General features: G+C 33.4%; 1 protein-coding gene across 1 annotated transcript; it reads right to left on the bottom strand.

Moving 5' to 3' along the window:
• Window positions 1–16,048: 16,048 nt before the first annotated feature.
• On the bottom strand, window positions 16,049–19,996 carry LOC130801505 (amino acid transporter AVT1I-like). Its single transcript, XM_057665372.1, has 3 exons — window positions 19,694–19,996; window positions 17,578–18,185; window positions 16,049–16,636 (listed from the first exon to the last, which is right to left on the bottom strand). The coding sequence occupies exons 1-3, from the start codon at window positions 19,839–19,841 to the stop codon at window positions 16,112–16,114; spliced, it is 1,281 nt and encodes a 426-aa protein (XP_057521355.1). The 5' UTR covers window positions 19,842–19,996; the 3' UTR covers window positions 16,049–16,111.
• Between the last annotated feature and the right edge of the window lie 35,004 nt (window positions 19,997–55,000).

The following is a 55,000-nucleotide window of genomic DNA, read 5'->3' as shown; positions in this document are numbered from 1 at the left end:
AGCTTAAGTTCATGATTGTGGCTAAAAATAAATATACTTATTTGAAGTTAAGAGTAAAATGAATATACTCTAGCACACTCCCTTACACGAGAGCCCTTTAGGGTAAAAGTGTAGATGCAAACACTATCCTCTTCATACCTGGCGCTAAATATTCCACCTTAAATGAGGGGTGGTTGAGATTAGAACGCATGACCTCTTATCAAGCTGTTTTCTAATACCATTGATACCATGTCAAGAAATCAAGTTAAACAAAAATTTAAGCTGATAATTAATACTTCAGAATATGTTATGTACTCTATCAGCTAGTAAGAACCATCAATGTATGAGCTTCAGCATTTTGCAAATTTTGTGGTCTTCTTTTGCCAATTGATCTGTGATTAATTAGGGTAATTTAATTTGATAATTAATGACTTTGAAAGTAAGCCAACCACAACAACGTTGATATGATTGAAGACTCAACTTTCTTAAATGATAAGAGGAGATTGAAGACTTAATTCTCTTGAATGATGATAATTCAAAACACATATTGATTAAACAAATAAATTAAGTAATTACATTTAATTGTTTAAATAAGTTTAAAATCATATTTGATATGCATTTAATTAATATATGTTTAAGTTCGGAGTCAATGTAATATGCTTAAAGAACTTAAGTTTATTTTAAAGTTGATTTTATAAGTTCTGAAATATATTTCAAAGTCTTGAAGATAATTACGTTTATAATCAGGTTAGTTTCGTAATTATATTTGAAATATTTTAATAGGTCAATGTTTCTTAAAATTATATTTGAAATATTTTAATAGGTCAAGGTTCATTAAAATTAACATTGGATATTATTTGAAATTAAGTTTTGAATATTTTACTACACGTTTTTGATTAACGTTTAAATATTTTATATTTGAACTTGAATTTAAATATGTGGTTAAAATTAATTTGATGAATAAATATAGTACAAGGTACACATGTTTTATTATTAATTGTACACGGCTATATTTAATAATTATGCAAGATCTAGATTTTCTATTATTTGGATGAGATTTGAATTTATAGTAAAAATAGAAAATGAGATTTGAATTAATGCTAAAAAATAGGAATTAATTTAAATGGTTATTTAAATGTTGATAAATCTGGTTTGTGCTTATTATTCATTATCTTGTATAAGTACTAACGTGGCAGCATAGCATTGGACAATTACAAACACAATGACGAAATTATTATTAAGCTGTCAGTACACGTCAGTCTGAAGATAACCTCAAAATCTTGAAGTCAGGCGCTGAATGACCAGGTCAACAGAAAATAACGGATATGAGCCTTCTTGTTTTTGAAGATGTGTTGAGGCGTAACACTATATATATGAGGCTTCCTTCCAGAACTAAGGATACATCTTGACGCACCACTTCTTACAACTTTCTCTCTTGTTTTAAAATTCTCTAAGAGTTGTAATTTGTAATTTGTAATTTGTAATTTGTAATTCTTAATTCTTAGTTCATCTAACTCTTACATTTGTAATAGGCTTAAGAGTTCAAAAAGAGTTAGATTAAGTTTAATACGCCTAATCAAGAATACTTTTCAAAGTTTCAAAGTGTTCAACTTGTGAATCTCTATTGTGAGATTTGGGATTTTGCTTTTATTAAAGGGACTTGTAATACGGTTCTTCAAGGGGAAGAACGTGGTGAGAGGAGATAGTGAGATCTTCTTGGTTGTATTAAAGTCGGATTAATAAAAGGCGTTGAAATCCTACGGGTTGAAAGAGAACCCATAGGCGGGGAGTAGGTTGGTTAGAACCGAACCTCGTTAACATATCGTGTGTTATTCTTTAAAGTTTATTTTCCGCACATACAATTAGTGTTTACGAATTGGCTCAAAGCTGTTTCAAAAGACAGTTTTGACAGACTCCTCAAACTCTTGAGACAAACTGCCAGAAAAGTTTTAAAAGCCCAAACTCTCTATTCACCCCCCCCCCCTCTAGAGAGTATTCAACCTCCTATTAACTTTCAATGATCTTAACGGTTGATTATTTATTATGAAATCTTAATTATTGAATTTTTTCTACTAATTTAGAAATAATTAAATGTAAACAAAATGTTTAAAATAGATTATTATGATTTGTAAAATAGTAATTTCTCAACACAAATTAATGAATACAAGTAGTTCTTAACCTTTAATATTCACAAACTTAATAATACTATTATTTATCACAAATTCTTAAATGAAATGGTATTATGGTGAGACTATCGCTATTAGACTGATCCATGTACATATATTCAGTTTATTAGAGAATCACTTATAATTTTAAAATGATCAATTAAAAAAATAGGATAGTTAAAATGATCAATTAAAAAAATAGGCTAGTTAAAGTGATCCATGTACATACACATAATCCATATTTGGGGGAAAAAATGTGATTTTGATGAACGCTGATAGAGTTAAGGTTTATGTTTTGGGGGAAAAGGTTGAAACTGATGGAATTTGAAATGATGAGTTGCATAAATAAGTGTACAATAGCATTTTAGCTTCGAAATTAACGTTTGCTAACATTTTCTACGCAAAATGGTCACGGTGGAAGAAGTTGGTAAACCTCAGGGTTACCGCGTGAATTTTTAAAAGTTTTGGTGACCACGTGGAATACACAAAACCTCAGGATTATGAATTTCCCAAACAGAAATATGTGAAAAGTATAGGTACAAATGCGGCATAATCTCTCTATTAGAAGACTTGAAACACTGCGATAAATCATCACATCCCTTCACAACATCTCCTGATCAAAGTATCACATCCCTTTATTACATCTCCTCAATGAATATTTTCTTAACCATTCCTTGGGCAATACTTTTGCATAACTTATACTAACTTAGAATATTTGGCTTATAATACTCTAGCGGCCTATTTGGTAGTAAATATTAAATGGAAAGAGATGTTAATATAAAATTAGTAGTGCAATTTGAATATGATATCTTTTTGACAATGCAAGTTAACTAGTTATGCTTTTTCGACTCCAATCATCTCATTTTCTTCATAAAGTTTATTCCAATACGTTATCAAATGAAAATGTGGTATTCTATGGTAAAAGAAAATTATAAATAAATCAACTTTGTTTTTTTTTGTTAAAGTTTCATTATGATGAAATAAGTGAATAACATGGTATATTTCATAAAGATTTACACTACTAATTTTCCAACATTAATTAATTGGGAACACTATTTTAAAAATTATTTTTTCTGAAGTCTACCATTTTTGTCCCATTAAATTCATTCCACTGAATTTGTTTGTTAGATAATTGGTGAACAAACAAATAAATGTGAGTAAAATTGATATTTTTCGTTTCCTAAGGTTTTTTTCGTTTCCTCTTTGATTTGCATCAAATAGAAAGTGGATAAATTTTAGAGAAAATTACTTAAAACTACCTTTTCTATACACTACTTTGCAAAAAACTACCTTTTATAAATTTTTTTGCAAAAAACTACCTTTTATAATACTTTTTTTTGCGAAAGACTACCACTTAACGTTTTTTAAGGGTTTGACCGTTTATTGAAACGGTTGACCATCACGTGACTTGCACGTGATGTTCTAAGCTTGTTAAACCATCTTCATTGCTGCCATTTCATTCCAAAACACAAAGAACAGTGCGAATTTCACCTTCTCTGCTCTTCAATTCTTCTATCTAAGTTCTTCTATTCCCTTCTCATTTCCTTGCTCCATTTTCCTCTTGAAGATTTCATCATTTAAAGGTATGTCTTCTTCATTAATGGTTATATATTTCAGTTTTTTTTTTTCGATAAAATTGAAATCCTTCTTCAAATTTGCATTTTGGTCACTGCGTTTTTTAATGTTGAATTTCGTGTAAATTATTGTTTAATTTGTAAATTGATTGTTGTTGTCTATGAATAATTGATTAGGGTTCTTTAAATTAGATAAATCCATAACATGAAGAAATTGAAAATCTGGAAAAAACCAACTACTTCGAAAAAGATGGACTCTGAGTTGGCAAATGATTTGGGTAATGTTAGGGTAGCTGAGTTGGAGGTCGATACATCTGATGTGGCACATGAGTTAGTGTATGAGTTGGAAACACCAAATGTAGATGCTGTTGTTGGGGAAATGGGACCACCAAACACATATACGGGTTATAAAGAATGTGTAAGTGCTAACCCTAGATCTGAAACAACTACCTTAGCTTCTCTTTCTGCCCTAAACCTTACACCAAATGAGATAGCCCAAATAGAGCAACAAATTTCTGATATTGAGGTTGAGGATAACAGTGATGATGATTACAATGGTAGTGATGAGGATGAATATGCGAATGATTCTGATTTGTTTGCAGAAAATGTAGTATATGGTCTCGATGATGTTTTTATTGGTGAGGATGAAATTAGGTTGATAGTAGATAAGGAAATTGATGAAGAAAACAACAGAGACATATACGTTAATGATGATGAACTGGAGTCCGATGATGATTTGGGTGCTTTGAATGTGGATGAGGAAGGTATAATAAGCTGTGCCACATTTAATCCCGAGGTTGATTTTAAGGGTAAGATCAATTTGTCGTTAGGTCTTAAGTTTCCTTCGATATATGTGTTTAGAAAAGCATTAAGGTACCATGCTGTTGAATGTGGTTACAATTATTATTACTTGCATAATGGTAGTAGTAGGATAACCGTGTATTGCTACAATAGATGTGATTGTCTGAAATCGAAAGCTAGAATTGTAAATTGTGTTTGTGGGAAGGATAAGAGGTGTTATTTTAAGGTTCATGCTAAGAAGTTGAAAGATGAGGAGACATTTCAAATAAGGAGTTATATTCCCGAGCACACTTGTGGTCACCAACACATTAATAACAAAGTCACTGCGTTGTATTTAGCTGAGAAATACATAGAGGATTGGAGGGAAAATCCAAATTGGGATTTAAGGGCATTTATGAAACGGGTTAATAGAGAGATAGGTTGTGAAGTGAAGTATTCTAAGTGTTACATGGCTAAAAGAATTGCTAAGAAAATGATCGTTCGTGATGCTAGTGAAGAGTACAGTAGGGTGTGGGATTATGCTGAAGCGATAAGGAGGTTTAACCCAGGAAGCACTGCAATCGTGAAATGCATTGGAATAGAAACACCTCCACCCTTGTTTCAAAGGATGTATATATGTTTGCCAGCATGTAAAGAGGGTTTTGTTGCTGGATGTAGGCCTATTATAGGTGTGGATGGGGCACATTTGAAGGGAGAATTCCCTGGGGTTTTACTTACTGCTGTAGGTAAGGATGGGAACAATAACATCTTCCCTGTTGCATGGGCTGTGGTAGAAACCGAAAATGTAGAAACCTGGACTTGGTTTCTAAATCTCCTCGTAGAAGACCTGAAGTCGGTTAGTCCATCGAGTAGTTGTGCACGAGCTGGATGTGAAGATTTTACCTTCATGAGCGATAGGCAAAAGGTATGAACGTTATGTTAACATAAGCCTTGTTTCATATGTGACTAATGTAATAAACCTAATACTAATGTTGTACCTTCATGGGCATTGCAGGGTTTGATTGAAGCTTTGAATTCAGTAGTTCCTGAAGCTGAAATTAGGTTTTGTTGTAGGCATATTTGGGCTAATTTCAAGGTCAAGTTTCCCGGAGAGTTGTACAAACAACACTTTTGGAGAGCAGCAAGATCTTACAACAAGGTACGGAATCATGTGTAGAATACCATATTTGACTGTTATGTTGTACTAATTTGTGTAAAATCTTCGTGCACAGTTTCATTTTGATAAGGAAATGATTGCAATAAAGAATATTTCTGTTGAGGCACATGCATATTTATCTGCTATTCCCGCAAAACATTGGTCTAGGCATGCCTTTTGTAGTAGGAGTAAGTCTGGCATGTTGTTGAATAATATTTGTGAGTCATTCAACAACGTCTTATTAGAAGCTAGAGGGAAGCCAATTATTTCTCTTATGGAGTGGATTAGGAGATATGTGATGCAAAGGAGTGCAGCCAAACGAGAAGGGTTGGGTAAATTTAAAGGTGTGTTGATGCCAGCTGTCACCAAAATGATTGAAAAAAATTCAAAAGAAATATATGGTTTGAGGGTAATCCCAGTAGATGTGTCTGAGTTTGAGGTGGATGATGATGAAAAAAGTTACGTTGTAAACTTGACCAACAAGACATGCCTTTGTGGAAGTTGGAATCTTATTGGGATAATCCCTTGCAAACATGCCATGGCTTGTATTCTTATTAGAAAATTAGATGCTAGTGAATTTGTCCATGAGGCGTATCTTGTAGAAACGTATGCCAAGACGTATGGTCCTAAGTTTTATGGAATGCCTGGACGCGAAATGTGGCCGACAACTACATTAGCCCAACCTCTTCCTCCACCGTTTCGAAAGATGCCTGGAAGGCCTAAATTAAGGAAAAGGAAAAAGGAAACTGATGAAGTTAAAGGAGGTAAGAAGCCTGCAACTGCTGTTCGAGAATATAAGCAACGGAGATGTGGTAATTGTGGTGAGTTAGGTCACTACAAAGACAGATGCAAGAATCCAACCAAACCACAGTCAACAAAGATGAGGTCAAAAGGTGGACGGCCTAAAACGGGAGCATCTTGTACTCAATTGTCCACACCAAGTGACATGCATGTCTCCAGTAGTGATCAACTTATGACAAGTGCAACAAATGCAAGTACTACATATGTAATGGATGAACAAAGTCAAGTATAGAGTTCCAAAAGTATGTGTTGAATGTAATTTGTCTACTTAATGTAAGAAACGTATTAGTGTATCAAATGAACTCAAGAATGTACTATCGTGAATTAGATTTTTGAGTAATGATCCTTTGTATTTCTTAGTTTCTGAGTTGAATGGGTTTTGTTGTTTCCTTTTTTCCCTTTGTAATTAACTGCTGAATATTGGTAGTCTTTTCCCTTTGTTCAATATTGTATGAATTAATGTTCAATGGATGCATGTTCAATATGTATGAATATTGTATGAATTAACTGCTGAACTCAAGATGTATGAATATTGAACAAAATGGATGCATGTTCAAGTATCAGTGTTCATACATTCAAGACTGAACTGATTTCATACATCAGTGTTCAAGTAATGACAATGAATCAAGAATCAATGCAGCAAGTTGCATTGTCTTGAACAACATACCAGCAAACATACCACCAAAACAAGATGAACAAATTCCAAGCAACACATCCAACAAGTGTTTTAGTGTTTTAGTGCAGCAATTCAAGTGTTTAAGTGCAGCAAATCAATTCAATGTTCAATGTTTTAGTGCATCAATATTGTGCATGAATAATGTGCATCAATAATGTGCATCAATTGCTGTATGTGCATCAATATTGTGCATGAATTGCTGTATGTGCATCAACAATGTGCAGCAATTGCTATGTGCATCAAAACCTGCAAATCCAAACAAAAACAAAATACCAGCTAACATACCAGCTCATATAATGCATCAATTGCTGTGTGCATCAGTATTCAAGATACCAGCTAACATACCACCAAACCAAAGCAAATGATCATCAATCTTGAACACAATACCAGCAAACATACCACCAAAACAAGAGCCACAAATTCATGAACAACACAACCATCATGATACACAGCAGACAAACCATTAACAGCTAACATACCAGCTCATACACACCAAACAAATCAGACACAGTACCTGCAAAGAAAAGTAGTGGAAAAGATAAATCCTTGATTCATTGATTCAACATTCTCATGTTACAAATAAAATTCCTAGAACATTGTTACAATTGTTGTGATTAAGGTCCTAAAATTCAAATACTAATCTTGATAAGTACAACAAACACTAACAAAAAACAAACGAAAAACCCTAACGCAAAGCTTGCACACTGATTCATCGATTTCTTCTTAATCCTTGATATATCTGAAATTGCTAGTTCCTTTTCATGTTCCAAGCAACAAACCCTTGAAGTCAAGATCTTGATTTCCATTGCCAATTGTCGCTTCTCCTCCAAAAGCTTGTTTGTCACTTCTCTTTGCCAAACAGCCATTTCAGGTTGATCAACCCATTCAAACTTTTTGCATCCCCTCCAATTTGTATCAGGATCATAAAAAACGCAACTCTTAAACCTTCTTCCGGGATTTTCCTTGGTCCAAGAAACCCTTCTTGCAAAGGGAACTCCACAACGACAATTCTCAGATCTCGAATTTTCGCTAGAAGAAGAAGAAGACATTCCAAATTAATTCCAAAAAAAATTGGCTTGCTTCACTGAATTAATTATTCCAAATCAAGGAGAAAGAAAGAAGGGAGAAACGAAGATGAAGAAGAAGGAGTTTGGGTTTTCGAAGACTTAGGGTTTGAAGAAATCAGTGAAGAAGAAGGGTTTATAAGCCTCAAAATATCACGTGCAAGTCACGTGATGGTCAACCGTTTAAATAAACGGTCAATCCCTTAAAAAACGTTAAGTGGTAGTCTTTCGCAAAAAAACTATTATAAAAGGTAGTTTTTTGCAAAAAAAATTATAAAAGGTAGTTTTTTGCAAAGTAGTGTATAAAAAAGGTAGTTTTAAGTAATTTTCTCTAAATTTTAAGAAAGTGATAATAAAGGAAGAGAGAGAATAAATTGTGTGGATAAAATTAAAAAAGAGTTAAAATGTAAGGATGAGATTAAAAGAAAGTGATGGGTCATTATCCAAAAATAAAAATGATGCAAATTAAGTGGGAAGGATCAAAATGAAAAATGCTACATCATTTCTATTACCATCATTTACTACCAGCAACTAAACGAGCCGTAAATATACAACAAAACCAAGTCATTTTGGTAAATATTCTTGACACATGATTTTTTTTTCATGGTTAAGAAAATGCATGGCTTTCTTCCATGATTCCATCATCATCATCATTATCATCATCAACTCCTTAATCATCATCGTCTTCTATAATCATTATAATCCTCCCTCATCATCATCATCCACACCTTGATTATGCTATCTCCATTAATGGTGGTCTATATGACGACTGAAGATGCCAACAATGGTGATGAAGAAAATAAGTTTGAAGTCTCAAAATGGTGATGATGATCGAACTTATCTTGATGATGATGATAATCCCAGTACACAAAGCATTAAAGAATGATCGTTGGGATTTTAGACTCGAACTGAGTCTAAGATTGGATTTTAAAAATGAGACAAGAGTTTGGACAAACTTGTGGGCCGTGCAGATGCTCGCGTGTTAAGAGCGTTTCAAAGAAAAGCTACTGGTTTTTGGAACAGCCTAGTCGCGGGTCGTGAATGGAGTCGCGAGGCGCGAGTGTTCAATAAAAAGCTACTGTCTTGGTAAATTGCTAAGGTCGCGAAGCCGCGAGTAAAATCGCGTGCCGCAACTTGTGCGATTTGTAAGGGTTTTCAGTTTCCCACATTCTTGGCCGGTTTATTCATAGTTTTAGGATGGTTACTTTGTAATGTTAACCCTAATTTCTTTGTACTAAGTGGCATAATATATAAACCTCTCTTGTTCTTCGGGTTAGGAAATGCATGCAAAACACAAAGTGATGAAAACTAAGTAAGGAAAGCTTGAAGAGCCATTGTTGTTGCTTCTCATGTTCATCTTGAAATCACTCAATTTACAGTGAAAGTTTATTCTCGCTGCCGGTGGATGTAGCTATCACATTAATAGTGAACCACGTTAATTTCTATATGTGATTTTCATTATTTTGTTTGAATCTTTATTGCTTCCGTTATTGTTTTTGCACATTTTCTTTCGCTGTCCCACAACAATAACTTTGTAAATATTAACATTAGTTTCTTGTTTCAAGAATCATGCTCTAGTAGCAATACATATATAGAGACAATAAAGATGATGACGATGATCATGAATCATTCAATCATATACTAATGAAGAAATGACTTAAGACACGTGAAATCTTTTCATTCTTTTTTCTAATGTTGACATGAAAACTTTTGATGATTGTATTGATATTTAAGGAAATAACTAACTCATTAAAAATATAATATTTTTTGATTGACTATAGATATATTCTCTTTTATAAACCTATAATTTTTTTTTATTCAAAATCTTAAATAAAATTAAAGTTTGCTCTATTAAGAAGTGATCCAACCATAAAAAAGACAAAAAATAAATAATTTCATTTTCTATTATCATATACCCAATCTTAAGTCTTAAGCTCAATAATTATATTATATTTTATATTTAGTTTATATATTTTATTATTCTTTTAAAAATATTTTATAATCATACATGATAAAAATCTACAAATTAAATTAAAATATAATATATTAATAAAAAATCTGAAATCTTTCAATGATGGGATAATCGAAAAAGGAATAATTTTTTATAATAAACTAAGTATTATATTGCATGTTAAAATTGTAGTAATTAACATTTGATAAAAACTATTAACGGACATTTTTTAACTTACTTGTGTGATTTCATCAATATATAGCTTAGGATAATCCATTTGATAAAATTTTATTGATTGATGGTAAGTTTTTGTCTATTTTTTTACTATGTTTTAATATAATTGTATAATAACTTTTTTCTTCGCTTTGTCAATTATATTATTATAACAAATACAAAATTTTAGTGATTAAGTTTATGTTGTAAATGAATTAATTTTATATATTAGTATTAATGTATTTATATAAGTAAATATTTATTACATCCGTGTTTTAGATGAGCATTATCTAACTAGTACATATATAGAACAACTTTATAATTTAAGAATTTATTTTCTAATTTTTAATTTTTAAATTAAGTTACTAATTTTATATTCTAGTTTTAAAATATATTCATTTAAAAAATTCAAAAGTTAAATACAAAGTCAAATAGTCAAATAGGTGTGGGGTTGGTGGTAGGTTCTCTCCCAGTCGCCTAAACTCTAACCAAAAATAAATTCACTTACTTTCCAAATACAACTTAATATAGTAGGATAGTAAGGTTCGTATCCATAGAGAGATAGGGTTTGAGAAGGTTTTAGTATGATATGTGTTTTGGAAGATGAAATTGAAAACAATCAATAACACAAAGAAAAGGGGGGTTTTGATTTGTTTTTCTGAAATAACTTCAACAAGCAATGAACTAAGTGAAATCTATAACAATGGTGTTTTCTAAAAATCATTGGAAAGTATATCTTGAGTTAAGTTGATTGTATACTTCTTGTTTCTTATTGATCATTGAATACTTTACTTAAGAAATTCACTTTTGACTACCTATTATGAAGATGATTATACTTCTATTCTCCTTAAGTGTAGCTAAACATCAAAATCAGTTTGAATGTAAAACTCTTATTATTAGTTAATTCATTCCAATAAGAGAATAAATTCAATCCAACAATAGCTTTAAGAAAAGAGAATCAATAGGTTTGCTAAAACTATTCAAGCAAATAGTTTTGAATCAAAATGAAAAGTTCATTTAGATTCTAATCATTCGTAATCTGCATTCACAATTAGAACTAGTTGCTACCATTAATCTAAGTACAAAACTAACTGATTTTGAAAATAGATTTAGCATAAATGAATATTGCAATAACAAGACAATAGTTGATTTCCAATCAAACAACATTCATAAGATTATAATAAGAACTTTTCAATAATCAAAGGTATATTAAGTAGAGGAAATCTTACATACAATGAGTAATTAGAAATTTTAAATCAACCTTCCTCAAGAAATGAAAATTTAAGCTTGAAGCTCCAAAACCATGGCAATACAGAAATGAAGAAGAAGTATGTTAATGAAAAATTACAAGATGATCTCATTCCTAAGCTTTCTTGCCTATTTATAAAGATTTGATGAAGCTTCTTGCCATTATTGCTCATCATTCCTCTTTGCAAGTCGCCTCCCAAACCCCTTTAAACATCCAATTGAAAATGAAAGCCAAAATGGGAAAAGTGAAATAAGTGCCCAGCCTACAGACTGAACTCCGTAACCCGCGTAAAACTCCGCGTAAAACCCAATTGAAAAAATGTCAATTGCAATCGGATTATGTCAATAAAAGTCATTTGGAAAGCCCAATTCACACATGAGTAACATCATGTCTTGAATTCAATGTGGTAAAATTCCTTTTGATTTTTGTAAGCAACAAGTTCTAATGACCCATCGTTGCTTTGGACCGTAATGAACGAGGTAGTCATCCATTGAAAGTTCTCAAGATGAAGAGTTGAAGAGCTCTTGATGCTGTATCTATTTCACGGGGATATGTTTTATATGTAATGAGAACCTACCTATATAAGTTTGAAGTGTGGCCTCTTCAAGTAGTCAAGATTGGCATACCGACTATGATAAAATTATGAATAAGATACGGACACGGCCTTATAATGTGTCAGGTTAATGACTTGTGTTATTGATTTTGTGTGTACTTCATCTTCGAGTGGTTGGGAAGGATCATTTGATTCAAATCTAAATGGATATCAATTCTGGCTCGATCACTTAAGTGTGTTGTACTAGGCGTTAATTCAATTCGTAGGGACATTAGCGTTGATGCATGAAATGGAATTATAAAATTTGTTTTCTAATTGAAAAAAAGAGGTTTTAATATACTCTAAATGGGGGAGGATTGTTGAACATTTAGTGAATACATTAAATCCTAAGAAATATCACCAAGTATTACAAATAGTAGTGGGACAAAGTGTACTGAACATACAAGGTCCAAAGGGGTCAAAGGCAAGGAAAAAAGACAAATTGGAACAAAATGTGCCTTTTCGTGTTCTTTGATCAATGAGCATTTGATTATATTCTTGTTCAACTTTGATTATGTAGTTACAAGTGACTTAATAGTGTGAATAATGCTCATGTATACCATAGTTATAAGGGTATTGATTGATGGTCAATATACTTAATCATCTATGGGTGATTAAATGTCCATGACCCTTTCGTATACTTGAACTAGTATAAATAGGAGCTTAGGAAAGGATGTCACTTACACTTAATTTCTGAATTCTTTATCCTTGCTTTCTCTCTTACTTGTTGTCTTTCAAAAAGAGTTATAAACTTCTTGTTAGAATTTTAACATACCCTAAGCACTAAGGGTGTGTTGTGTTGTTTGTATCTCGTTGTGAATTTCCAAGTCAAAACCCAAGTACCTTTATGGGGGAAATATCACAAAAGGAAAGTGATTACACGCATACAACAAGTATCAAGTTTCTGGGTAACGATTGTCGTTACAAAGTTCATCTTCAAGTTTATTCTTAGTGTTATTTTGCAAGTTTATTTTAGCCATCAACAAAGGAAAAATACAAAATTTCAAATTGTAATTTTTATTTTGCATAATTCATCATCATCATCATCATACCCAATATCCCGCCCGAAAGCAGGGTCTGGGTGAGGTTAGGTGACAGACAATCCATACTCGTACTCCCTTCACAGGGAGGACTAGAGGAAAGCGGTCGGTTTTACCCCCAAACAGCAAGAGCCCTGCAAAAGGAGGATATGAGTGGCAACGTTGTCTCAAGAGTGCAACTATTAGCAGAAAAAGACAGCACAAGCAGAAACTAGATCTAACCAAAAACCATAATAAAATGAGAAAAAAAGATAATAAAAATAAAAATAAAAATAAATTAAACCACGATAATTATACAAAGAAACAAAACAAAACGTGTAAGAAGCAACTAGACCCTAGGACAGGGAGATAACTAAAGAAACTACTAGTAGTCTAAAACATGGATCTGATGTCTCCAATTACTCCTATCTCTAGTCAGGTCCGCGGAGAGGCGCAACTCATTTAAGTCGTTCTTGATTTGCTCTACCCACGTTTTCTTAGGTCTTCCTCGACTTCTCTTACCCTCCACTATGATGCTTTCTACTCTTCTAATGGGGGAGTCGAAATCCTTTCTTTGCACATGTCCAAACCTTCTTAGCCTATTTTCACGCATTTTGGCAGCTAGTGGGGCAACGCCTAGCTTCTCTCTAAACTCCTGGTTCTCGATTCTATCTATAATTGTGTTACCGCACATCCACCTCAGCATACGCATCTATGCTACTTCCATCTTTTGTTCATGACACTTCTTAACGGGCAACACTCTCCTATACAACAAAGCTGGTCTAATGGCAACTCTATAGAATTTACCTTTCAGTCTAATCGGGAACTTCCTAACGCATAAGACTCTGATAGCCGCTCGCCACTATTTCTCAATATAATATCTTTGATTTTATTATTTTTCTATTATCATATGTTTATATCTGTCATTACTAAAAAAATCATGTATTACACGGTTTCACACTATATATTCTTCCTCATTCAAATTTTGTGCATTCAACCACTAATTAGGTGGTTGATGCTGATTTGGCACCTCTTGATTAGAATAATATACTTTCAATCCAAAATTATTAGAATATACTAATATACTCTCTTTGTATAAAAATCCAAAGAGATCAAAGAACATTAACATCAAGTGGATTAAATCCCACTATCTATTTTTAGTAAAAGCATTGTATATTTCAATCAAGATCTTGAAGAGCTACTAATGGACTTTTAGGTAAGGCTAATTTTATGGCTGAGGTTATTTAGGCTCTCATATTATATTAGATTTGGTTTAAGAATACCATGTTGGCTTCTTATAGTTGTTTTTTTTTGTGAAGAAGAGTGACATGAGCTAGAAATTAATAGTCCGTCTTGTATGAGACCGTTTCATGATGAGACGACCCTTAAACAAGAAGATCATAAACTAAAAATTTTTATTATTAGCCTATTTAACCTAAATATAAGGCATGTCTTAAGATGAAACTATCTTATACAAGAATTTCTGAAAAATTAATGTTAATATGATAGAGTTGGGCTAGGAGGAAGAATTTCAAGTGGTTGGGCTTCAGTAGTTGGAGAGGAAAATTGTTGGGCTTGATGTAAAAAAGATGGGGAAAAGTAAAATAAATAAGATAAATTATTAAAAAAAAAAAGCACAAAATAAGACGAAAATCAACTTATTTCTAAAAATAAGCGTCTAATTTCCAAACTTGAGATTTGTTTCTGTTCGCAATGCTTAATTTTTTAAAAAGGCAAAGAAGTTGTTCGCAGTTAATAACTGGGAACAGGGCTGTTGACTTTTTTGACCCTGTTCGCAGTTACTAACTGCGATCATCATTGAGCATAATGGGCTTGTTAGTGACTGCGAACAAGGTTAAAAAAGTCAACAGCCCTGTTTGCAGTTAACAACTTCTTTGCCTTTTCAAAAAATTAAGCACATGTTCAGAACCAAACCTCAGGTTTGGAAATTAGACGCTTATTTTTTGAAATAAGTTGATTTGCGTATTATCCCGTGCTCTTTTTTAAAAAATTAGCTTATCTATTTCAATAATTCGATGTATGCATAAGGTTTTTGTTGGGTTTTGATTAAGGGATTTAGAGTAGGCCCGAGTTTGTTGTTCAAGCATCTGTTGGTCTTCGGTTTTGAATATCAAAAATTATTGTGAGAGACGGTTTCTTCGAGAGATGCATTAGATTTATGGGCTAAATAGCCATTTTAATACAAATTAAAAAAAAATAAAAATGTGAACTTTTTGTTTTGAGGTTGTCATAGTCTCTCACAATAGTTTCTTTTTGGATATTGGGCAATGCTCAATTAAGGAAGTAGTTTGAGCATTGTTTTGCATTGGTTGGCTAGGTATGAGATTTGACATTTGGGCCTATTGAGATGAAGTGGGCCGCTGCATATCATTGATATTAATTTCAACTAGTTTTTTGAGAAATCGTCTCTTTAAGAGACATATCTCAAACCCAATCTATTAAAGATTAATGTCTATTTACCGAATCTATAATGCCTACTTTTATTATCCTATTTTATTATAGAGAATTTGCAGTGAAGATTTGTGGTTGAGAAGTTTCCTTTAGAGAATATTTAAAAGATATGTGATCACTGTATGACATGGTGCCAAAAAGAAGGTGAGAAGTATGGACGAATAACGTATGAACAAATTATTTATGGACCTAATTACAATATATTTGAAGATTAAGAAATTACTAGTTATCTAAAAAAAATTTACAAAATAAAGACTAAGAATAAACAATATCATAAGAGATATTATAATATAATATTCACATACAAAAGCACTACTTTTCATTCTAGTTTATTCAACTTAATTCGCATTATTTCACTTTTTGAAAATATTTCAATTCCTTTTTATTGAATCTCATCCATAAACATGTTGTTAATAGTAATCACTTTGTAATTACAAGAGTTTCATTTATAATTTGTACTAAAGAAGTGTAGGTACCAAAAATAGCAATAATTATGCTTAACAAAATAGTACCAATCACTAATAATTTCTCACCTTTAAAAGAAAAGCCCGAAATCTTCAAATAACACAAACAAGGAATAGTAATTGACGCACTAAGACTTAAAAACGCTCCAATAAGAGTCATTAAATATCCAAAAAAAGGAACAATTAAAGCTATTAAAACTTGACTAATAACTAATAATGTCCGTATTATTATCTTAAAGTATATGTTTTTTCGAAATTTTGGAAACCAACTCTCAGTAGCATTTACAACGGGTTGTAACATTAATGCATATTTTGATAGAGGATTAACCAATGTCGTATAAATTGCTATTTTAGACCATAATTTGCCGGCCGGAAGGTTTAGAGTTATTTGTGGATTTATGTTTGGACCAAACATTAAGTAGCCTATAATTGCCATGAAAGCGTAACCAATTGTCGAGTATAGGAAACATAGAAGAAGTACCTGCAACAACAATAATATTATGTGTGAGACCATCATTTTATCTTAGTTGGAGTAAAAATTATTTTTTTTTAAGTAAGGTTTATATTTGATTTTATTTTTTTTTTCTTCTTTTCTTAGCCTATTTTATATTTAAAAATAAATAAATAAATAAATAAATATATTTTAGACGGTTTAAATGTTATTTTATTTTTTTATGTACTTAACAAATAATCCAACAAATACTTGAACAAATGACGATTGGGAGTTATCTTAAAATTCTTTTACTATAAGATATTTGATTCAAAAGTTTAACTAGATACGTTAACGTCTCCAAGCTCAGAGCAAAAATCAACTATTTTTTGAAGATTATGTGTAATTTCAAAAATTATGATATTTTCTGACAAATTTGTATCTTTAAATACTTAATATATACTATGTAATTTTGATATTAAGCACCGCTAAGTTTTTCAGGGCCCTATATAGTCAAATGTGTTGAACATGCTCAAAACCTTCCTGAGTATTAGATTTCGAATCGTAATAGTCAGACTTGCATGCAATACTCAAACTTTTGTTGAACTTACAAAATACATATTAAAGGACACGTTTAAATATTAAATGAAATATTAATTATTTAAGTTTAGTAATTCTTACCATTTTTCGATTAGTCGAAAATATAATTAGAATAATTCTATATTTAATTGGTTATAATAATTTATAAACAAACAGACTCAAGGAAAAACTTAAGCTAATAATTAAGCTCTGTTAAGATGCTATATATTCTATATTTCAAATTAGAGTTATTTGAACAAAAGATGTAGATGCAACACATGTTACCCTCATACTTTAATTCTATTATTGAAATTCAAATGAAAGATGAATGATATTCAAAATTCTTTATCAAATCCTATAATATTATACTAAAGAATCAACTAAACATTCAACAAGTAAAGAAAAAACTTTACCTTAGAGAAGTGATGTTTTTTCTCCATGGAGTGATATAGGGTAGGAAAAACAGGATGAGCACAATAGCAAAAGCCGTATAAGCTAACAGCAGTAGGAATCCCAGACCAAACAACAAGCTCTCCTTTGTAATGAAATCCAATCCCATCAAATGTAGCAACTCGTACAACTGATGCTATTATTATAAACGAAGCTATCACACCTGTTGCAGATATATACGACAGACTACGAAGATCATCTAAATATACAGTTGGAAGCATGATTAACGCCACAATCAACACAAAACTTTCTCTTCCTCCTATTTTTATTCCAGAAGCTTCCAAGGAAAGTTCTGGAAATAGATTGTGCAGATTATCACCTTCCATTATTAGAAAGCCTGTTACAACTAAATATAGCTCTGTGCACATAAATGTTGATATGATTGTTCTTCCGATTTTCCCAAATGCTCGCTCCCCAATATCTGGGTATGATTTAATCCTGGGATCATCTTCCATGCAACGCTTTATGAGTAAGCCTGTGTAGAATGCTGCTATTGCCACTATGAAGATTAAAATGAGGCTTAACCAGCCACCCGAAGCCAGAGCATATGGTACTGATAGTATTCCAACTCCTGCAGCCAAAATTAGTTAAGAGAATTCAACAACCTTGTTTTATATTAAATAATATGTTACTATATTTTTTCATAAACTACCTCCGTTTCATTATACATTTTATTGATTGTGATAATTACCCATATAATATGATACAATCTGGTGCGAGTATTTCCGAATGGAGGAAGTATTTTATATAATAAAAAGTACACATAATTTATATACATTATCAAGGCCGGCCATGTGTATTGACTTTTGAGAGGCACGTGACAAAATAACAATTGTGGGTCCAATCCTAATTATTATATGGAAGTAAAAGAGTAGGAGTATCAAGATTAATAAATATGAATTTGAGTTAGGCTTATTTTAGTTTTTTCAAATGGGCCTAAGGCGAAGGCCCCTCTTGCCCTCTCACAGAACCGACCCTATGCAATATAATTAATATTAATAATATCAACCGGCTTCACTTATATTTAACTTAGTTAGTAGTACAATTTATATTTCACACTCCATATCAAATTTTGATTCATTCCCAATAATCGTACAACGCGTTTGTTTTCAAACTATTTTTCTTGCAATTGACGTACCGTACCGTATCTATGAGATAACTAAATAAAGTGAGTGTTTTAATTAATAACTAAAGTATAAATTTAAATATTTAAACTAATTTGTAAAACATTAAATAATTAAAAGTAAATATTTTAAGTATTAAATAATGTAGATGTTTAATTAGTTTAATTGGACTATTGACCCGAATTAAGATTCAGGACTCAGCTCGGTGTTAGCACAAACACGTCGAAGAGGGGACGACGACTGCAGTTAGAAGATAAGCTCAGGTTTATTTTAAGCCATCCAAGTCACTATTATACACATATTGAGTTTATTTATATTATTAGTAATAAACTTTTAAACACATGGACAAAAGTGAACTATACATCTCCATCCAAGAGCGAAGAGTTCAATTTCATTATTACTACCTCTTAAATTTAAATAGCTGCAATTTTCAATTTAATTTATTTAAGAGCGTTTTAAAAAAATTATAGCTATTAAAAAATAGAAATTAGTATAACAATTAACAATTAATAATAACTATGTCGAAATGTATGTCAGCTAATTTAACCAGTAAAGTTCTATAAGGAAGGATAAAGATCGAGAATTCTATTTCACTTAGGTCATACTTGTATGGAACTAAATATTTCTTGTCAAACGTAAGAAATACTTGTGAAGTGAATGGAAAAAGAAAAAAAAGAGAAAATGATCCTTTATTTTTAAGATAAATATATATTTATCTTAGTTAGATAAAGGAGAAGGAATAGAAGAAATAATAACGATAAAAATCTTATTTTGTTTATGTCAATAATATTACTTTAGAATGGAGGTTTTGCCTTGCTACTGATAGTGATAGTGATATTACTTCAGAAACGAATTGCTATGTATATATTGACGTTTTTCCGCTAAATATATTACCAGTTGCAAGTATTTTAGAACGGAGGAAGTATAAAGTAACAAAAGAAGAGAAAGAAGGAACCTGAAAGAGCGTTAAGGCCATTGAAAACAGTTTTGGTAAAGGAGGTTTTGCCTTGTGTTGGAGTACCATAATCCTTAATTACCTCCAATTCATCATTATAATTTTCCAATAGAGGGTACCTAAGCAAACCACTCTCACACTGCTCCATTATTAGGTAATGGGTATGCTATTATTATTTTTTAGAATTATAGGATAAGATAGACCGAGAAAAAAGGAAAAGTATCTGAGAATCGAACTAAATCTTTTGCCTCAATAATAGTACTATTTATAAGAACAAGAAATAAGTTTAGATTTAATTTAAAGAAAAGCTCACTTCATAGTTCATATATATAGATATAAGCTATGATATATCCTAGACAGTGTCCTAATCAGTCCATTTCACAAAAGTAGTTAAGTAGTAGTAGTATTCTCAAATAATATTATTTCCCACGAGATTAATGTTTTCTTTTGTGGGTGTATACTTACTTTTTATTTCCTCGTGTTGAATTGCACTTTTATGTACGCGGTTAAATTTTCAGAAATGTTCTCATGTGAAACCAATTTAAGTTTGTTGGAGATCTTGTAATTTGATAATTATGGAAAATATTTTTGCAACTTCTCATTAAATGTAATATGCGTATTTTCTATTGAATTTGTCAATTAAGCTTATCTCAAATTTATAGTCGATATATGCAGATATACATAAATCATTATTAAACAAATATTATATTGTTTTTGTCTTTTTAAAATTGCTACCATTTGATTAAAATTTGTTATAATTCGATAGTTTTAGTCTTATTGTAACAAATCTAAAAACAAATCTAAAGAAAAAAATAGATTAGTATGTGATTAATATTTATAGAGACGACTCAAAAAGGTATATTTATGGAGACGATTTGTTAAACCCTCTATCTCTATGGAGGGAGATTTGTTATTATGACAGTTCCAAAATCTCTTTGTATAGAAGATGGGTTTGATCATATCATAGTCCATGCCATGTCTTACACTTTGGAGAAGTATGATGTGTGTGCAATTTGAATATAAAGAGTTGAGGTCTAGATCACTCCATAAAGTGATCAACGGAGAGGATATTGAGTGTCCTGGACAAAGCAAGAAGACGCTCAAGAAAGGCCTTGGCTCTTGCCTTGAACTAGGAAGAGTGAAGGAAGTAAGGTGCGTTAAACGAGGCACAACTGACCAAGAGATGAAGGCTACTAACTAAGAAATCATCCGAGCACATCAAGCGCTCGTTCGACCAACTTAGCATAGAGGCAATCGCGAGTTTGTGATCTTCAATCTATGCTTGGGGGCATGTCTTGTACATGCTCTAGGGTTAATCTAGTGCATTATGGGCTCTATAAGGAGGCATAAATCAGATTAGCGGACATAGAGAGAAGGCTAATACAAGGAAAAGGAGTTTGGGAAGCCTAAGAGCTTATTTGTATTAGATTAAGGGTGATCTCCGTTAAAGGTTGAATCTTTATCTTGAGAGTTGTTCTTAAGTATGTTAGGTTTTAGTTCATCAAAGTATTGTTGAGTCGTTAATGTTATTAAATATTGTTTGAAGAGGAGGTATCTAAGATGCCTCATTAAATCTTGTTGTATGTGATATTGTCTCCATTGATTTTGTTGCTCTGTTCTCTTTTGTGTTTTGTATCTTGTTCTTCATCAAAACACTTCCTAATTACTTCTTTATTATAAATAACCCTTATTAGCTTCAGATTAACTATATTTTTTTAAAAAAAAACTAAGCATAACAAATTAGCTCTAAGAGATTTCTCCTACTCTATTAACATCCTCTTAAGAGTTTGTTGAACTCTTTTGTATTAACCTCACAAGACGTAGCACATATTGAGTAAACTCGCTGAATGGTGTATATGATTTTCTTTATCATTCTTGCTGTTAGAATATATCCCACAAATATTCTTTGACTATGTAATTATGGTATATAATCATGTTTAGTAAGTATATATTCCTTAGCATAATCCTAGCCTAGAATAGAGCTAAGAGTTGCCGAATTTATCTCGGTAGTTTTTGTATATTATTTCTGAAAACTAAAACGAATGGCAAGAATCATCTTCTTACATGGTATCATAGTACTCTACGATCCTCACGGCCAAAACTTCTTCTTCTTCCTCATCATATTCATCTTCTTCCGCTGCAATACTTCAATGGTCGACACTCCAAAATACCACCCTGCATTTGCCATCACAAATGTCAAATCCCTTATTCCGATTACCTTGGACACCGCCGGAATGTATCACTCTTGGGCCGCCCTCTTCAAAGTTCTTTGTAGGGTTCACGACCTTACGAATCACATCATACCTCCAACTGACGCCACGGAACTCGGTGCATATGAGAATTTGAAATCGGCAGATTTGGTCTATTGGAAACGTCTTGATGCTGCAGTCCTCAATTGGATCTACGGTTCCATTTCTCCTGACCTTCTCACTGCTATCCTTCTCAAAGATGATACTGCTCAAAGTGCTTGGGCTCGTCTCGAGTCTATGTTTCAAGATAACAAAGCATCTAGAGCCTCCCATCTCGAACAAGAACTCGCTGACCTTGATTTCGAGAATTTCTCATCCATTGACGGCTATTGCAATCACATCAAATCCCTCGCTGATCGTCTTGCGGATGTTGATGCTCCGATTCCCGATACCCGTCTTATTCTTAAACTTACTGCCGGATTACCCGAAGCATACGCCGGTACGGTGGACTTCATCCAAAATCAGGAACCCTTGCCTTCCTTTGAATCATGCCGATCTCGTCTTAAATTAGCTGAACGTACCATCAAAAATCGATTAGCCAAGGAAGGTGGATCCAATGGTCGTTCACCCACTGCTCTTGTCTCTACCACCGGTAAGAACCACTCAGACTCCTCTGCTTCTCGTTATAACACGAACAACAAGAACAAGAAAAAGCCTTCCAAGCCTTTTAATAAAGCTGCTCGAAATTTTAGTGGGCCGGCCCAACACCAAAATAATTTCAATGGTCAACCTTGGCAAAGACCATACTCCTGGTCAGCACCTTGGACTCAGTGGCAAGCCCAATGGCCCGCTCCTCCCTGCCCATATCCAACACAGCCTTGGGCACCTAGGCCTACTGCCTCATCAACTGGGCCACGTTCAAATGGGCCTGGAATATTGGGTCCATCTCCACAATCCTACTGTGCTGCTGACATGGGTCCGAATCCAACACCCACGCACATTGAAGCTGCAATGCAAATGCTAGCTATCATCAACCGCCCGGATCCGAATTATTATATGGACACTGGTGCAACATCTCATATGACGGCCGACCAAGGTATTCTCTCCACTTATGTCAATTCGAGCATTAAAAATCATAATATTATTGTTGGTAATGGTAATTTAGTTCCAATTATTGGTCATGGTAGTGCTGCTTTGCCTTATCCGTACCCTCCCTTCACTTTAAACCATGTTTTGCATGCTCCCAAAATAATAAAGAACTTAATCTCCGTACGAAAATTCACAACTGACAATATGGTTTCTATTTCTTTTGACCCTTATGGTTTTTCTGTGAATGATTTACAGACGGGAGCCCAACTAATAAGATGTGACAGTTCCGGTGACCTTTATCCAATCATTTCTTCCAGTCAAGCCACCTCTCCAGTCTAACATTCAAATTTTACTGCTCTTTCTTCCGATCTTTGGCATAATCGATTAGGACACCCTGGCGATGTTGTACTTAGATCTTTAGCTAATCAAAAATTTATTGAATGTAATAAGGCTTGTACTTCTTTTTGTTCTTCGTGTCCTTTAGGGAAACACGTTAAACTTCCTTTTAATAAATCAATGTCGCACACTATTTTTCCTTTCGATATTATTCACAGTGACCTTTGGACTTCTCCTATTATTAGTTCATCTGGTCATTGTTATTATATCTTATTTCTTGATGATTATAGCAAATTCTTATGGACTTATCCAATTTCAAAAAAATCACAGGTCAAACATCTTTTTCAATCTTTCCACAAAATTGTCCAAACGCAATTTGAACGTAACATTAAGACTTTTCAATGTGACAATGGCACTGAATATGTTAATGGTAATCTTAAAAATTTTTTTGAAAACCAAGGCATGCTCTTTCGCCTCTCTTGTCCCCACACCTCTCCTCAAAATGGAAAAGCAGAACGCCACATTAAAACAATAAACAATATAATTCGAACCCTTCTTGCTCATGCTTCATTGCCCCATTCCTTTTGGCATCATGCTCTAGCAATTGCTACCTACCTCCTCAATATTCTTCCCACTAAAATATTAAATTATAAATCTCCGACTCAAATTTTTATACCAACGTAATCCCGATTATTCCGCATTACGTGTTTTTGGTTGTTTATGTTTTCCCCTTTTTCCTTCTACCACTATAAACAAATTGCAAGAACGTTCCAGTCCATGTGTCTACCTTGGCCCCGCGCCAAATCATCGTGATTCCAAGTGCTATAATTTAACAAATGGACAAATCATCATTTGTAGGCATGTCAAATTTGTGGAAACCAAATTTCCTTTCTCAAAATATCACAAACCAATTTATGATGACTACAATTTCTTAGATACAAGTCCATTAAATCACCCTCCTGATTTGTACACAAATCAGCAAGCCCAGCCCACATCCCCTATTCTCTCAAATGGGCCGCAAAATGCTTCACCTAACATCTCCACATCTCAATTGGGCTCCACTCTCTCACCTTTAGAACTGGGCTGTCCTACCCCTGACGCCCAGCACACTCCTACCTTACTTCAACCCATGATTGAAAGCCCCATCCTCACTTCCTCACGACGTGAGGATCAATCCCAGCTCTTGTCTACCACCTCCGGCAGGTTTGCTACCACCAGCAGCCAGGCCACCACAACACCTCCTAACCCCGCTCCTCATCCTATGACCACCCGAGCTAAGGACGGCATTATAAAACCTAACCCAAAGTATTTTTCCAACCTCAACACAATAACCACTACATCCATATCTCCTATACCAAAGGACCCGGTTAGTGCTATTAATGACCCTAATTGGAAAAATGCAATGATAGATGAAATTAATGCTCTTATTGATAATCATACATGGGATTTGGCTCCTCGGCCCCCTAATGTGAACGTCATACGGTCTATGTGGATTTTTCGTCATAAACGAAATTCAGATGGTTCTTTTGAGAGATACAAGGCTCGTCTCGTTGCTAATGGTAAGACTCAGCAGCCTGGTATGGATTGTGATGAGACTTTCAGTCCGGTTGTAAAACCGGCCACTATTCGTACTGTTCTAAGCATTGTTATTTCACATTCTTGGTCGATCCATCAGTTGGATGTCAAGAATGCTTTTTTGCATGGTTCTCTCAATGAAACAGTTTATATGCATCAGCTCATGGGTTTTCGCGACAAAAGTCGCCCTGACTATGTTTGTCTATTGCGAGGTTCTCTCTATGGTCTAAAACAGACTCCACGAGCCTGGTATTAGCGGTTTGCAGATTTTGTCATCTCCATTGGATTTGCTAACAGTACCTCTGATAATTCTCTGTTTATTTATAGGCACGAATCTGATACTGCTTATATTCTGTTGTATGTTGATGATATCATTCTTACAGCTTCCTCTGACCGTCTAAGGTCACATATTATGGATCGCTTGAGCTCTGAATTTGCAATGAAGGACTTAGGTCCTCTAAGTTTCTTTTTGGGCATTGTTGTAACTCGTAACAATAATGGGATGTTCTTAACTCAGAAACAGTATGCTTCTTCTATCATTGACAAGGCCGGCATGTCTAACTGTACCCCTTGTCTAACACCTGTTGACACAAAACCAAAGCTTAGTGCCTCCCCAGATGAGCCTTATGCAGATCCCACTAAATACAGAAGTCTTGCTGGTGCTCTTCAATATCTGACTTTTACTAGACCAGATATCTCATATGCTGTTCAACAGGTTTGCCTTCATATGCATGATCCGCGCAATGCGCATATGGGAGCCCTGAAGCGTATCTTGCGTTATTTACAAGGTACTTTATCTTTTGGCTTGCATTTGTATAAGTCTTCTATTGACAACCTCGTAGCTTATACTGATGCGGATTGGGGAGGTTGCCCCGACACTAGAAGATCTACTTCCGGTTATTGTGTGTTTTTGGGTGAAAATTTGATCTCCTGGTCTTCTAAACGGCAGCCCACTATATCTAAATCAAGTGCAGAGGCCGAATATCGTGGGGTTGCTAACGTAGTATATGATTCTTGTTGGCTTAGAAATTTATTGCTTGAGCTTCATTTTCCTATTCATAAAGCGACCATTGTTTATTGTGATAATGTGAGTGCCATCTACCTTTCTGGCAATCCCATACAACATCAACGTACAAAACATATTGAGATGGATATTCATTTCGTACGAGAAAAGGTCGCTAAAGGCGAAGTAAGAGTGTTACATGTTCCCTCTCGTTATCAAATTGCAGACATTTTTAGGAAGGGTCTTCCACGGATTTTGTTTGACGACTTCCGTAACAGTCTAAGCATCCGTAATGCTCCCGCTACGATTGCGGAGGAGTGTTAGAATATATCCCACAAATATTCTTTGACTATGTAATTATGGTATATAATCATGTTTAGTAAGTATATATTCCTTAGCATAATCCTAGCCTAGAATAGAGCTAAGAGTTGCCGAATTTATCTCGGTAGTTCTGAAAACTAAAACGAATGGCAAGAATCATCTTCTTACACTTGCACCATTGTTTCTCAATATTGGTTCTCGAATTACAGTGCTCACGAAGAAACATTCTTCTATCATCCTTGACTTTAGATCTTCGTTTGTTAAGTTAACCTTGATTAAATAATTGGGTTTTTATCGACTATTTCATTTTTCAAAGAGTATTGTAAATGAAAGTATTACAAAAATTAATAATAAAATTTCATCAAAATTTTGTAAAAAATTACTCTTCCAAATAATAAATATATCACATATGTACATATTCAAGCTAAATATTACCCGGATATTGGGTACCGGGTCATAATTGTGTTAATCTATAAAAATTTTTGGGCATAATTCTAATATATTAGACAGTAACGCAATAAGACCTTGTGGCACAATTTTATTTAATACAGCAAAAGCATGCATTTTGTTGAGAATTTAAATTAAAAAAAACTAGACTTGAAAAATAAATGATAAAAATGTATGAAATGAAGAGGCACTGAGGGAGGAGTGACGGTATAAGAACTACGGAGTATTAAATCAAAGAGTAGAACATCCCTAACTCAAGTGTTAACTACTGCATACTGTTAGTGGGTATGTTACATTGTACTGTTGGGTTTTAATTTTTTTTTTAGGGAAATTATCAATGGTGCCCTTGTAGTTTTGCAAAATTACATTGGTACCCAACTGCATTTTAGTGGTACCCCCAATTATATGGTAATTAAAACCGTGACATTAATGATGTTTTTTCCGTTAACTGTCATTAAATACCAACCATGGTTTGTCTGTGATTCATTTGCTTACCTCTTCGTTTTCCCTCCTAACCCGTACTTGCTTCACTCTGTGTTCATCATCATCTCCCTCCGTTGATCACGCCATTGTTGAAGCTGCATTTTTCTCATTCCTGCTTTCGTTGACGTTTGTAAGTTCCCTGTTCTTTCTTTCCTCATTTTTTTCTTTACATGCAAGATGTTTGGTTGTTTCAGTTATTACTCTAAATTTCAAGTAAAATGTCGCTTTTTTTTATTTTCTCGTCCTAAATGTTTCGATCTTTAGGCTTTGTTGTTGAATTTTGTGGTTTAAAGGTATTCTGAGTCGTTTTTTTAAACGGAAATGCCCTAAAATTTAGGGCTTTTTTGAATTCTGTATTTGTTTGGAATTCTATGATTGATGTCGTTTATGTTTAAGTTTTTTTATTTTTTTGGTGTTAACAGATTGTAAAAGGATGATAGTGTGGTGTTGAAATTTTTGTACAAGGGTACAGAGACAGAAGTTTTTGTTGATGATGTCGACCTAGTTAACATGCTAGACATGATTATTGATTATTGGGATAAGGCTGAGAGGGAGGAACATTTGACCCCTGAACATCCCAGTTTTAGTTATGTATACAAAAAGAAGCATGTTGAACTAGTTGATGATAAAGCATTGCTGGAGATGTTCAGTAGAAATATGGGCAAGGACAGTATTTGCATCCATGTAGGGGATTCTAAACCTAATGCCCTGTTAGATAATGCTAGGAGGCTTAGGGAAACCTTAAAGGAGAATGCACAGAAGAAAGAGGTGAGATCCAATGAAATCCCTGCACAACTTGTTGATGAAGATGATGATGATGTTGTTTTGATAATTCCAACTCCAAGTCAACCTTTTGAAGAGCCGCCTGTGGTGAGTGTTGAGGATGATGTGGACCCCATTCCAACTCCTGTTATACCTGAGAAAAAACCTGTTGATGATGTGCCCTGTGAGGAGGAACCTGTACTTGAAAAGGAACATGCTATTGAAGATGATATGGATCTTGATAGTGATTTTGATATAGAAGTGTACCCCATTCCAACCCCACTGCAGATTGTGAAGCCCAAGGGCTTGAAACCACCAAAGACTGAGTTTAGGCCCAAGTTGCCTGTTTTGAGAAGGAGTAGAAGACATGCTGAGATAAACCCACCATCCCCTGGCAACATCAATGATGTTATCATTGAAAATGCCGAGTTACTGAATGAGATAAACCAAGGTGATGAATTTACTCATGAAGCGAATGATGATGTTGATGTGGAGAGTTCTACAGCACAGACAACACAAAAGCAGACATTAAAAAAATCTCCAAACAAAACCCCAAAGACCAGTGCTAAGAAGACCTTAAGCAAATCCCCAAAGAAAAAAAAATCCCAAAGACCACTATGAGAAGAAAGGGAATTAAGAAGACAGTTATTAGAAAGTCTGTAAGATTGATGCAATAGAACAAGGAGGCTGCTGCTACATCTAGAACAAAATCATTGGTCAGTGAGAGTGATGATGAATCTTTGGTTGATAGTTCTGAGAGTGATATTGTGTCTTTGGTTCATAGTGATAAAGAGGCTGAGGTAGAGGATGTTGATGCAGATAATTTTGATCCATTTGAAGGACCAATTTGGGATGATGACTGTGATGACTTTGATAATTATTTGACTAAGTTTTATAAGAATGGGGAGTTGTACAAGGACAAAGGTTTTGGGAATATTGTCATTAAGGAGTGGCAATTGTTTACAGATAAGCAACATTTGAGGGATGTTATTAGGGATTATTGCATACAATCTGGTTTTTCAGTGATTGTTGATAAAGCAGATAGAGTTAGATACACAATTAGTTGTAGTGAAGCAAAATGTGAGTGGCGGTTGCATGCTTCTAGGCTGCCTGATGGTGTCACATGGGCTATCAAGAAAATTCAAAATGCTGAACACACATGCTTGGGGTTAGAGACCAAAAACCCTATGGTAACAGTGAAGTGGGCATGCCATGCCTTACTTGAGGACATAAGGGCTAATAATGATATACCAGGTAAGGCCTTGAATGAGCTCTTGTGGTCCAGATATGGTGTTGAGATGCCACAACCAATTGAAGTGTGATGTTAACACAACAAAACATAGATTTGACCCTGAATTGAAGTGTGATGTTAACACAACAAATTTTGTGGAAAGCTTTAATGCCACCCTAGGAACTGACAGGTGCAAGCCAGTGTTAAGTTTGTTAGAGGGAATTAGGAGAGTAATAATGGTTAGGTTAGCAACAAGGAGGCAAAAGTGTGAAGAATGGGAGAGGCTGTGTCCAAATATTGCTAAGAGAGTTCAAGTATTGTGCAATGAGAGTAGGTCTTGCAGGGCTTTCATGTCTAGTCCAGGTGAGTATGAGGTGGTGGAGGGCAAATCAACTGTGGCTGTCAGTTTAAACCAACGCACATGCCATTGCAATGTCTGGCAACTCACTGGGATACCATGTAGGCATGCAATGAGAGCGATACTTCATGAAGGTCTTGATCCACAATCCTTGGTTGATGATTGGTATTCAGTAGAGAAATATAAGTTGACCTATCATCACAGCATTAAACCTATCCCTGATCAGGGTAAGTGGCCAGCAACTGAACACCCTGCAATACTACCTCCTGTGCTGAAAAGAGGTGTTGGTAGGCCTTGTAGGAATCGAAAGAGAGGTGATGATGAAGAGAGGAAGGCAAAGAGGAGCAAGACAATTAAATTTGGGAAGTGTGGGGATTTTGGTCACAACAAGTCCAGCTGCAAGGGAGGGGCAACAAAAAAACAGAAGGCAGCAGCAGCAAAGACTAATGATTCTTCAAGTTTGAAGTGCAAGGGAAAGAGCAAAGCAAAATGATTAGTATTTGTGTAATGTAATTACTTAACTTCTGACTTCTTATGGATGAACAATACATTAATCCTATTTTGTATACCTAATTGATGAACAGTTGATTAATCCTCTTTTTGTATAACTAATGGATGATTATGGATGCAAATTATGTATGAATGTATTTCAGATTGTATTAATTATGTATGATGTTGGATGAACAGCAGCAACTTCGAATTGCAAATTGATCTAATTCCAATTTTTTCATAACGAACAATACAACATTACTTTTACAAGGCAAGAACCAACACAATACCTAAACTTACATATAAGGAAACCAATACAACGCTTACAATCTTACTTTACAATCGCAAGAAAGACCAATAATAGGTATAACATTACAACAGATTTCATGAAAACCAGAACCTTAAGTAAGCTATCAACCTTCTTGGACAGCCCTTCAACAGTTGCTTTCAGTTCATTAAATTGTTCGCCATTCGACATTAGAGGTGCAGCACCTTCTCCCTCTGCAGGTGTAGGTTCATCAATGTTTTCCTTCAAATCAGCATCAAAACCCCATTCAAATGCTTGGCACGACATACATTTGTAGTATATTCTTCCCAGATTGTTAATTGAACCCGAAACCCTAATATCATAGAATTTTGTTGGGTCACAGTTACACTTCTTCAACCTTACCCAGCTATCACCAACTTCAATGGAATTAACGTTAGGGCTTCCATGTCGTCTTTTGGTATTACCCGAATACACCTTACCGCAGACTGATGAGATCCTTGAGGAAGCAGCCATGGAAGCAGAGAAGGAAGAGGAGATGGAAAAGAGAAGAAGAAGATCGTGTGTTTGAATGGATGCTGGGTATTTAAACAATTACAAACTAACCATGGTTAAGTTAATTTCAAAAGTTAACGGACATTTAACGGAAACAACATCATTAATGTCACGGTTGTAATTACCATAAAATTGGGGAGTACCACTGAAATGCAGTTGGGTACCATTGTAATTTTTCAAAACTACAAGGGCACCATTGATAATTTCCCTTTTTTTTATCAGTTTTTGGGTTGGTAATACTAATTGGTATGTTATTACTGTTAGCTTAGTCATGCTTAAAAATTAATATTATTAATTTTAATTCTGATTTATTATACCTAACTAGCAAGTAGTTTAATTATGATCTAACACTATATATATACAAAGTTAAAAATTTTTGCAATGTAAAAAAATATTATTTATATATTTACTTAGTAACATGCTAAGAAGCATTGCTATTTTTAGAAATATAAATTTTTCTTTAATATAACAGATCGACAGGTACCCGACTCTATATATTTTTAGAAATACAAAGTTAAAAATATTATGATCCGACGGGTATATATCATTTTTTTAAAAATTAACCCGCCATTTAGGATGCGGATCAGGTCAAACAGGTCAGGTTTTTTTTAAACACCCCTAGTATTAGTTAAAGATAAATTGAGTAGTTAAATCAAAAACAAATATATTCTTAAATAGATTAAAGAAAAGCAGTGACTTTAATTTATTTCAATCATAAATATTCTGTAATTCGTATGAGATTTTTTCCATTGTTTATCTATTTGTTGTTTTATTTGTTATCTTAAAGAATCTTTTTATTTATATTACGAGTTTTAGATATAATTAACCTTATTAATCTTCATTTTAATATTTTATCAATATTTGTAGTCTTAATATATTTTCCACCAACTTTATTTTAATATTTTGTATTTTATGGTCCTCACGTACATATTTCTCACTAACTTTAATTAACAAATATTTTATAATAGTTATAGTCCTCATATTTTTCCACTAACTTTATTTTTCTTATGAGAACAACTTAAAAAAAAATAGAAGAAGTAAATCCTAAAAAAAAGTTAATCTAAATTTAATTCAATTGCAAAACGTAACTTGGCAACCTCATACACGATGACTGTCTCAAGTAAAAAAAAAAAAAGCACAAATTCTTGTGAGAGACGATTTCTTTGAAAAATCTTCTCTAATCTGATAAGCACATTATTATTTTTAATTTAATTAAATTTTAATGAGTTAAGTCTAACAGAAGTCTTTCACAAAGACGTTGAAACAAACAGAAGGTTAGTTACCATCTCACCGCTCACGTAAAAAGTTACAACTTAACGTGTGGAATAGAGACTTAACGCCTGACTTGTAAACTCCATTCAAATCTTTTCCTCAATATTTAACGACAATGTAAGTTATTCTCTTTTATTTTAATTAAATTTACTATTTAACTTTGCATATTTACATATTTACTATTTCACGCATTTATATTATGAATTGTGCTTGATCAAAATTGATATTATTAAATTTATATTAGCACGATTTATATATTATCCAATTCGACTATATTTTAACTTGTAAATCAAAAATAAAATACTAACTAAAAGTACAAAATATTCCATCACAACAAATTATTGCAAAAAAAACTTAATAAATCATATAATTAGATCATGAGGGAGTATTTAAGAGTTTAATTACATTTACTCACTGAATAAACTACTCAATAATACTAAATTATAGTATTCAACTACTCATAATAAATATATTTTACTTATCTATTAATGGTAAATAATTTATCTGCCAAATCAATTACTTTTTACGAATATGAGTCGCTATTTAACGCAAAAGTGCAATCAGTACTGTAGTTGAAACATGCGAGTTTGTGAGTCTGTGTGATAATAATGTGGTTCCACACGCACATGTTTTGCCTTTTAATCGATACAAGTCAACATCGGAAAGCTTGGATTTTGAATTATAGGGGTTAAATTGTCCACATATTAACATATTTTTTATTATATAAAAACTAATTAAATTATAAAATATTTTTAAATTGTTTAGACTAAAATAAACTTGAATTATAGTAAACATTATATTTAACAAATGTAGTTGAAGTTTTTCTATAGTTATGCCTTTTGAAAAAAAAACTAAGTGTTTTTAACTACATATATTTGCCTAATAAGTCTCTAGAAAAACACTATTATAATTAAGATAGCAAAATTATAAACACACACTAAATAAGATGATTGTATAATTATGAAAGATAAAAAGTAATGACATTATAATGTCAATTTATTAGTCTATAAAAAGTAACAGTTTAAATTAGGATTAATTCCTTAATGTTAGATTACAAATATGTTATTCTAACTATTAAATTGCAGTTCTACTCTTTAAACTATATATTATATTAATAAGGAGGGGGACAAAGCCTCTTCAGACCTCAATGTAGCTTCACCTATGCTACAAGAACAACAATTCTAAAATAATTATTTTGATATACTATAGTTTCGGATCACTTTGAGTTTGATATGACTTAATTATGATAAAAAAAAATAAATGGATTATACGTACAATATGTAGATAAGATTAAGAATGTGTTTGTAAATAAGTATTAATTAGGAAAATAAATAAGATAAAATCTTGTAAATAGAAAATTAAACTTCTTTTGCTTCTGTTTAATCTTCTTATTCGCTTTTTTGAGATTACAGTGCAAACTTAAAAGATTAAATAATTTTGATAAAACCAACAGACAAGGGCCTAAAGTTTCAAACTTTATCCCTAGAAAACGCCCAGGACTAATGGCATGGGTGTTCAATGCAAGTAAACAACAATCTTCAATAATAAACAATGAGAAACAATAAGAAAGAAAGCAAAACAAAAGACACAAGATTTACGAGATTCACCCCAATGTGGGCGACGTTCTTGGTGGTGGTTAGCGTGCTTGATTATGTGAATAACAATGGAGTTCTCAAGAACTCTTACAATGGAGTATTACACTTGGAGAAGATAAAGGAGATGGGTTTGTGTTTGGCTAGGGTTTAGAATCCCCTTAGAAACGAGTGTATGAGGCTCCTATTTATAGTAGTAACTGTGTACCATGGGTAAAGGCCCAAACTAAAACATTCCCGTAATACTTATCGCGCAAGAACACAAAGTGCTTTCTGGACTCCTGCTCGACCGGTAGAGCGAAATGGCCTTGGTCGAACGGCTTGCTTTTCAGTCGAGCGACAGATCAAAATAGCTACTGACTTGGTCGAGCCAACTGGCTGGGGTTGAGCATGCTTCAGGTGGGTCGAGCGGCTCATCAGAGACCCCAAAATGACTCCCACATCATCATACACACACATACACACATCCACACAATACCAAACTCATCATACACCATTGGTGTACTCAAAGTCACACCAAAACTCCAACAATCTCCACCTTGACTTGAGTTCACCAAGATCACACATTTCCTCCAAGACACTCCAGCACCACACTACAAACAATCAAACAAGTAACACACCACACAAATGCCCCCTAGGGGCTTCACATCAAGCAAGTTTCTAAACCAATCAAGTTCACACATAGAGTGAACTTGTCAGTTGGCAACGACTTCGTCATCATGTCAGCCGGATTATCATTGGTGCTTATTTTTGCTAAGCGTACTCTCTTGTGCTCAACTTCATCTCGGAGGAAGTTATATTTGATGTCGATGTGCTTGGTTCTTCGATGAAAAGTGTTTTGATTCCTTGCCAAATGAATGGCACTTTCACTATCACAATGAACACGCACCAAGCTCATCTCAGGGCACATCTCACCAACCAACCCTTTAAGCCACTTTGCCTCTTTGAATACTCGGCGATAGCTATATATTCCGCTTCGGTGGTGGACATGGCGACAACACTTTGGAGCGATGATTGCCAACTCACCGTGTTCCACCCAATGTAAAAACATTTCCCGAGGTAGACTTTCTAGTATCTAAGTCACCCGCATAGTCTGAATCACAATAACCAACTAACCCACTTGAACTTTTCCCAAACTTGAGACAAACATTTGAGGTTGCCTTCAAGTACCTCAACAACCACTTTAGCGCTTCCCAATGACCCTACCCGAATTGAAATATATCGGCTCACCATGCTAACTGCTTGAGCAATATCGGGTCTAGAGCAAACCATTGCGTACATAACGCTACCAACTGCGCAAGAGTAAGGAATTTCATCCATTCGTTCTTCTTCTTCCTTTGTTTGAGGACATAGCTTCTTAGATAGCATGAAATGAGAAGCTAGAGGCGTAGACACACTCTTTGCATCGCCCATGGAGAATCTTCTTAATACCTTCTCAATGTACCTCCTTTGACTAAGGTACAAGATGCCTTTTGCCTTATCCCTCAATATCTCCATTCCAAGTATCATCTTGACTTCGACAAGATCTTTCATGTCGAATTCACTTGAAAGTAACACCTTCAAGTTCTCCACCTCAAATACATCTCTACATGCTACAAGCATGTCATCAACATAAAGAATCAAATATATAGTAGACCCACTATCAAGCTTCTTATGATAGACGCAACTATCATAAGAGCTCCTTGTAAAATCATGTGAAAGTATAAACGAATCAAATTTCTTGTACCATTGCCTAGGCAATTGTTTTAGCCCATACAATGACTTCTTCAAACGGCACACATGAATTTCTTTACCTTTAACTTCAAAACCCTCCGGTTGCTTCATAAAGATCTCTTCCTCCAACTCTCCATGTAAGAAAGCGGACTTCACATCCAATTGATGTAACTCAAGACCTTCCATAGCCACAATAGCCAACAAGGTTCTAATGGAAGAATGCTTCACATCCGGTGAGAAAACCTCATGAAAATCAATTCCTTCAACTTGAGTGAATCCCTATGCCACAACTCTTGCCTTGTATACCGGAGCGCTTGTGCTAGTTGATCCCTCTTTCTTCTTGAATACCCATTTACACCCCACAATTTTCTTGTTTCTAGGTGCTTCAATGATTTCCAAGTCTTGTTCTTTGCAAGAGACTCAATATCTTGCTTCATAGCTACTAGCCACTTACTTGAGTCGTTTGAGGCCATAGCCTCCTTGTAAGAATTTGGATCATTCACACTCTCCACTTCACTAGCAATAGTGAGTGTATAAGCCACATAGTCACACTCCTCTATGTATCTTCTTTGAGGTATAATTCTCCTCTTTTCTCTTTGAGAGGGAAAAATGGTTTCTTTTTCATGTTGAGCATCATCATTTGTTTCATCAATATTTGGAGGCTCCACCTCCACTAGTATGTCATCGGATGTACCTGCAGTGTTAGTAAGAGTATTCTCCACAATAGAAGCAACCAATGCATTTTCATCAAAAACTACATCCCTAGAAGTAATGATCCTTTTAGACTTCTCACACCATACCCTATAACCCTTTACACCCAAACCATAGCCCATGAAAATACATTTCCTAACTCTAGGTTCAAGCTTTCCCTCACTCACATGAATATAGGCCGGACACCCAAATACTCTAATATTAGAATAATCAACCGGCGAATTATACCATACCTCCTATGGGGACTTGAAGTTCAATGCGGTGTGTGGAGAACGGTTCACCAAGTAGCATGCCGTATTGACGGCTTCGGCCCAAAACCTTTTGCTCAACTTTGCTTGTGCGATCATACTCCTAGCCCTTTCCAAAAATGTCTTTTTCATCCTTTCGGCTACACCATTTTGTTGAGGCTTTCCAACACATGTTCTATGCCTCACTATACCCTCCTTGGTGCAATATTGAAGAAACTTCTTATCAACAAACTCAAGACCATTATCCGTTCTCAATGTCTTGATACTCTTCCCGGTTTTCTTCTCAATCATGGTCTTCCAATCAACGAAGACATCAAATACATCATCTTTGTGTTTGAGAAATGGCACCAAACCTTCCTTGAGTAGTCATCAATAAAAGTAAGCAAGTAGTTGCACCCACCAAGTGAGGTCTTCCTAGAAGGCCCCCAAAGATCGGAATGAATATAATCAAGGATTCCGTTGGTGTTGTGGATAGCTGGTTTGAAACTCACTCTCTTATGCTTCCCATATACACAATGTTCGCAAAAGCCAAGATTTCTGAGTTTCTTTCCTCCAAACGAGCTTGCTTGCTCAACTCATGCATACCACTCTCACTCATATGGCCTAACCTCAAGTGCCACAATTTGGTCTCTTCATCGGACATGATACTTGTAGAGACATTCACGGAGCCGGAGATCGTAGAACTCTCTAGAGTATACAAACTCCCGTTCATTTTCCCCTTCATCATAACTAGTGACCCTCTTATGACCTTCAACACTCCACCTTGACAAACCATCAACACTCAACCATCATCGCTATCATTCGCATAGCTAGCTTCGACACTACTTGAGCCCTCCTTAGACCTCCCCTCATCACTAGAATGCTTCTTTTTCCACTTTTAACAATCTTTCTTGATGTGACCCTTGAGCTTACAATAGTTGCAAGTTTTATTCTTGTTTGAACTCCTAGACTTTGACCTACTTTTACCCTTGCTATCACTACCATAAGTAGAGTCCTTATTATTGGTTCTACCCCTCACATACAAACCATCATTTGAGGTACTAGATGACTTACTTGACAATTGTGTATCTATCAAGTCCCTTTGGGTCAAGGCATTCTTAACATCATTACTACTCAAATTTTCTCTATCATAGAGCAAGGTAAATGGCTAAATCCTCATCATCAAGTTTAACATCAATATTTTGCAAGTCCATGACAATGGAATAAAATTCATCAAGATGGGGTTTAAGTGGTTTACCTTCCTCCAATTGGAGATCGTAGAGTCTACTTTTCAAGTATAGTCGGTTGGTCACGCTCTTTGCCATATAAAGAGACTCCAACTTTTCCCATATCCCTTTGGAGGTAGTCTCCTTCACAACCTTTCTCAAGACTTCATTTGAGAGACATATTTGGATAGCCGATAGTGCCTTAGCATCTATTTCTTCCCATTTTGCATCACTTACTCCAATAGGTTTCTTGTCTTCACCTTCAAGAGCTTTGTGCACCGCATTTTGTATCAAGATTGCTTTCATCTTGACTTGCCATAAGCCAAAGTTTACACTCCTATCAAACTTCTCAATGTCCAGCTTCATTGAAGACATGTTTCCACAAATTTTGTACTCTTGAACACTCCCAAGCACCATCAAAAGCCTTAAGCTCTGCTACCAATTGATAAAACCAACACACAAGGGCCTAAAGTCTCAAACTTTATCCCTAGAAAATACCCAAGACTAATGGCAAGGGTGTTCAATGCAAGTAAACAACAATCTTCAATAATAAACAATGAGAAACAATAAGAAAGAAAGCAAAACAAAAGATACAAGATTTACGAGCTTCACCCCAATGTGGGCTACGTCCTCGGTGGTGGTTAGCTTGCTTGATTATGTGAATAACAATGGAGTTCTCAAGAACTCTTACAATGGAGTATTACACTTGGAGAAGATAAAGGATATGGTTATGTGTTTGACTAGGGTTTAGAATCCCCTTATAAATGCGTGTATGAGGCTCCTATTTATAGTAGTAGCCGTGTACCAATGATTGGGTTAAGGCCCACACTAAAACATTATCGTAAAACTTATAGCACAAGAAAACATAGTGCTTCAAGCGAAATGGCCTTGGTCGAGCGGCTTGTTTTTCAATCGAGCGACAAATCAGAATAGCTACTAACTTGGACGAGCCAACTGGCTGGGGTTGAGCATGCTTCAGGTGGGTCGAGCGGCTCATCATTGACCCAAAAATGACTCCCACATCATCATACACACACATACACACATCCACACAATACCAAACTCATCATACACCATTGGTGTACTCAAAGTCACACCAAAACTCCAACAATCTCCACCTTGACTTGAATATTGCAAAGTATTATCAACTCAGAGGTTAGTATTAAATTGGAGACTTCCAATTAGTCCATTTAGATATAGATCAATGGTGTGCTAACACCGAGAAAAAATAAATGAAGAATACAAAAAGTTACAACTTTTCTTTCGACTTCTATTTTTTTAACTCTGTCCATTCTTTCTATCTACCAGACCTCTAAACAACAAAAAGTCAAAATTATATTTTGAAAAATTATTTTTTTACTAAACCCTAATATAGTGCTTTCTGGACTCCCGCTCGACCGGTCGAGCGAAATGGCCTTGGTCGAGCGGCTTGTTTTTTAGTCGAGCGACAAATTAGAATAGCTACTGAGTTGGTCGAGCCAACTGGCTCGGGTCGAGCGGCTCATCAGAGACCCCCAAATGACTCCCACATCATCATACACACATGCACACAACACCAAACTCATCATACATCATTGGTGTACTCAAAGTCACACTAAAACTCCAACAAATTTTGATTGTGCAAACTTAAGATAAATTTATCCAAATTTAACACTAACATTAAAAGACTTAATTTGAAAAAAATAAAAAATGAAAACATGGATGAATACTTTTTAGAAAGATAAAATATTTATGTACATCATTCAGAATATTTGTTCGTATCATGTGAGGTTGTATTCTTTATATATATTTGAATTATAAATTCTTAACTAGAATTGTAGTTTCTTATATGGAATCAAGCCTATAAAGTACTACAAACTCGATCTCTTTTCTATATAAAACTGTAGTATCTCATAGATGCGTCAAAATATAAAATACAATAACAATTATTAAACATATATAATCTGCGTAAACATATATATCAAAATATGTGAATCAGAAGGTCATAACGAATTAACAACCTTTAGCATCATTTGTACCATAATATGGGGATTGAATATTGCAAAGTATTATCAACTCAGAAGTTAGTATTAAATTGGAGACTTCCAATTAGTCCATTTAGATATAGATCAATGGTGTGCTAACACCGAGAAAAAATAAATGAAGAATACAAAAAGTTACAACTTTTCTTTCGACTTTTATTTTTTTAACTCTGTCCATTCTTTCTATCTACCAGACCTCTAAATAACAAAAAGTCAAAATTATATTTTGAAAAATTATTTTTTAACTAAACCCTAATATTGACTATTTCGGATAATTAAATACTTTCAACTTAATATTATTAATGTGGTTAAAATTGTTTTTTTATTTATTTTCTTTAACCTTTTTAGGATTATACATATAAATCTATTTAATCTAATTTTATTAATCTATCAAGATATATTATTCTCTAATAAGCAACATTACAACAATATGTTTACTCAATTTGCTAAAATTCATCTATGTCGTTACCTTATTTTACATTCTTCTCTTCTATCAACATTTTGGGTAGAACTCTCAATTTAGCCACCAAAGTTTCAATATTCGCCCCACCCGAATTCTAAATTTTCTCTCATCTATTCAACATCTGTATAATAAAGCTCCCTCTAGTGACCTCTGAATATGGGGATATCTTTGTTATCTAAATCATTCAGTAACTCCTTCACATAAATTGAATCCTTATTTTTGTGTTTTTCTTAAATATTCTTCCTCACAAAGTAGCCAGAGCCGTTATCACCCTAGTTATGGTTAACATTTGTCTAAAAACTGGCTACATAAAAGTTTAATATCTCAATTAAGCAATGTTGTCATATAGAACATAAAACAAGGTGTTTAAACACCGCTTGAAAATTTTAACTCTATTTTTGCCACACCCATCAAAGACCTAATTGACCCTTAATAGAAACAGTTCATCTTTTTATTTTGCTTAGAGCCCGTAATTCATTAAGAACGACACTAAACATAGCTATAAATGTTAATCTTCCTACTTGTAAGCAAAGACCACTCCAAACAGCACTCATAATATTACACTCAAAATTACCAGTCCAGCCCACAAAATAATGGCCCTAGACAATCCTCATCACCTACTCCTACCTATACTTTGCATGCTCAGTCCAAATGTAGCATTTTTAAGCCCAATCAAAAGTATAATTTCTTATATCTTTTTCTGCTCCGAAAATTTGAAGGAATGAAGCAAAAAATTATATAAATAAATAAACAATGTTTTAAATATATATATATATATATATATATATATATATATATATATATATATATATATATATATATATATATATATATATATATATATATATATATATATATATATATATATATATATATATATATATATATATATATATATACACACACAAATTATTATTTACAATTTATTCTATACAAAACGTCCATAATAACTTTTCATTCCTTGTCTACTCTATCTAATTGCGATGGCCTAGTTCGCCTCTCACGATAGTAAGAGGCTGTGGTGTGACGCTCTGGCAAAGGGGGTGACTGGTATTGCACAACAGGGTCCTGTGATGATCTCGCATTGTTATGTGGATATGAGGATATATCAAGCTCATCCAAATGCGTCGGTGGGGATGTACTCGGCTCCTTATCAATCTGTTGAGTAACGGGCTCCTTGACATCAGGAATGAAGTTCTCAAACTGAGAACCCCTAAGAATAGTTTGTGCCATCTCCCTGATAGGGACCTCATGACTTGTGTGGATCACAAAAGCCACTCTTTGTGCCTTTCAAGAGTAAATTAATGTTTGTAATTATTGTATAACTAAAATGAATTATAAATATTTAATTTCATAAAGCAAATACTACTTACGAATGCAATCATCATGGGAGCAGTAGGTGTGTACTGGGATGTAGCAACAACATGTCGTGGAGTCATCCAACGAAGAGTGATCGATAAGAACTATGATAGATAATCAGGCGTCGTAGGGACACCATTTGCCTGGTCGATCGAAATACTCAATCGTAAGTACTCCAGCCTGTGGTCGCATAGTGCGATGTGACGCGCATTGATGTCGCTCCAATTCTTTGGCACCGGACCCATTCTGTTGGATCGATGGAGATGAACATACGCTTTGCACTTTGGAGGGATGCCCTGAACCATACCGTACTGGCGCAATACGCGCTTAGATAGGTGTACCTCGACAATGTCGAAGCATATTAGTGGTACGCCGCTCCTCCAAGCGCCCGTCAACATACTCGAATGCTCGGGCAATGCAGCGTATGCCGTAACAGGGTAAAGATCCCACGAAAAATTTAGAAAATAACATTAACTAATTCATTAATTCATTAAATAATAACCAAACACAAATGTCAACAAAGTTTTAAGGAGTTTGATTGGATACCTGATTAGCTCTAAGCAAATCTAAATGGTCGCGGTAAAAGCGCACACCTTTAGACGTGTGTGTCTGCATATGCTTGTCAAATATCCATCTTGCTCCAATGGAACATCTTGAGCTTGCTCTTAGGGATGAACAACAGCACCACGACCAACAAGTCGTAATGGTTGTTCAATGTGTATGTGTTCCCAAGCCCAGAACTATTCATATATAAAGTAAAAAGTTAGAATAATAATCAATGATTTGACTTGAAGTAATTCAACGTGCTTACCTGAAGAAGTACTAATGGTCTAGAAATCTCCTTCACATTACTTTTTAATGCACGACATAGGCTTTTGTTAGCGAACAATATGATCCCCAACAATATGATTCAATGCACTCCCAGGGTTTATCCAATAGGGTGATATACAACATCTGAATCTCGTCGCTGCTTTTGTTAGCGAACAAAACGACACTAATCAAGTAGAATAGGTACGCCTGAGCTTACCTCTCAATAGTCACCTCATTCGCATCAACGTGACCCTCACGAAAGGTGTCAATCAGCCATGTAGCCCTTAACGTACTACCTCGACCATTTGGAGGGCGTTGTCCCAATACCCGCTCAACTATGTCTTGCTAGCTATGAAGTTGGCGACCAACTGTGGAAATGACATGTCCCTCAATGGGAAGCCGTGACAGTAAAGCGATGTCCAATAAGATGATCGTCGCCTCACCTAATAGGAGATGGAAGGTATGTTTCTCAATGGGAAGTCGTGACAGTAAAGTGATGTTGAAACAGCCCAAACCAACGTAAACAATATAATAATATTGTTTACATAGCATAGCGGAAGACTTATAAAAGTCTGGGCTGAATCCAACCTGTAGCTCGATAGCCGTAGTAAACCAATATCAGAGTATTTAAAACTTTTTACATAATTAAGTGATTATTTAAAAAACATTATAAAATCATTACAATGTAATTATATAAATATCTAATTTACAAAATGTATTTCCAAAAGAAGTCTTCGCCTTGTCCGTAACACATAGTACATGCAGGCATCCTTTCCACCGCAGAACTAACCTGAAAATGGATCTATCCCCCGTAAGGGATAGGCCCCATCAAAGACTGTCAACAATTGAATTGTTGAGTAATCCAACAAACTATTATATTTTATATACAAGTCGCTAATAGAAATGTTCAATTAAATTCTTTATTTGCTCAATTAGTAACTCTTTATAAAGATTAATTTATCAAAACCCAAACTCTTTTAAAAGACCGTTTGGTATCGACATAAATACGACGAAGAACCTTTAGTTCATAGTAAGTCAAAATACGGCTATAACTTTACAAGTTAATAGCAAAAATCAAAATGCGGCTATTACTTTACAAGTTAATAGCGAAACAATATAACAAATGAAACATATGATTTCATTTGTGAAACAAACAAAACTTTATATACCAACGTATTTATTCAAATCTCATATTAAAACAATGATATAACACTTGAAAATGTAGGAATATATAGACCATTAGGAAGTACGCTTGATCTAAATCCTGAGAACACGGGTGATCATCATCATCGAAAATACGGTTCTTGCAAGAACGAAGCGGGATCGGGGGCTCGAGACCGATCTGAATAACATTACCTATTATCAAGCTATAGGATTTACACAATAATCCGGATATAAATATCCGTTGCCAATTCCTAAAAATGGACATTTTTTTAATGTCGAACATTTCAATATAAAACGAATCAATAAATCACTTGATTTTCTTTGAAATCCATAACCATAACTCATTTTCATAGTACAATATATAAAAGCTCATATATATATAAAGTTGTGAACATACAAACATAATTTTGATCAAGGACTAGAAGCAAAGTGAAACAAAGTCGAAATCCAAAATTTCGAACACCAAAAATCAAATTAGAAAACCAAAGAAAGCTTATTGTCGATTTTTATGACAGTCTGTTAGTATTTTGGACATAACTTCCTCATACGAACTCATTTTGGGGCCATTCAAGTGCCCACGTGACCGCGACTCGGAGCTCTCTACACATCTTATGAAGATACCAGAACCCAGAAATAATCAAAACTGACCCGAAAATGGCCAAAACAGAACGCTCAGGTTCTATCAATATCCAAAACACTAAATTTTATACTAGAAACCAAATAACCCAATCAACCAATACTAATCAACACTAAACTACTTTAAAACATTCAATTAATACTTAAATAGAATAGTTTGTGGGTTACCTTTGAGCAAGATTAATTCCACACAACATTTCAGAAAATCAAAACTAAGATCCACTTTAGCTAGTAAGGTCTTCAATGGTTTAATGAACTTCAAACTAGCCTCCTCTTGATGCTTCTTTAATTAACCGTAAAAAGCCTAACATAAAACAATCAAATGTCAATTTGAGGCCCTATTAGCCATGAAATTAATATACAAGTATCAAATCAAGAACACATAAAGATATCTTACTTCTAACCCAAAAGAGATGGAGATAGTGATAGTACTAGATGTGTTCTCCTTCTTCAACAATGGAAAAATAAACATCAATTTTCAGATTTTGAGTTTATGCTTTGGAAGAGGATGAATTTTCAGAAATTTTACTCTAATTGATAATGAAGGAGACGGTGAATGGAGTGTATAAGAAGGAGTTAGCTTGATGAATCATAAGTTAGGTGGCAAAATTACGGGTGACTCAACTTCATACCCATACTCATTAAAGTACAAGGTGGATAATATACCCATATTTTTCGTCATATAATTTATTTTGTCCCCACGAATAATATAATTGATATCTAAAATTCGTAGTAAAATTTTACTTTTAAAATGACAAACTCATTTTACTTACTAAAATAGTAATTTTTAACAAAGACGTTTTTATAACTGTTTCAGATGTCCAGTAAGCCGTGATCATAGCTCGATCAACACGACCATAGGCGACTTAATGATAATCATATAGCCTGGCTCTACGTAGATATGGGATGATACGATCATCAATTGCCCATTCCGCTGAGTTGGGATGTAACATGCTCAAATTTCTTAATCTTAATCTTCCGATTAATTATTCCAAATTTTCGATTCGAATTCCTAATCCTTTGGTTATCTAATTCAAATCACCTTCAATTCCTAAACCTTTTTCCGATTTTGTAATTTCTTCCAAATATTAAACTTAAAAAAATTATTTTCTTAAATTTCTTTATAAGCACTAAAATATTAATTTATTATTTTATACTACGAAAAGTAAAATTTTAATATTATATTTACGATTTTGTTAAAACGTTGCATTTTAATTTCGTTTCCTTAAACTAACTTTACCACTTATCATTTTAACCTTACAATTTTATTTTAATTATTTTATACCTAAAAATTAGCCATATTTTTATTATTAACTTGAAGTATAGTTTTAACCAAAATTTCTAAGTAAACTATCATATTTTCATAATCAAACCTTAATCAAACTTACCCATTATTCTAAAACACATTCACTTGTATTAACTAGAACAAAAATTTAATGAACTAAAATCTTTTCTATGGTAACCCATGATATTCATCACTTACACTAGCTATCATTATTTCCTTACACAAGTTAACCTTCTTCTATACTACAACTCTTACACATTCACTTACATACTCCAACTCTTACACATTTACATACACACTCTAAATCACTTACACAAGTTAACCTTCTTCTATACTCCTAACACTCTTTTTCATACAATCTAATGAACTACAAAAGTTGGTCAAACCTATTATAAATACCCCCCTTATCCATGAGATCACTTGCACACCCATCATCAAATATTTCTACCATTCTTTCTTATATCTTTACTTCATTACCATCTTACTAACTTTATACCCTTTTTATTCGTTGAAGAATTAAATGAAGATGGAGCTTGATCTTATTACTTCTTAACCCAATAATCATCAACTTTTGAAAAGTCAAGTATTATCATTTTGGAGCTTGGATATCATTTTTTTTTTGGATAATTGAAGATCTACTTCTTTGAAGCTTGGAAACTTGAAGACCTTCTCTTTTGGAGGTTATTTCTTTGAGTTCTTATTTTTCTATTATTATTCTCTTGCTTGGTTTAGTACCACCTTTGGGGGAAAATGGTACTCATTTTCTTAACTCTCTCGTTATGTGATATTTATTTATGGTTACTTGATAATATAAAAAGCATGATCAATATGATTTTATTTTAGTCATTTAAGCTTTACATAATTATATTTAAGTTATATCAAGTTTAGTGATATTTTCGTAAAAACAATAATACTTTTAGGGCACTCTAAAAAATGTTACAAATATGAAAATTTTTAATTAATATGATAATGTAGATATCTATGAATTTTTTATGTGAATTATTATTTTAAGTTTCATGTATGTTAGCTTTATGAACTTTTGCATTGAAAAAATGCTTAAAAATGATGTTTAGTGATGTTTTTGTGATGAAATCTTGATAGATAAAATTGGTGTGAACTAAGGATTTTAAAAAGAATATTTTATAAGTACTTCATAGTAGCTAAAAGTTAGGATATCATTTTAGATATGTTCCTTGAATTTTATTTCATTAAAATAACGTTTGATTGAATTTTCGATTAAAAAAAAATTGTTCCAAAAGGAAGAGGTGTTAAATACCTTCTTAATTATTAAAAGTAGCTAAGAAGATGAAACAGTCGTATTATTAATGAGACTTCATTAGTCGTTTTAGCACCTTAATTTTTTTTACTTTTTATATTTGTTCATTACTAATTAAAATTTAATTAGTGATGGTAGTAATTTGAAAAAAATTTCTACAATGATTAGAAACTTGTTCATTCGTAACATGGTTATGAATCGTAACAAGTAACATAAACTTTGGAGGTAAAACTTAAAGTTGAGCAACTACCGATAACAGTACGAAAAATTTTTAATTATTACCTAAGCATATTATTTAACCATGATGAGAGTAAATTAATTATGTCATACACATATACAGGTGATTTTTAAACATGAAGTACAAGTTGCATAACTTGTTACTAGGGATGGTCATGGGGCGCGTCTGGAGCGGGTCTGGCCAGACCCGGACCCGGACCCTTTTATTTTTTATGGATCTAGACCCGGATCCGGACCCTAAGGGTCCAAAATTTTCAGACCCAGATCCAGACCCTACGGATCTGACGGGTCTAGGGTCCTTAATGGGTCTTATACAAAGCCTCTTTAGGACGGTGTGCTCACCTACTGCCAGCTATGTCAATGTCAAATTAATCATTTCCCTTTATTAATTTAATGAAAAGAGCATATGGGTGTCTGTAAACCAAAAAAATGCAAGTGGATGAGCCTTCAGGTTAAGAGTCTTCATTACAAGTGCAGTAGTTAGGCTTTATAAATGTTAGGCCTATTAAAACTATGGTTAAGATAAATGCTCTCATGCCAAGGACACAAGTGTTTTATCACTAGAATTTTCCATGGACATCCTGTTCACAAATCACAAGTAATCCTGGAAAACATGGATATTTGATTACAAGTCATCTAGCTATAGTCTGCCAATGGTACAAGTGTACGGCTGCCATCTCACTTTCTAAACGGCTCGGAATTAAAAAGTTAGGGTTACCCATGGAGGTCGACTGAAGTGGAGAAGAAGGACGGTGATGGCGATGGCGATGGCTGGCGATGGAGGTGCTCGACAGAAATTGCAGAGGCGCAGCGAAGAGGATTAGAGGATAAGAGGAGAAAGAAAAAAGTCAGGATTACTGCCTTACTGGATTGAGAATGAAAAGGCAATCAACTGATCAAGGCATTATATATTAATAATAAAAAAATTAATATTAGAATTTAGAAATCAGAAATTCATAATATAAAATTTAAAAGTTTAGGGTCCGGGTCCGGGTCCGGGTCTTCACCTTAAGACTCGGACCCGGACCCATCAGATATTTTTGGATCCAGATCAAAATCGGATCCAATGGGTCTCAAAAATTAAGACCCACACCTTTAGAAAAGGGGCGGGTCCAACAGGATCGTGGACCCATTACCATCTCTACTTGTTACATGTACAACAATTTTTACCTAAATTTTAAACTATCTTAGATAAACCTTTCCTACACTATAGTAGACCAAAATGAGACAAAAAAAATCACCTCCAAAACAGCCCCAAACAACAGCCTCATTGTTGTACCCTTACCCCTCTTTTTAGTCTTTATACACTTACATACTCAAGCAAATTGTTCTATTTAAAACCCCTTTTGTTCCACTCAAAGCTTGTGTATCATTACAAGCATGCAAGAGGTAAATAGTAGAAGCAAATACACATTATTTCTTGACCATTTTATTCAGCCATAATCCCAACAAATTTCTCTCAAATTCATCCAAGAACAAACACTAGAATCTTTTAAGGTTTCAATTACTAAAACACCTTCTTTTCTCATCAAATCTTCTTCAAAAACCATTTAAAACTTTTGGAAATTTATGTTTATAAACTCAAATCTCCCATAAAAATAATCTTCATTTCAAGAGCTTTCTATAGACACTAAACTTAAAGAAATACACCAAGTATAGAGTAAGTTAAGTTTATTTCTTTATTCCACTACTTTTTGTTAGAACTTGTTCATGTAAAACATTTTTTTTACATGAATCGTTCTATAACTAAGATCATCATTAAGTGGGTATTTTATCTTTAAAACTAAGAAAATCATCACTTATAAATCTATAAAAATCAGCCATCATAGAAAATAAAAAGATGTATTTCAATAAACATATAAATTTTCTTACTTTAAGAATTTAAGTAAAATTATGAGACTTGATTAAGTATGTTGCTCAACATAATAATTATACTCCAAATATGTTAAAATCATCATAGGTATTAGTTTAATAATTCCAACTAAGGAAAGTCAAGTGCATGTTTGAAATCCAAAATTATTATTGATTTTTGGATGAATGCAATATGTTTAGTTGAAGAGTTAGAGTTGAGACTTGAAGGGCAAGGACCCGAAGTCGGAACCACTTCTAAGGACGCATAGGAGCTTACATAGGAGCTTACGGAATATTTATAAAGGCTTGGAGTCGAGGTATGTCTCATGGAGTGATTTTCAAAGGATTTAAGAACAAGTTGGGAAAGTTTGTGTATAAACTTGTTTTTAAAAATGAAATTCTCAGAGAGAAGTTCTTAAATCTTGAAAAATGATATCAAAATGATAATTTTAAATATAGAATAATTTATTACATGTATTATTATTGTGGGCATCATACATGTTAATTTTATGAATTGTTGTATGTTTAAAGGCATATTTAATACTACTTTGTGAAAGTTATTGTGATGGAAATGATTATATGAACTTTGAAAATATTTGAAATTCATTTAAAAGTAATTTCCAGTAGCTATATGTTAAGAAAATATCTTGGATATTTTTGTTGAAATTTATTCGTTAAATTGATATTTTAATGGATTTTAAGGTGTTAAAAATACTCTTATTATAAAACATGGTATTAGATAAACTCATGATTATCAAAACTAATTAATAAAACCATATTATAATGTCTCCAAAAGGATTTGGCCAGAATATGTTTAGACATGAAAATTTTATGAGACACTTATATAAATAGTAGATACATGTTCAAAAATTTATATGAATTTTTGTGACCATATATAGACTTAAAATAAATTTTATTCGGTTTATCGTTAAAATAACGATATTAATTATTAAAAATATCCCATATGATTTTTAATGGTTATTAAAAATTAAAACCCCTTAAAATAGCTTCTAAAACATCATTTTTATAAAATTTTATTCGGACTCAATTTATTTTAAGCCTATTTTATTCTATTTATCGATAAAATGTCTATACAAAATAATAAAACATCATACATGATTTTTATAAGTTTGAATAGCCTAATAAACATGTTATATGACTTCTAGAACTTTGGTATAATTTTAATAATCTAATTATTAATTATTTGCTAATTTATCAAATTAATAGTAACTTGTTTAATTATTAAAAGGTGTAATATTGATAATTAAATTTGAGTAAAAAATAGAACTATATAAAAAAAATTTATAATTGCATTAGTAAACTACTGCCTCATAGCATAAAATAAGTTTAACTTAGATGGTTTATAAATTTTATGGATTTAAGGCATCATTTAAATAACAGTAAATACCTAAATTGTCGAAAGTAATCGTAAAATCGTTATAAATTGGCATTTATAATGACTTGATTAATTTGGGCCTTGTTGGAGAATTAATATGTATTTTGTAAACCAATTATCGATTTTATTACCAGCAAAACTATCTCGTATCTAAGAAAATAGTGTTTTATGAAACCTTCTGTGATAATGATTTTATAGACTTAGGAACTATATTCTAGTTGTTTTGAATGAATTTCAAAACTCTTTGAAGTCATATTTACTTTAAGAAGGATTGAAACGAAACATTTTATTGGTTTCCTTGAAAAATCGTATTGAACTTTAATCACTTTTTGTTACGATGCATTTTCATACATGGTAGTGATGCCCAAATATAATACAAAGGTTATGGTTGATGATATGACTATGCTAAGTATGTTTTACCCATGTGGGAAAGATTATGATTTGATTTTGCTATGTCGCAATAAAGTATGTTTTGCTATGTTGCAAATAAAAGATGTTTATCATACGGAAAAAGTTAATATTTTTGACTTTTCAAATGTATTGAAATTACAAGATATATATTACATACAAAAATATTTTAGCCTAAATGACGGGTACATATGCCACGGCAAATGTTGTGTGCTTGATTAAATGGCTCACCAATGCTGAGCGCGTATTGTTCACAATACCATTGTGTTACACTTGCCGGACATGTCGTGGACGGTAGACCGACTACCAAATGAGTCACATGATGACTCATAGAGTACCCATGCAAACTTATGATATGAGTTTGAAATTGATTTGGATCCATTGAGATCTTATGATTTATGATGAAAAATGAGAATTTGAAATGACTATAGAACCATCGAACTGGGTTTGAATGATAATATAATTTATCAAATGAAAAAAGCATATTTCAAAATCAATTTATTCAAATAAAAAAAGTTTTAATAAGTTGTTTGACGGACACTAGTGCGTTTATACTCAGCCTTTTTGTTGATACTATGCTTTGTATATTTTTTTCCAATGGTTTTGTTTTTAGAGTAAACCCCTATGGCACCTCGACGGAGAATGGATATGCGAGCAGAAGATGAACTGGAGTTGAAGTATGATTCCCCTTTTGTTTAGATCTCTTTATTGTATTTGAGAGACTATTAGTTTAATTGTTTAGGTTTGGACTATTTTAAGGATGTAATTTGAACTTTGGACTTATTTCGATTTGGTTGTAATTTTCCTTTATTTTAGACAGTTAAGAATTCTGTTATATTGCTTTGGTTTTGGTTCAAGTATTCTACTACTTAGACATTGGTTTATCCTTTAAGTAACCCCTTAATTGTGTTGGCAAAATTAAGCTTCCGCTTGATTAATACTAAATTCCAGTTAGTGTTGGCCATCATAATTAGAGGCGGTTACAATGAAAATATATTACTTAAGTTTAAAATAAGTTAAAAGTTATTAATAAATTTGTAAATAAAAAAATGTTAAAAGTTAAATAGGAAACAAATATTAAATGGACTCCTCTTAACTTGTAACTTTTTGGGATACTCCTATATCATGTTGAATCACATGATGACCCTTGGACAAATTGTCATGGACCGTATGGACTTTAATTGTTTTTATATCGATTAATGGCTAAAATGATCGTAGTAATTATTTAAAATAATAATCATGAATTTTATTGGTTAAATAAACTTATCTCTTTAAAATGATTCCATATCATCTTGGTATTTTGATAAAAAAAGTTTTTGGGACTTAAGTAATTATAAAGAATTATTAATCGATTTATCGGTAAAATAGTCAAACTAATTTGTTGAAATGCTCAGCATTGTTTTTCTTGAACTTTTTAGTCAAAAACTCATTTCATTTATATTTTAGACCCTTAATAACTTTTCAGATTATTTTTCATATTTACTTGGTTATTTGATAAAACACGTTATTAAGTATTTAGAAATATTACCCTTGACTTTTATGATTATTTATGACATAAAATGACTTAGTTTATCCTTTGGAATCTTAGTATGGTTATGATAATTTATTATTTAATTAATATTAATTAATTAGATAACTAGTAATTTGTTTCTATTAAAAGGGTAAAATTGTCTAAATTTTAACTAGTGGAACTTTTGACTTATAAGAATGTAAACTCTTTTGGTTTAGAGTCTTGTTTGATATTGCATGATATTGATTGTATGACTCTAATAGTAAGGTAACGTCGAACCATGAACCGGCATGTAAAATCTCGGCGTTCGTGTTAGTCGGTACATATAATGCGGTGTCAGACAGGGGGGGTCCGAGAAAAACCCATCCTGTGAAGTCTCGAGCATAACAGTATTGAGAAGAGTGACGGCTCCCACAACAGTTAGGGTTTAGGACTACGGTCCTTACCTAACCAGACCCTTACATATATCAGTTGTCATTATTGTTGTGATCTTGTGATGTGCTATGATAGTAAAGTTATGAGGCTTAATCGAACTTGATTAAATAAGCATTAAGGTTACCAAGTGTTTAGTAGCAGTAATGAACTTCTGCAAGTATTTGAGAATGTAACTTAATGGCTTAATAAAGGTCAATAATGAGTAATAACCTTCTATATTGTGCTCGATGATTATTTTGTAAGCATGATTTAACTATCCCATCATAAGATTGTTGAGGAAATGGTACTTGACTTTATCGCTAACCGATTCAATCGGCTGTCATTCGTATTATGGATGAAAGTATTTTGCTAGAAAATTTAACTCAGGTTTCAATCCAGCCGCAACTTTAAATATTCTATCGAGGACTTAGCTGCATTGATTTTACTTGATGGCTTTGATGATTATATTGTACTTATGTTTTTTTTTATCATGTTTAAGCAAACCTTATGTTATATTTTCTCAGTTGTAATATTTTTAACTTATATTTTAAACAGTTTTAGTTTTTAGTGGTTTTTATCAATTCTGCGTTTTACACTTCCGCATTATTTATCTTAAATATAATTATTAATGTTAATTATGCATCGAGAGCGCCGCACCTACTACAAGGGATGCCTACAATAAAGTGTATCCTTATCGGAAACCTCGACATCCCATAAGAATGTGCTCCAATGGTCAGCCTGCAATGTGAGGATGCTAGGGTCACTAGGCCCTGGAGCTGGTGGATCCATTTCGATCTACAAAGGAAACTCCTATAAGTATTCAGATGGCTTTTCTATCTTAAGGTAGAATTAGGAATTATGAAATGAGTGAGTTTGGGTGTTGTGTGGTGGATTGAATCATCAACACAGAAATATCTTGGATGAAGTGAATTCACATTGATTAATTACATAATACGTACTCCTCTTTTACTCGCAACATTTAAGCTCAAAACCCTATTGTAACTTAAATCCTAAATGAAACACGAACAATTACAAAATCATATTGGTGAAAATTTTACCAACAATATCACAATGAAGTAAGGTATTGAGGATCTTAGATAAATTAATATACTCAAATTCTAGAGTTTGACAAGCTAAAAATTAAGGAAGAAACTTTTCGAATCAAAAATTGGGTGTCTCTAATCCAAGGGCATGCATTGAGAGAAGGTTGTGATGAATCATTAAAGCTAGACATTTGCCATTCTACCAATGAACACCTACTAAAATTTTATTTTTTTGTTTTTTCCAGCTTCCTCAAAACCCTATTTGAAAAACGACGATGTATTAGAGTTCGAACAATGTGTTTCAAACTCCAATATTGCCAAGATCGAGTGTATGAAGTTTTAGTGACAAACAAATTACACTATCAACAATATCGATGTTTGTAGGAGAAAATAATGCAATAAAATGACACAAAGATTTAACGAGGTTCACCCAACTAAGGCTACGTCCTCCGATGTGTAGTATCTCTTATATTATCAAAAGGAGTTCAAAGAACTCTCAAATATGGAGAATTACAATAGAGAAGAGATATAGGCTAGTGTTTGGCTTGGGGTGTATTTGTGGATGATGACAATGTGAGTATGAGAGCTCTATTTATAGTACTAGATACAAGAATATCAATAGCTCTCCTGAATACAATATTAATATAGGGTAATGAATAATATGAAATAATTCCAAGAACTTGAAAGGTCGAAAAACAGCATCTCATGCACATCAGAGGATCCGCTCGACCGGATCAGAGAGCTTGCTCGGTCGAGCGAGTATCAGCTACATTCTGGAGCATTCTGTCTGACCGCTCGACCTACCAATATGGCTCGCTCGGTCGAGCGGGTAGGTCGGGCGACCTCTCTGCTTCCTCTGTCAGAATTCTGATCGAGCATACATAAATCAAGTCCCTTCTTCTTCTTCATTAACTTTCATTAACACCCATAATTCTCATGAATACTCACCCACATAATTACACCCTTAAAGACTCCATAACTCAAGAGTCACACACACATGAATACACATTTTAATTGTGCACTCAAGTCACACTAATCACAACACTATTTTAACTTAAACCCTATTGTCATATAATGAACATTCACCACAAATCAGATTATGCATCAAATGCATAATACACCAAATGCTTACAAAATCCTAAATGAAACACTAACAATTGCATAATACACCAATGCTTACAAAACCCTAGTTTCATCCACTAAACAATCACAAACAATCCATCCAAAAATTTAAATAATCAATCAATGCCATTACAACCAACATAAACTACATAATAATAGCAATGCAATTACAATCAATAATAATAATAATAATAATAATAATAATAATAATAATAATAATAATAATAATAATAATAATAATAATAATAACAACAGCAGCAATACAAAAAATCAAAATTAACATGAAATTAACAACCAAAAAAAGTACCATGTATTTTGGGATAATTGAATTGGGGAAGATTTTCAATCCAAATATGAAGAAATATAAGAAAAATTAAAGTTTTGAGGAGAATGATTGGTCAGAATGGAGTAGATAAAGTGAGACAGGAATCGTATTTGAAAACTGATTTGGGGGAACTGATTTGGGGA

The sequence above is a fragment of the Amaranthus tricolor genome, chromosome 15, assembly GCF_026212465.1.
Source record: "Amaranthus tricolor cultivar Red isolate AtriRed21 chromosome 15, ASM2621246v1, whole genome shotgun sequence".
Taxonomy (NCBI): domain Eukaryota; kingdom Viridiplantae; phylum Streptophyta; class Magnoliopsida; order Caryophyllales; family Amaranthaceae; genus Amaranthus; species Amaranthus tricolor.
This window is presented reverse-complemented; position numbering and strand designations above follow the sequence as displayed.

What these genes read in the sequence shown, in the direction of transcription:
- LOC130801505 (XM_057665372.1), bottom strand. Translation starts at nt 19,841, where the DNA reads ATGGAGCAGTGTGAGAGTGGTTTGCTTAGGTACCCTCTATTGGAAAAT. An exon ending in TGGCCTTAACGCTCTTTCAG is followed by an intron (nt 18,186 to 19,693) that starts GTTCCTTCTTTC and finishes TTTTGGCTGCAG; the next exon opens with GAGTTGGAATACTATCAGTA. An exon ending in AAAAACATCACTTCTCTAAG is followed by an intron (nt 16,637 to 17,577) that starts GTAAAGTTTTTT and finishes TTGTTGTTGCAG; the next exon opens with GTACTTCTTCTATGTTTCCT.